This window comes from Eumetopias jubatus, unplaced genomic scaffold (assembly GCF_037043125.1).
Source record: "Eumetopias jubatus isolate StellerSeaLion01/CBP00866 unplaced genomic scaffold, mEumJub1_p1.0 scaffold_107, whole genome shotgun sequence".
NCBI lineage: Eukaryota > Metazoa > Chordata > Mammalia > Carnivora > Otariidae > Eumetopias > Eumetopias jubatus.
Genome location: NW_028274913.1, coordinates 523193 through 595031, shown reverse-complemented (window position 1 = coordinate 595031; position 71839 = coordinate 523193). Strand labels below are relative to the sequence as shown.

At 46.6% G+C, this 71839-nt stretch overlaps 1 protein-coding gene across 1 annotated transcript; it reads left to right on the top strand.

The window, feature by feature from the left end:
- Positions 1-21170: 21170 nt before the first annotated feature.
- Positions 21171-56566, top strand: LOC148161625 (putative phospholipid-transporting ATPase IIB). The gene is made up of 4 exons (XM_088020689.1): positions 21171-21295; positions 40063-40175; positions 43342-43590; positions 56516-56566. Exons 1-4 carry the CDS (start codon positions 21172-21174, stop codon positions 56564-56566), a joined length of 537 nt encoding a protein of 178 aa, XP_087876815.1. The 5' UTR covers position 21171.
- The last annotated feature ends 15273 nt before the right edge of the window (positions 56567-71839 follow it).

Here is a 71839-nt window from a genome sequence, read left to right as displayed (position 1 = left end):
TATCATATGCCAGTATGAAAATGGCCATAACAGATTGCTTTAGGCTCATATTTGCATAATATCTTTGTTTTTTTATCATTTTACTTTCAAAACTGTTTTCTTAAGCTTTAAGTATGTATCTTGCAAAATAATCAAACAGTTAGATTGTTTTTCATCCAGTCTGATAATTTTTGTCTTTTAACTAGAACATTCAACTCATTTATGTTGAATATAATTAGTAATCTATTTAAGTCTATACTCTTATTATTTATTTCTCTTGTCCCACATGTTCTGTGTTTATTTTTCTATCTTATTTTAAAACAGTATTATGATTTTTAAAAATCATTCAACTTATACTCTCTTCACTTTTTTTGGAGGTTATATTTTATTTTTGTTTCTTTTCGTGGTTACTATGTAAATTAAATAATGTGTTATTAACTTATCCAGATAATGCAGTTATACCTGCCTTCTGGACCATGCAGAGATTATAGTGTCATAGAGCACTTGAACTCCATTCACCCTCTCCAGATTTATATGTGCTTATTATCGTGTGTCTTAATTCTGTAAGCTCTTTTTAAACTCTATGAAATACTAATATTAACAGTGTTGTTATTTAATGTACCATCAGTGTTCATTTACATTTATTCACAACTTTGTCCATTTTTTGCTTTTCATTGTTCTCTGACATTTCTGACCTTCATTCTGGGGTTGCTTCCCTTCTGCCTGAAGAGTGAGCCTTCTTTAGAAATTTCTTTATTGCAGGTCAGCTGGTAGTAGATACGCTCCCTGTTTTTTTCTTTCTAAAACTATTTTGATTTCACTTTTATTTAAAAAATTTTTTTAATTTATTTTTTTGTGGGGGGGGATATAATTTGCACGCTATAAAATTCACCCTTTTAAAGTTTCTGATTCGGGTGCCTGGGTGGCTCAGTTGGTTAAACAACTGCCTTCAGCTTGGGTCATGATCCCGGGTTCCTGGGATCAAGTCCCACATCTGGCTCCCCCTGCTCTGCGGGGAGCCTGCTTCTCCCTCTCCCTCTGCTGCTCCTCCTGCTTGTGTGCTCTCCCTCTCTCTCTCTGTCAAATAAATAAAATCTTAAAAAAATATAAAGTTTCTGATTCATTGGATTTTGGTATATTTACAAGGTTGTGCAACCACTAGTGCTACATAATTCCAGAACATTTTCATCACCTTAAAAAGAAACCTCATACCTATTAACAGTAACTCCCCATTCTTCCCTGTCCCAGTCCCTGGCAACCATTAATCTACTTTCTGTCTCTAAGGATTTGCCTATTAGGAACATGTCATATAAATGGAATCATAAATATGTGGCCTTTCATGTCTGGTTTCTTTTACTTAGTATACTATTTTCAAGGTTCATCCATGTTCTATTGTGTATCAGTACTTCATTTTTATGGCTGAATGGTATCACATTGTATGGATATATCACATTTTAGTTCTCCATTCATCAGTACCGTACAGGTAGACATTTGGGTTCTTTCTACTTTTTTGGCTGTTAGGAATAATGTGCTATGAAAAGTCACGTGTAAGTTTTTGTATACATACATATTTTCAGTTCCTTTGTGTATATACTTAGGAGTGGAATTGCTGGGTCATATAGTAATTGTATGTTTAACTTTTTGAGTAATTGCCAAGCTGTTTTCCAAAGATGTTGCACCTTTTTATATTCTCACCAGCAATGTATGAGGGTCCCAATTTCTTCACACCTTCACTAACACTTGTCATTTTCCAGTTTTTTGATTATAGCCATCCTAGTGGGCGTGAAGTGGTATCTCATTGTGGTATTGATTAGCATTTCCTTAATCACGGATGCTGTTGGTAACCTTTTTGTGTGCTTACTGGCTGTTTGCATGTCTTCTTTGGAGAAATGTCTGTTCAAATCTTTTGACCATTTTTTTATTGGATTGTTTGTCTTATTGTTGAATTGTAAGTTTTGAAATTGGGAAGTGTGAGTCCTCCAACTTTGTTCTTCTGTTGTTTTAGCTATTCCTGGTTCCTTGCATTTCCATATGATTTTTAGGATTAGCTTGTCAATTTCTGCATGAAAGGCAGCTAGAATTTTTATAGGGATTGCATTGAATGTGTAGAAAAATTTGAGAGTATTGCCATCTTAACAATATAAGTCTTCCAGTCCATAAGTATGGAATTTATTAGCTATAATAGTTTCTTAGTGGATTCCTGAGGAGTTTCTATATATGAGATTATATAATATGCATGTATAGATAATTTTACCTCTTCCTTTCTAATCTGGATGCCTTTTATTTCTGTTTCTTTTATAATTGCCTTGGTTATAGTACAGTGTTGCATTGTCCTGGGGAGGGTGAACATCTTAATCTTGTTCCTGATCTTAGGGGGAGAGCTTTCAGTATTTCACCATTCAGTATGTTGTCAGCTGTGGGCTTTTGAGATGTCCCTTGTTAGTTTGGGAGGTTTCCTTCTATTTTTATTCTGTTAAGTGTTTTTGTCATAAAAGAGTGGTATTGTTGTCAGATGCTTTTTCTGCATCTAAGATGATCATACTTTTTTTGTCCTTCATTTTCTTAATTTTGTGCATTATACCAATTGATATTTGTATGTTGAACCAACCTTGCATTTCCTGGATAAATTCCAGTTGGTCATGGTAGATAATCCTTTTTATATATTGCTGGATTCAGTTTGTTAGTATTTTGTTGAGGATTTTTACATTTAAAATTTTTAAAGAAGTTTTTATTTAAATTCTGGTTACCTTACATACAGTATAATATCAGTTTCAGGTGTACTGTGTGGCAATTCAATACTTCCATACCTCACCTGGTAGTCACCACCACAAGTGCACTCCTAATCTCCATCACCCACCCACCTCCCCTCTGGTCACTATCAGTTTGTTCTCTATAGTTAAGAGTCTGTTTCTTGGTTTGCCTCTCTCTCTCTTTTTTTGTCCCTTTGCTTGTTTTGTTTCTTAAATTCCACATGAGTGAAGTCATATGGTATTTGTTTTTCTCTGACTTATTTTGCTTAGTATTATACTCTTTAGCTCCATCTGTGTCATTGCAAATGGCAAGATTTCATTCTTTTTTATGGCTGAGTAATATTCCATTGTATATATATCACATCTTCTTGATGCATCATCAGTCAGTGGCCACGTGAGCAGTTTCCATAATTTGTCTATTGTAGATAACGCTGCTGTAAACATTGGTGTGCATCTACCCCTTTGAATTAGTATTTTTTTTTATTCTTTGGGTAAATACCTAGTAGTGCTATTGCTGGATCATAAGGTAGTTCTATTTTTAACTTTTTGAGGAACTTCCATCATACTGTGTTTTCCACAGTGGCTGCACATTTTCATTCTCATCAACAGTGTAACAGGGTTCCCCTTTCGCCACATCTTGCCAACACCTGTTTCTTGTGTTGTTGATTTTATGCATTCTGACAGGTGTGAGGTGATATCTCATTGTAGTTTTGATTTGCATTTCCCTTATGATGAGTGATGTTGATCATTTTTTGATGTGTCTGTTGGCCGTCTGTATGTCTTCTTTATCCAAAGCAGTTTACACATTTAATGCAGTCCCTATAAAAATACCAATAGCATTTTTACAGAGCTAGAACAAACAATCCTAAAATTTGTATAGAACCCACAGAAGAACAGACACTTCTCCAAAGAAGACATACGAATGGCTAACAGACACATGAAAAAATGTTCAACATCATTAGCTGTCAGGGAAATTCAAATCAAAACCACATTGAGATAGAACCTTATACCAGTTAAAATGGCAAAAATTAACAAGGCAGGAAACAACAAATGTTGGAGAGGTTGTGGAGAAAGGGGAACCCTCTTACACTGTTGGTGGGAATGCAAGTTTGTACAGCCACTTTGGAAAACAGTATGGAGGTTCCTCAAAAAGTTAAAAATAGAGCTACCCTATGACCCAGCAATTGTATTACTGGGTATTTACCCCAAAGATACAGAGGTAGTGAAAAGAAGGGACACCTGCACCCCAGTGTTCATAGCAGCAACGTCCACAATAGCCAAACTGTGGAAAGAGCCGAGATGCCCTTCAACAGATGAATGGATAAGGAAGATGTGGTCCATATATACAATGGAATATTACTCAGCCATCAGAAAGGATGAATACCCAACTTGTACATCCACATGGATGGGACTGGAGGAGATTATGCCAAGTGAAATAAGCAGAGAAAGTCAATTATCATATGGTTTTATTCATGGTTTCAGGGATTGGTGTTAATTCTTCTTAAATGTTTGGTAGAATTCACTATTGGAACCATCTGGTCCTGCACTTTTCTTTATGGGAAGTTTCCAATTACTAACTCAACGTCTTTACTTGTTTAGGTCTATTCAGATTTTCTGTTTCTTGTTGAATCAGTTTTGATAGTTTGTGTCTTTTCAGGAATTTGTCCACTTTACCTGGGTTATCTAATTTGATAGCAAATAATTATTCATAATATTTCTCTGTAATCCATTTTTATTTCTGTAAGGTTGGTAGTTTCATTTCTGATTTTTGCTAATTTAAGTCTTCTCTTTCTTTTCCTTAATTCAGATAAAGATTTGTCAGTTTCATTGATCTTTTTGAAGAATCATCTTTTGGTTTCATTATTTTTTCTCCATTGCTTTGTATTTTCTATTTCATTTCTTTTTGTTCTAATCTTTGTTTTTTCCTTTCTTCTGTTTGCTTTGGGTTTAGTTTGCTCTAATTCCTTAAGGTGGAAGGTTAAGTTATTGATTTGAGATAGTTCTTCCTTTTTAACATAGGTGTTCATGGCTATACACTCCTAATCATTGCTTTTACTGCCTCTCATAAGTTTTGAATATGTTGTGTTTTAATTTTCAGTCAACTCAATGTATTTCCCATTTCCCTTGTGATTTCTTCTTTGATTCCTTGCTTATTTAGAAGTATGTTCTTTAATTTCCACAAATTCGTGAATTTCTTAAGTTTCTACTATTGGCTTCTAATTTCTTTTCCTTGCTGTCAGACAACATACTTATATAGATTTCAATTCTTTTAAATTTTGATGTGATTAAACATCTGATCTGTCCTAAATAATGTTCCATGTGTAGTTTAAAATAATGTATCTTCTGGTTTTTTAATGGAGTGCCTTATAGCTATCTGTTAGATCTAATTGTTTTATAGTGCTGTTAAAATCTTCTCTTTCCTTGCTAATCTTCTGTCTTGTTGTTCCATCCTGTATTGAACATGGGATATTGAAATCTCCAACCATTATTGTGAATTGTATAATTCTCCTTCAGTTTCTATTAATTTTTTGTTGCATACATTCTGGGGCTCAGTTTTTAGATACATATGTATATATAATTGTTATACTTCTTGATAAATCAACCCTTTTGTCATTATAAAATGTCCTTTGTCTCTAGTCACAATTTTTGTCTTAAAGACCATTTTGTCTGATGTTAGTATAGTCACCCCATCTCTCTTTTGGTTATTGTTTAGATGGTATACATGTTTTCATCCTTTCACTTTTAACTTGTTTGTGTCTTTGAATTTAAGAGTGTCTCTTGTATACTGCCTATGTATAACTGGATCATGTTTTTGTTTTTGTTTTAAGCAGCATAATAGCCAAAGTATGGGAAACATCTCAAGTGACCATTGACTGATGAATAGATAAAGAAGATGTGATATATATATATATATATATATATACAATGGAATATTACTCAGCCATAAAAAAGAATGACATTGGGGCACCTGGGTGGCTCAGTCGTTTAAGCTTCTGCCTTTGGCTCAGGTCATGGTCTCAGGGTCCTGGGATAGAGCCCCGCATTGGGCTCCCTGCTCAGTGGGGAGCCTGCTTCTCCCTCTGCCACTCCCCCTGCTTGTGCTCTCTCTCTGTAAAATAAATAAATAAAATCTAAAAAAAAAAGAAACAAATTAAAAAAAAAATGACATCTGGCATTTGCAACAATATGGATGGAGCTAGAGAGTATTATGCTAATGAAATAACTCAGTCAGGAAAGACAAATACTCTATGATTTCACTCATATGTGGAATTTAATAAACAGAACAAATGAGCAAACCAAGAAATGGACTCTTAACTATAGAGAATAAACTGATGGTGACCGGAGGGGAGAGGGGTGGGGGTATGGGAGAAATAGGTGATGGGGATTAAGGAGGGTACTTGTGATGAATTCCGGGTATTGTAAGGAAGTGTTGAATCACTACATTGTACACCTGAAACTAATATTATACTATATGTTGACTAACTGGAATTCAAATAAAAACTTAAAAAAACCCATCAATACAATTTCTGCCTTTAAGTTGGAATGTTTAATCCATTTACATTTAATGCAATTCTGATAGGATTTATTCCTGCCATTTTGCTATTTTTTTCTATATGTCATGTCTCTTTGTTTTCTGTCCTTCATTACTACTTTTTGTATTAAATAGATATTTTTTTAGTGTGCAATTTTAATTTGTTATTTATTTTGCTATTTTTTGTTAGTTATTTTCTTTGGGGTTACATGGGGCTTCTTAGTATTAGCAACTTGTAACAGTTTAGTTTGGATTCATACTGATTTAATATCAGTGGTACATCAAAACTTTGCTTCTGTATATCTCCATTCCTCCCCCACTTTGTGCTATATTTGTGTTGTCATACAAAGTATATCTTTATACATTCTGTGCACATCAACACAGATTTATAATTATTGCCCTGTGTAGTTTTCTTTTGTTTAAGATAGGAGAAAACTTACAAATATTATATTTATGCTGTCTTTTCTACTTACTTCTGTATTTACCTTTACTGGTGTTCTTTATTTCTTCACCTGGATTTGAGGTACTGTCTAGGATCCTGTCATGTTAGCCTGGAGTCCATTTAGTATTTCCTGTAGGGCAGATTTTCTAGAAGCTTATTCTGTCAGTTTTTGTTGTCTGAAGATGTCTTAATTTCTCCTTTGCTCTTGAAGGGTAATTTTGCTGGATGTAGAATTCTTGTTTGACTGTCTTTTATAATTTTGAATATGTCATCCCACAACCTTCTAGTTACCACAGTTTCTGATGAGAAATCAGCTATTACTTTTATTGAGGATTTCTTTCAAATGATGAGCTGCTTTTCTTGCTGCTGTCAAGATTCTCTCTTTGTCTCTGTGTTTGAATAGCTTGATTATGATGTGTCTAGGTATGGTCATCTTGGAGTTTATTCTTAGAGTTCATTGAGTTTCTTGGATGTGTAATTTTTTTTCCCCCCAAAATCTGGGAAGTTTTTTTTAGCTGTTATCTCTTCAAATATATCTCCTTCTCTCTCTTTTCTCCTTCTGAAATTTATACCCCTTTCTTTTTTCTCCTTCTGAAACTTTTGTTATACAAATTTAGTATGCTTGATGGTGTCCCACAGGTCTCTGAGGCTCTGTTCTTTTCTCCTTTTTGTAAGGAAGACTTTATTCACTTTATACAATGGGCTGTATTATAGGGGAGAGATATTGGGCTCAATACCTGCTCTGTTCATTTTTCTTCTTACTTTTTACTTTCTGTTCCTTAGACTGGAAAATTTCAGTTGACCTATCTTCAAGTTCTCCAGTTTGTTCTTGACTGCTCAAATATGCTGTTTAATATTTCCAGTGAATTTGTCATTTCAGTTACTATACTTTTTAGTTTGGAATTTTTATTTAGCTCCTTTTTATATCCTGTCTCTTTATTAGTAGTCTCTACTTGATGAGACACCATTGTCATACTTAATCTTTCAGATGTGGTTTCCTTTAATTCTTTGAACATATTTAAAATAGGTTATATATAGTCTTTCTCTTGTAAGTCCAATGTCAGTGCTTCCTTAGGGGCAGTTTCTATTGATTGCTTTTTCCCTGTTTATGGGCCATATTGCCTGTCTCTTTCTCTGTCTCTCTGTCTCTGTCTGTCTCTCTCTGTCTTGTGTGTCTCATAATGACTTGTCAAAAACTAAACATTTTAAATAATACATGTGGCAACTCTGAAAATTTGATTCTCCTTTCTCCCCTGGGATTTTTGGTGCCTCTGCTTGTTGTAGTAGTTTTTGTTGTTTTGTTTAGTGACTTTCCTGAACTAACTCTGCAAAGTCTGTATTCTGTGACATGTATTTCCACTCATTTGTGATCAGCTAAGGATTGGACAGAGATTTCCTTAAATGCCAGGAATCAGTAAGTCTCCTGGACTTTCCCAAGGAGCTCTGTGTGTATATTGGGGTATGCTTCAACATTTAATCAGGCACTTTACAGCTCTGCCTGAGTCTTTTACTTCCCACTTGTACAGAGCCTCAAAGTCAGCCCAGTGTGTGTGCTTATAGTTGTCTCAGGTCTTTCGTGGGCATTCATATAACCTTGAGTATGTGCACAGCTCTACGTATACATGTGACCTTCTAGATTTCCAGGAATATGTTGGGAGTTCTTCAAATTCCCTATAGACATCTCATTTTCCACCTTTTTCTATTATGCTCTGGGTTTATGTATTATTTGCCGCACCTGTTGTCTACTGTCTCAGGTAGTTATAAAATGAAACAGTTGATTCTAATTGTTTTAACATACACCTCTGAGGAAAATGCTTTTCACACTGGTCTTACTCTGATTCAGGTCAAATAAAGACGTCCTTGCAAGTGGAACTTAATAGCCATGTCAAGTAATGACAGTTCTCCAGGAATAAGGCTTTTGAAAGAGTTCTAATCCTGTTCCGGCCCTTTCTGTGACTGCCAGACTGCTGGTTTTCACTATCATTGCAAGCTGTTGGGTTTTAAGACAACTATAGAACTGAGGTGGCATTGGGGGAAAATGAGAATAGGGAAAGTTAAAACACTATAAATGTGCTGTTCCTATGGAGATTCAACCGTTTTCCTTTAACAAATGCTCCCCAGATTGCTGTAAGCCTTTGGTTAAATTCCCAGATTTCTGACAAAGTTGAATCTGACAATTTTTGCTATTTTTTTTTTCATTGCTTTTATGGAAGAGGGGATTTTTGGAGGTCCTTACTTTGCTGTTGTCACTGACATCACCCTCTCACCTTTATTCTTGAAAGACTAATTCCTGTATATTGAATTTCCTGTTGGCGTTATTTTCTTTCAGCCTGTTGGAGTGTCTAGCTTTTGTTTTTTCTGTTCAGATGTCAGTGGTCATTATAACTGCTGTGCCTCTGGAGGTAATTTGTGCATTTCCTATTGCTTCTTTAGGATTTTCTTACAGACCTTAGGTTTCTGTAGTTTCACTGAGTTCCATATATTCCTGCCTATGGTATGTTGGCTTCTTGTATCTGTGGTATGAGGTCTTTCATAAGTCTAGAAAATTCACTGTCATTCTCTTCAGATAATTATTTCCGCTCATCTTCTCTATTCTTTCCTGCTAGGACTCTAATGAAATGTTTATTAGATTTTTCATGATGTATTCTCATGCCCTCTCTTTTGTGTTTCCCAGATTTTGATCTCTCCATGCTTTAGTTTGAGTATTTTCTTCTGACCTAGTTTCCAGTTCATCAGTTCTCCCTTCAGTAGCACCTACTCTGCTAAAAAACCCATTCGGGATTCTTTTACTTTTTACTTCTAGATCTTCCTTAACAAATTTAAAACTGTGTTACTTTTTATAGCTTCTTAGCTCTCATTTATGTTTTTGGCCATAGTAAGTGTCATTTTTTTTGCTTATTTGTTGTTTTTTCCAATTTTTTAATTGTAGTAAAATATGCATAACAAAATTTAACATCTTAACCATTTTTGAATGTACAGTTTAGTGGCAATGGTATTACATATATTCATAATGTTCATCCATCACCACCATCTATCTCTTTTCTTCTTGTAAAACTCAAATTCTATTCCTATTAAAGACTAACTCCCCATTCTCTCCTCCCCCTTGGCACCCACCACTCTACTTTCTGTCCCTATGATTTTGACTGAGTACTTCATATAAGTGAAATCATATAATATTTGTCTTTTTGTGACTGGCTTATTTCATTTAGTATAATGTCATCAAGGTTCATACATGTCATAACATGTGTTAGAATTTCTTCCCTTTTTAATTCTGAATAATATTCCATTTATGTGTATACCACAATTTTCTTATTCATTCATCTGTCAGTGGACACTTGGGTTGCTTCCATGCTTTAGCCATTTTGAAATAATGCTGTTATAAATATGGGTGTACAAATATCTCTTTGAGACCCTGTTTTTAAATCTTTTGAGTTATAACCAGAAGCAGAATTGCTGGATGATATGGTAATCCTATGTTTAAATTTTTGAGGAACCACCATGGTGTTGTCTACGGTAGTGGCACCATTTTACTTACCCATCAACAGTGCACAAGGGAACCAACTTTCTCTACACCCTCGTCAGCACTTGCTAATTTCTGTTTCTTTGATACCAGCCATCCTAATGGGTATGAAGTGATATTCATTATCGTTTGGATTAGCATTTCCTTTATGATTAGTAATGTTGAGCATCTCTGTATGTACTTATTGTCCATTGATATATTTTCTTGAGAGAAACATCTATTAACGTCTTTTGCCCATTTTTTAAAGGGGTTGTTTGTTTTTGTGTTATTGCAGGTGTAGTTTTTTTAATAGTCTATATTAGGTAATTCTAACTTCTCATGTCTTTGTGGATCTGTTTTTTCTTTTTTTCTTTTTTCTGTGACTTCTTTTATTTCTTACTTGTGGTGTCTTACTTCTTTGCGTGTGCTAGACATTGTATTTGCAGAGTTATTTTGAGGGATAATTTGAGACCTAGGATGATTGTATCATTTTTGGGGAGCTTTTAACTTGTTACCTCTAGGGTTCTTCAGTCTTAAAGGAGCCATCTTAATTCTAAGGCCAACCTTAGATCAGTCTGTGGTTCTTGGGAGGGCTGGTTTGCTTTTCAGGACATCTTACCATTAGGGTTTAGATCTTTGTGGTTCTAACACAAGTTGAGGGCTGGTTTCTGAGAGTCCAATTCATGCTTTTACTCTGTGCCTCTAGCCCCCAATTTCTGGATTATTAAGGGTAATTTCAGCATCTCCCAAATGTTGGGACTTTGCACAGAAAATTTATTTCTCTTTAAAGTAGCAGCCCATTGTGGATGTTCCTCATCAGTGATCAGCTTTCCTCTGCATGATGATTTGGCTCTGGCTCCATATAGTTCTGGTTCTGCCATCCGCTAGGTTGGTAGCATCCTCTAGGGCCTGAACTTCCTTTGTCCAGCTGGCAGATGGGGAGTACAGCGTGGAGGAGACACACAGTTCTTACCCATGTTAGCCTGGACATGATATGTATCATAACTGTGTATATTCCACTGGTGAGATCTGGTCACATGGCCCCACCTAAATGCAAGTGTGAAATTGGCCAAGTGTAGTCAATGGCTGGCAGCTGTTTGGTGGACAGTCATTTTTGTCTCAGTCTTCTCCTTGGCCACGAAAATACCCATGCACATCCTACTTTTGTAACCATTATACACTCTCCCAGGGAGACAGTCAAGTCCAGATGTGACTCATGAGGTTTGGTGACTGAACTAACACACATATTACCTGCTGCTAACCCTGTACAGTAGTGGAGCTGAGCTGGAACAAGTGCAATTAAAACAACCTTCCATTTTGACAGGGAGGGAATAGAAGATAAATTAGTCCTTAGTCCAGAGCAAGAGTGACACCCCGTGAGCAAGTATTATGAAAGTGTCTGTCATGGGACACCTGGGTGGCTTTAGTCAGTTAAGCATCTGCTTTTGGCTCAGGTTGTGATCTCAGGGTCCTAGGAGTGAGCCCTGCGTCGGGCTCCCTGCTCAGCGGGAGTCTGCTTCTCCCTCTCCCTCTGCTCCTCCCTGCAGCTTGTGCTCTCTCTCTCTCTCTCTCTCTCTCTCTCGCTATCTCAAATAAATAAAATCTTAAAAGAAAGAAAGGAAGAAAGGAAGAAAGGAAAGAAAGAAAGAAAGAAAGAGAGGAGAGAGAGAGAGAGAGAGAGAGAGAGAGAAAGAAAGAAAGAAAGAAAGTAAGAAAGTAACAAAGAAAGAAAGAAAGAAAGAAAGAAAGAAGAAAGAAAGAAAAGAAAGAAAGAAAAGAAGAATGAAAGAAAAGAAAGAAAGAAAGTGCTTGTCAGTGACTGGTAATCAAAGGCCACCAGGAACTCACCTTGAGCCTATGATGGGGCAGGTTGGGACCACACACCACGGGGAACCATGGGGCTTTGAGGTCAGACAGTGCTAGAAAGAACCTGTTACGGACTTTGGGTTTTGGTTGAGTGATTTGAGGGAAGGGCCAAGAAAGGTCAGTAAGTGGGAGCATTTTATGAGTATCTCAATGACTCTTATCTAGGGAGGTTGGGCTAGAATGCGGATAACTGTGATTGGTAAGAAAGCAGCTGTCACTCACACTAGCCAAGACAGGGCCATGCCTGGTGTTTTTCGGCTTGGACAACGTTCATGCTTCGTCTGTGTTCTAATGTGATGATGGCAAGGTCTTGTCATGATCCATCTTGGTCCCACTATGTTCTGTGTCAGATTCACTCACTTCTGCTCTGGGAGTGTGGCAGGAAGAACTTCTGGCTGTTGTGTCCTTGTATTTGTCCTCCATGGACACATCTGCTGGGGCCTTGGGGAGAATGTCTAACTTGGGGGTTCGGGGCTGCACAGTAATCATAGCTTGCTTTCTGCTTGTGGAAGTTTGGAGACCTGAGGTTTGACAGTCATTGACTTTATTTTAGGCTCAATTTTCTTTGGCAGTACAATTCCCCCCAAATTCTCTTCTGTGCTTCTGAGAGTTCCATGTGTTAATAACTAGATCCAGAGTTCTGTTCAAGTCTTGATCCTCCAGCCTATTTCATATGTTTGTTTTCTTGTACCTGTGTCTCTTTCTACTTAGGGTTGTCTTGAAGGCATGGCTATGGGTGGGAAAGAAGCCCTGTAATCTGATCTGTGTATACAGCTGAGTCCTCTTTTAATTGAGGAGTCTTTGTGGGCCTTTGATTTTCAGGACATTTTCCACGTTTTATCTTACTCTTGGGGTGCAGAAAGGGTGGCTTTTCCCACTAAGTGACCCCATGTTTTTGGACTGTCTCTAGATGCTTTCCTGTCTCTCTCAAGTTGGCCAGTTTTTGCCTATGGTCATCTCTTTCTCCAATGTGACATTATGACATTATGTTACCCGTAAAGTGGGTAACAGTCACTCCAACTGCTGGCACCCTCTTTTTTCTTCTCCCTGAGCTGTGATCTGCTTTCAGGTGATCATAGGAAATGCTCTGCAATCCATGAAACAGGGCTTCTTTGTTACCAGCTGCCTGACAATGGTTTTTATTATGGTATCACCCCTCTTAAGAGAAGCCATTTTGGTCTTAATTCATTTCTGTTGAAATATGTATTTAATGATAGAGAATTTAAAAGAGGAAGATTTCTGATCTAAACTCTTAGTTTGGGAATTATTTGACCCCTTTTCTATTTCTCTGTTTCTTGACCGCTTGGAAATAAAGCTGTACACTTTTGGCAGCTTTCTAGGCCGACATCCTCACAAGGGCATAGTGTGGTGGTCCATCTTTCCCATGTTTAACTGTATTCACGTTGGAAAATCAAGACTTTTCTGATTTCTTACAAGATGGAAAAATAGGACATTTCAATTTTGGGGGGAATAAGGTGGTATATAAATAAGGTAAATAAAATTGATGAAGGAATGATTTTGAATCCAAGTTGCAATGATGTGGAAGACTCACAAGGGCACCGCTCTTTGCCATGTGGTAGCTGGCACCCTGGGGCCCTCCTCTTGCTCTGAGTCTGTTTTTGCTTTGAAAGAAGGGGGATGTGAGGACCTGGCCTATATTTATTTTTCTTGGGGCCACTGTGGAAGTGAAATGAGATGATTGACATGCAGGCACATTTAATAGTAAAACTCTCTGGGTGGATAAGGCATTATTATTTCATTCTGAAGTACTTTGATGGGATTAATAATTTATGTAGCACACTAAGTTCATCCTTTGAGGCCAAGTGCTCCTAATATAACGTACCTAAGCCAACCTTGAAAATTTACAGCATTGCAGAGAGAAGAGGGTCAGTGAGCATGTTGCTGTGTGATTTTTACTGAGTTGGGTTTTTCCAGAGAGTTCTGAGCTCTTCATAATTATCCTTAAGTGATTAAGAAACAGTCCAAAGGTGCCATACTTCATAGAGAGTGCAGTTTATAGTTATCTGTAGTATGACACAGGTAATAATCATCCATAATACAATTAACTCTGAACAGCATGGGAGTTAGGGGCGCTGACTGACCTCCCTAGCAGTTGAAAATCTCTGTATAACTTTTGACTCCCCCAAAACTTAACTCCTAATAGCTCACTGGTGGCTGGAAGCCTGACCAATAACATTGCAGTCGATTTTTTTAAAAAGATTTTATTTATTTATTTGTCAGAGAGAGAGCACACAAGCAGGGAGAGGGGCAGAGGCAGAAGGAGAAGCAGGCTCCCTGCTGAACAAGGAGCCCAATATGGGACTCGATCCCAGGACACTGGGATCATGGCCTGAGCCAAAGGCAGATACTTAACTGACTGAGCCACCCAGGCACTCCCAACATAGCAGTTGATTAACACATATTTTGTGTGTTATATGTATTATATGCTGCATTCTTACAGTAAGGTAATGTAGAGGAAAAAAATTATAAGATTAAGAAAATCATAAGGAAAAAGATCATAAAGAAGAGAAAATACATTTACAGTACTATATTGTATTTATAGAGAAAAATTATGTGTAAGTGGACCTGCGCAATTCAAATCCATGTTCAAGGAAAGGGTCAATAGTATTTAGTGTCCCAGACAGTTGTTTGAGTTTTCATGGAATTTTAAACATAGGATATTAAAAAAATAGGAGATTTTATAACAGAACTATGTTTCTTACCAATGTCTTTCATAACTCCTTTTGATTAAACTGTTGCTGCATTTTCTAGACTTTATTACCTCCTTAATTACACAGATAATACTGAAGCAGATTGTTTTGCTAATTAAAAAATTGTTAATCTTGAGGTAGCCACACTTCTCTAGGTCCACTTAGGAATCTGAAAGTTTCGGTTTAATGGTCTTTTCAAATGCGGGTGTTAATCCATGTGGGTTAGCATGGAGGCTGATATTGAGAGAAGGTGTGTAAAGCTGCTTTTCATCTCAGGGCCTAGGAATGAGCGTCCATGTGAGCATCTGTGACCTTGTTTTGGCCACCTCCCTTCCCTACCTCCTGAAGCTCCCAAACCTGGGCTCCAGCCCCCATATGGCACTCCCCCTTTCCCCTGACACAGGTGGATCCCCAGGGGCCTCTTGCTCTTAGACACGTCCCACATGGCACCCATCATTTATTTCTCCTCCTCTGGACATGTATTTGTGGGCCAGCTTCTCCTAGGCCAACAGTGATGCCCTAGAGTTGGTAGAGTGTCCCTACTGCCTGGTGCTCTGTGCAGGGTCCCAAGAGATTCTCCCATGTTGACAACAGAGCATGGTTGAGGCGAGGCTCTATGCTTTACTGGATTTTGTGAGGCTAGCCTGGCTCTCAGGCCTCCCTTCCTTTAGGCTCAGAAGTAAGTGTGTGGGAGGAGTGGGATGTGGGGTCCGGTCAGTGGGCAGGCACTGTGGTGCCTCAGAATTCCCCCCACCTCCTCTCTGATGCTGGGGCTGAGGTGCTCGGTGGGGCCTGTCTGCCCAGTGTCAGATCGGATTCAGGTGGGCATACCCCCTCAGACAGGCCCCTGCTCTGCACTGTTCCTGCAGCACCCTCTAGACAGAACATCAGTTGGAATGTCCAGCTGTGAGGGAGTCACAGTCCCTGCTGAACAGAGGATTGAATTTTGCCCTGAAAGGGCAGGACTCTCTGATGAGTAGGCCTGGGGCTCTTGGTGATGAAGCCCCAGAATGGTCAGGCTCAGGGCCAGGTGTGGTAGATGCATTGCTTTGCCCCTGAAGGCCTGCCTGGGACTCCAGCTCAGGAATGTGTTATCCATGTAGCTCTGGAGCACTATGGGATGCCCCTGAGAGCTCTGTTCTGTGGGCCTTCGAGATGCTTGGAAGCCCTTTGAGGGGGTTGGTGAGGTCAAAACTGTTTTCATAAGGGTACTGAGCCATTATTTCCTTTCTCATTGTGTTGACATTTGAGCTGATGACACAAAGCAATAGAGGGTACAACTGCTGGCGCCTAAGCGCCATCGCGGCGGGGCTGCAAACTCTGCCAATAGTCCTAGTGTCCTTTACTGCCGCCACTAGCTCTAAAAAGCCAGCGTCATTTAACACTGTCCTGAGATCATGACCTGAGCTGAAACCAAGAGTTGGACACTTAACTGATGCTTAACTACCCCACCTAGGCGCCCCTGAAATGCAGCTGATATTTGTATGTTGACTGTGTGGCCTGCTGCTTTGCTGAATTCATTTGTTAGGTCAATCTTCTTGTGGAATCTTCAGTGTTTTTTACATACAAGATCATATCTGCAAACAAGTAATTTTACTTATTCCTTCCCAATAACGTGGCTTTTACTTCTTTTTCTTTCATAATTGCTGTAGCTAGAACTTCCAGTACTATGTTCTAAGCTGAATAGACATAGTGAAAGTGGGCATCCTGACCAAAAAAAAGGTTTCAGTCTTTCACCATCTGGTATGGTGCTCACTGTGGGCTTCTCATGTATGGCTTGTATTATGTTGATGTAGCTTCCCCCCCCGCTTTTGTTTTTAAGGTTTTATTTAAATTATTTGACAGAGCGAGCATAAGCAGGGGGAGGGGCAGTGGGAGAGGGAGCAGCAGGCTCCCCGCTGAGCAGGGAGCCCAATGTAGGACTCGATCCCAGGACCCTGGGATCATGACCTGAGCTGAAGGCAGGCGCTTAACCTACTGAGCCACCCAGGCATCCCTGCCTTCCACCTGTTCATCTGGTCTTTTTTAGCCTGGTTATAGCTTTCTTATGAATATTTTGACACAACCGCTACATGCTTAATTTGGGGTCTTATACACCTTTGCCATTCCTTTATTCTTAGACTACCAGAGACATTTCATTTTAAGGTGTATCAAATTGCATTTAATTAGTACTCTTATTTATGAACTACAGGAAGTGCTGGCCCTTTAATAGGAATATTTATCTCTTTCACGTATTGACACAAAATATTTGGCCTCACTCCTGCAGAAATATCTTTATGCTGTTGCTGTATGGTGTGTTTTACCTGTCAGTACACACACACACACACACACACACACACACACACACACACACACACACACACACACACACACACACCCTCTCTCGGCTCCAGCTGGCGCATAGTGTAGTTCATGTGGTCCCCCCACGTAAACACTGAAACAACTCTGAATGGTTGGGAAGGCTAAATTACCTGTTGCCATTCACCCTGATAATCTGAGCCTATGATTAATATTTGATTGTGGGGGATGTTGAGGAGCTGGGGCTGACATCACTCTGAACAGAAGGCGAAAAGGCGAGTCTCCCTGAAGACCGTCCTTACTGTGCCCCCGTCTCCCTAAGTGTGGCACGGAGCAAGGGTGTGTTCTCGGAGCCCTCCGGGGGGCCCCAGGTCCTGGCACACTCCCAGGCATCCCGCTGCCTCGTGTGCAGCTTCTGACTCTCCTTGTGGCTCTGGCATTTTTTGCTTCACTTGATCTGGAACCTCGATGCTCCGTTTATTTCTCCTATTTCATTTCCAATCTCTAATCTTCCCACACCCATTCAACAACTTAATAATGTGATGTAGAATTTGCATATGCCAATTTAAACTACTTTCATACCTTACCAGATTTTTTGTTTCTTAGGGCTGAAGGCTGTACGTTCTTTGTGTCTGTGTGTGTAGTTGATGCGGTTCAGGTGGACTCTCGGTGGATTTAGGTGTGTACCCACCTTTGTTCCACTTACGTGCCATCGGTACCTTCCAAGCTCAGGAGGTTTGCTGACGACCCGCCTTCCCCTAGTGGTGCGCAACATGCTGCCCGCCCGGGTCCGTTCCATTTTAGCTCAGGGCTCATCTTTTCTATAAAACCTTCTCCCGACTGTTGAGACAGTGATATTCTGCTCCAGTAACATAATTCAGTAACCTGCTTTTATGCATTAGTGCCGATACCGACAGTGACCTTCCCTGTAGATGGCATTTTAGAGGTACTATGACAGGCTCAGAAAGATCAAGTGTGTCATTTGTCCAAGATCATAGAACTGGTAAATTTGGAAATTAAAAAATCAGTACAAGTCGTACCTAGCCTTAACCCTGTAAAATTCAGTTGGCCATGCCTCTTCCTGATGGAGCATAGAAAGAGGGTTCGGAGAATTGGGGAGGTTGAGTGGGCCAGAGTTGATTATTGAGATAAGGGAAATGAAAGGGAAAAGGAACCTGGAGTCCTTCGGCAGTTCTGGCTCAGGTGACAGGTGGTCCCAAGGAGTGTTTCCTCCTCCTTGAGAAAGAGTAGATTTCTCTGTTTTGTTTTGTCTGGCACCAGAAGACGAGGAAGGGGGAATGTTACCCTCCCTTGTATATATTCATGTAGAGGGGATCTGTGATGAGTCTGAGGTAGGATCGTCTGCAGGCAACAGAATACACTGGTCTCAAGCCCAGGACAGAGGTCCAGATTCCTAGAAGAGACTTGAATGTTCCCCTCCACGTGCCCAGCGTTGGGAGAGTGCAGCCAGTGAGGATCTTGGTGCCATCCCTTGCCATCCACGGTGTGTCAGGAAGAGGTGGATGGGGCGCCTGGATGGCTTCCTCAGTGGGCATCCGACTCTTTGTCTCAGCTCGGGTCTTGATTTTGGGGTCATGGGTTTAGACCCCACATTGGGCTCCGCACCCCAAAAAAGAGGTTAAAGATGTCCCAAAATGAAAAATTTGCGGGGAGATTCAGATAAAACGGTATCTGTGCCATTTCCCACAGATGACAATTTACAGGAAAAAGCTTTGATTACTTTTGATAGAACTTCTCATTAAAATGACTTTTCTTTTGCTCAGATTAAGATCTATACATACGCCTCAGTCAGGCAGGAGTGTGTGAGCCCTTTTGGGCGGCTGCGTTCCCTGGGGAGCGCTGCAGGCGCAGGGCCTGGCTCAGCCGGGAGCCCGAGTGCCGCCCAGCGCCACTGCACCGTCGTATCACAGGACAGTCTGAATGCAGCAGGCAGCGGGTGGGCTGAGTGGGGTCCTGGCCCCACCGTGGCACTGAGGGAAATAGGCCTCCTGTTTCTCCAGGGCTCGGGTTCCCTCCTCCGACATTTCCCGGTGGTGAGGTGAGGCCAGGTGGGACTGTTTGGTCAGGAAGGAGCCCCCAGGAGGCGCCTGCTCCCAGGTCAGCCTTGTGCTCGGCTGCGGCGCCCCTTCTTGACACTCCTGACGCTGCGCAGAGTCCAGGGGCTCCGTTTCGGTGTGTGTGACAGCGAGGGCCACCGTGGCCTTCTTGTTCACGTGACTGTCTAAAATGGCAGACAGCTTTTCCACTTCATTTGAAATGGATCTCTTGATCACAAAATCACAGTTGGTCAGTTAGCAATAAAATGAGCTTAAGAGAACTGGTATCCATTACCTTTTGATCTATCTCTGTAATTCTCAAAATGGTAGGCTTAATGTTTTCTTGTTCATAGGTCATGTTACTGTAAAGTACTTTACTAGACGTGCGGAGGTCTAAATTTTAAAATTCTATAAATTAGCACATTACTAAGTATAGTGATGATAATTATACTTACTCTGTCAACTTAGTGTTTGAGGTTTGAGCTTCTAGAGATTTTTAACATTAAAAAGCAAACTATATGAACATTTGACCAAAATATACAATGTGTGTAAACTCAAGCTTCTGCTTCCTGTGTGGTATTTCAGTCTTAGTTGAAGATACATTTTCTATGATAGTTTTCACCTGTAAAGTGAACTTGTGTTTTATTTTTCCTTGAAGATTATCCGCATTCTCTGTTCACTGGCCTTGAGGGTGTGTGCCGTCAGCCAAAAATAGTCCACTGACGTTTATTTGTGACTCAGTATTTCGTGAAATAACAAATTCTTACAGCTATGTGACAATAGCAGTGGTTTTATTAAGCCCTAACCGTTCATGATTTGAAGAGAGCACCGCAGATGAACCCAGAAGGTGCTCCTTGGGTTTCCACTCCGCCCCAAGCCCAGCAGCACCCTGTGAACTCTTGAAAACTTCCCGCCTGCCTGTGGAAGTCTGTGTACTTGTCAATTAAAACTCTTCTTTCTGACCCTCAGAGTTCTTAGGATTTTTAAGATGTGAGCTTTATGGACAAATAGCTCATTATGATTATTTTAATTTTCTTTAACTTACCTACAAATTGGACTCTCTCCACTGACTCTGAGTCCTCCACGTTGCTTCTCAAGGGTGCGTTTCTTAGTAGGTAGATCTGTATGAATTGCCGTGTTGGTCATAATGAGTGACTGTCAACAGCTTCCCTGCATTGTGTAGGTATATCACATACCACATCTGCTCTTTTCTTGACAAAATCCAATCAGGCACAGATTTTTTTCTAGAATTGGAAGCATATCTGAATGGTCTTGAGTCTGAATGTGAACGAGAGCAAAGCTGGTTGTGTGTGAAGTTGGGAGCAGAGTGAGCACGTCAGTAAGCCCCGCAGGGAGCTGAGTGCCGCTGGGGTCACAGAGGAGCCCTTCATCCGTTGCCCTGACTGTGAAACCCACACTCTGCACCATGGTCTGGCCCCTGCCACGTCTGATCCCACCTCCTGCCACTCTCCCCCGCTGTGCTTCTGCTCAGGCCACACCACCGCCCCAGTCCTCAGGGAGGTCCCTGCTCGGGAGCCTGGTATTGTGAGGGGCCTAGTCTTCCCAGGATGTGTTCGGTCCGGCATTCATCGTCCCAGGAGAGCATCCTGTTTGTTCTTGTAAAATGAGCGGATCAAGGTCATGATGCATTTTGAATATCTGTTCCGAGTGGGATGCTGCCTAAACCCCTTACACACGCACCATCTCTCCTTTGTGTCTGAGCGGGGGTACTTAACGCACATCCACCTTCTCCTCCCACATCTGCCTCCGCACGCCCCACTGGAGGACCAGGATGAGGAGCCTGTTTACTGTCGCCTACAAACATGATAAGGGGCCTCAAAAGGTTTGTTGGCTTAAGTGTCAACAAATTCATTTATTTTAAAGTCTGAAATACAGTATTACCTACTTAGTTCCCGTGAGGTTAAAGATAATACGCCTGTATGGAAAACGTGAGTTTGAACATATCGTGTAGGTTTGGACCCTGCTAACGATTGTAATGAACCGGTTTTGTTTGGCAGTTTGCGTGTGAACTTGGACATGGGCAAAGCCGCATATGGATGGAAGATCATGAAGGACGAGAGCATCCCCGGCACGGTTGTGCGGACCAGCACCATCCCAGAGGAGCTGGGGCGCCTGGTGTACTTGCTCACGGACAAAACAGGTACCGCTCCTGGTTCATGTTTGCCTTTGCGTGCTCGCCGGCGTCCAGGGCAGGGTGACGATGGTGTGCATGTGCCTGTGTGCGCTCACCGGCATCCAGTGCAGGGTGACCCTGGCGCGTCTGTGTGTGCATGCATGTGTGCGTGCGTGCATGTGTAGCGGCGTATTGAAGTCATTCAAATTTAGGATTTTTCAGACTCCGCTGAACACTGGCACACAACTAACCTTCACCTTTGAATAAACACAGTATCATTAGAATTAGCAAAATGTTAAATCCTTAGAGATTTAAATGACATGTTTATATATTTTTGATTCTCTGCTGCCATAGCGTTCTTTGTTTTATTAGTGCGGCTTCTGGAGAGGAAATACTGCTTGCCTGTTTATTACAGGATGATACTTGTGAGCTGTTGGAAGAATGTAACACGATGTGTGTGGGTTTGGTCTTTTGACAGTAATGTTCTCCTGAAGAGCCTTCCAAGTGACTATCCCACCCTCAGGTCCCTGCCCCAAATTTTATTTGCCCTTATTCCATCAAAGAATCCTTGTCAATCCTTAACATAATAAATAAAACATAAACTGAATCCAGTGAAAATCCTAGCAACAGGTGAAATCCCTTCCTGATTTCTTCATTCATAGTTTAAATTCCTGGTAACTCTTGGGGCGCCTGGTGGCTCAGTCCCTTGCCCATTGACTCTTGATCTCAGCTCCGGTCATGGTCTTAGGGTCGTGAGATCAAGCCCCGTGTTGGGCTCTGTGCTCAGTGGGGGAATCTGCTTGAGATTCTCCCTCCCTCCGCCTCTCTCCTCAGTCACATATGCTCTCTCTTTAAAATAAATAAGTCTTAAAAAATATCTCATAGTAATTCTTAGTGAACTAGAACTAAGGATACTTGTATAATATGATAAAATGTGTCTCAAGTAAAATTCAACATTATTTTTAATAAAATACTAGAAAAAGCTTAGTCTGGAAAGAGAGAAATCTAACCGCCCTATTAACATGTTTCATTCTGGCCGTTGCAGTAAGACAAGAACTAGAAATAAGCTCTCTGCCTGAAAGATGGAGCAAATATTTGTAGATGAAATAATGAACCAAGGGAATCAACTGCTAAGAGTACGAACCAATGAAGTGTCAGGTCACAGGTCAGAATAATAAAGTAGCTCCCTGCGTGTCAAGCGGACGGAAGAGGGAAGGCCCCACTCGTGGTAGCGCAAGCACGTGTGAAACACGTGGGCATACCGACGTGAGGGGAGTGAAGGGCGTGTGTGAGGATGATCAGACCTTACAGAGAAACGTGAAGGAAGACGTAAACCAGTGAAGGGACAGACTGCAGTCTCCAGCGCAAGGTCCCCAGCGCGAAGATACGGGATTGCGTAGAGCCTGCCTTCACGATGAAGTGATAGGTTTACTGCAGTTCCAGTCAAAATCCAGTTGCCTGTGGCACGTGGTTTTGTTTTGTTTTTTAATTTAGAGTGGGTTTTTTTGTTTTTATTTAAGTAATCTCTATCCCCAGCGTGGGGCTCGAACCCACAACCCTGAGATCAGGCGTCACACACTCCACTGACTGAGCCAGCCGGGCACCCCAGCGGCATTTGGTTGTGGTCAGGGTTGGTCATTATGGCACGTCGGGGGCTGTCCCGTCAGGTGATGCTCGTAAGTCCGAAGAACTCCAAAGTAACGAGGAGCTCAGACTCAAGAAGGTAGGCAGCGAAAATGCCATCAGATTTCTCCCTTCCCATCCTCACTGAGCCGACAGGAAAAGATCCAGAGAATAAAGTGTGGGAGACACGCAGGCGTGCCTCCGCAGAGGTTGAGTTATTTCTGGGAGACAGGTGGGACTATTTTGATGGAGAAGCTGGAGTGAAGCAAACCCAAACTCAAAAAGATTCCTGAAGTGACCCCACAGAAGAGCGTCCTGGGGAATCTGTGAGTTTACAGCACACAGGTCTGTGGGGGGCAGCACGGGAGGCTGTCAGGCTGCCCACCGGCGGCAGGAAAAGCCCAGCTATGCTCAGCCGTGCACTCAGCAGCCTGGACCTTGTGCATAAATACAATCGGAAACCAGGAACAGCAGCATGCACTCGGAGTCCCGCACAAACAGGCACGCTGTGCCCCAAGTGCACAGATCTGTGCGTGTTCACAGAGAAGCCCAACGGAGCCCTGAGGCAAGGGTGCCGCATGACAGAAGGACTTAGTCACACCTGCAAATTCAGTGTCAGAATTAAACTACATTTCCACATACCAGCAACAGTGGGGGCACTTAATTCCAAAAAGGCCAATTAGAATAGCAGCAAAATGTATAAAGTAATTAGAAATAAATCCAAGCAGAACTTGTGTAAAGCCTGCATGGATATAAGTTTGAAGACCTGAGCAGGAGCTAAGCGAGAGGGTGGGCATCTCAGTGCCACACCCCGTGTGGAAAAGTCCGACCTGTCTGAGGCGCACACTGCCCCAGGACCTTGTCTGCACCATTGGTGGGAGCGTTACCTGATGGCCACCGCTCTGTCCGAACGGACGAGCCCCGACAGCCTGCGCACCGCGGTGCCCCTCTGGCTCCTGCTCCCCAAGGAGACACGTGCGCACGCGCAGCAGGAGACAAGCCCAGGGATGTCCATGGCATCATCTTGGACAACAAAACCAGACTGAACATAACAAAAGCGGTTATCAGTACAATGCATAAATTGTGGAGTGTTTGCAGTTGAATGCTAACTAGCAATGACGGTGTCACGGTTTAATGTTGAACCCAGAAAGGTCTGGGGCCTTCCCCTCTCGGAATTCTGTGCTCCCCTCCTGCCCTGTGTGTGAGGTGCGCGGCGTGCTTATCCGGGGAGCAGGTGCGGGCTGGGCTGTCCTGTCTGCAGCCCACCTGCTCTCGTGGCCACTGAAATCTGCATGTAACACAGCTAAGTGTGGTGCCTGTGATTTCACGTCGGTTCGCAAACGAGAAGCATGTGTCAGCACACAGTATGCTTGAGAGTGACTGGTTCTCTCTCCTCTTCCCGTGTCTCTGGATGTGTGATATCAGCAAGGGAAGAAGGATTTTGTGACATCATTTCTTCTTAAAATGCTAACTTTTTAGTATGCATTTTAAATGGTGATGGGGTCATCATTCTCCTTTGTTTCATCATAGCTCCTCCATTTGTCTTTGAATTCTGAGTTCCATCCAGGATAAGGAAGAGTGGTTTTGCCCAGAGTCATAAAGTAAAACCCCATTTTCCTCATGTCTCACTCTGCTGCTTTCACAAAGCAAAAATAAATAATCTGGGCTTCTGAGATTTAAAAAGAATTACAGAACATTATATAAAATATGTGAGTGAGAGAATCTTACACATTTCATTTTCCAAAAGGCCTTTTTGTTCCAGAAGTCACTGAAGGGACCCTCTGTCACCACTTCCTAGTGTTGGAGCCACATGGAGTTTTAAACATTTTTAGTGTTTTTAAAAATTTTTGGTCTTGAGCTTTTTCAGACCCTTTCTCCGTAATCGGAAGGTGAACGCCACCCACGGCACATCAGGCGAGCCACACGCTGTGCCAGCCCTGTGCCTGTCCTCGCCCTGGGGCCATGGGGCCGCGGGCACTTGCCCTTCACGGGTCCTCCTCCCTGAGGGCACTCAGGAGGGAGTGTTGCCTTGGCTGCTTCTAAAGGCCACACGGACCAAATCGCAGGAGAAGGACATCGAGGACGAGTTGTGTAATTGTCACCACACTGCCAGCACATAGTAGGACTAGTCTAGAAACCAGCTTCTCACACAGATGGAGGCCGCCGGCACACGGGGGTTGGGCCCTCACCTCTGGGCAGCGTGCGGCCTCCGGGGACCCCCAAGCCTCCGAGCAGAGCCATGCGTTGTCTGCCGGGAGGGCTGCATGGCTCGAACTTGCGCTCACCTGCCCTGCCGGGGGGTCCGGCGCAGCTGCGTATCTGTTGTTACTGGGAAGCGTCGTCCGGCAGGGACTGAAGTAACTGTGCTCTGTGTTGTAGCATTCTCGTCGTGTGACTGATTCAGGTCCTCTGCAGTTGGCCGGGGCCCAGTGGTCACTATGGTGGGCTCCACCATCGCAGAGGGTCTGACGGGGGTGGTGGTTTGGCAGAGGGTAGAGAACTTGGGGTGTAAGACCGTATGCAGACATCATCTGCTTAATCGAATGAGCTGCTGTGTGAGGAGCCTTTCGCTGCTGACCTGCCCATAAGGCGGTCCTCGGTGTGATCGTGATCGGGCTTGTGCCTCATCAATACGCTTTCTGACAAGAAGCGTCCATCACGCGGCCTCTCGTTTGCCCCAGCAGAACAGAGAACGAAGTGTCCCGCAATTGCATTACAGTTTCCTTCTTGTGGACAAGAAAGCGGTGTGGTGTAATTAGGTTTGATTGGGGTGCACGTTTCCGGTAAGATCTGAAATGAATGATGTTGCCATAGTGACGCGTGTGGCCAGCAGTGCGTGAAACATGAAGCAGTTCATTCGACAAGAGCGGACATCTGTTAGCTGCCAGGGTGCAGAGCATGTTGACACTGCCCAGAAATGGTGGACGTGCCGTGATAAATGAGCAGACGGCGCTGGCATGCTAGGGCAGGTCGTCTGCACCGAGTCCGCTGGGGAGCCCCCATCTCTACGCCGGCTGCTCCTGAGAGCGGTGCTGCGGAGGGCTCGGAAATCCTAAAACTTCGCTCCGGCTGCAGCCTGTTAGAGCGAGCCGCGAATTCCTTTGTTGGGAATCTTTATGCTCCTGTATGACAGAGCATTCCCAAACCACGCCCTGAGACAGGTCATTTAGGATGCGCACCGTGTCGATAGCACCCGTTACCTGGCTTGGCCGTGCGGTTTGCACCCGGCTCGTGTCAGCTCCCAAGGCCGCATCCTCTGCAGCGGGAAGCGCCGTGTCCACAGTGGCAGGGGCAGCGGACCATGGCGTGCGTGCCTCGCCGGGGAGACCTGGAGCTGGGGGTTATGTCCCGTAAGCCAGGGGCCCTGTAAGCTGGGGCCAGGCACAGGCTCTCTGGCCTGCAGATGACAGCTGGGGCCTCTGGCGCCAACACACCTGCAGGGTCTGGCACTGTGCATGACCGGAGCGCGCACTTGTGTGTGTGCTGGGCTGTTCACCCCAGGTGAGGCACTTGATGCAGGCAGTGGTTGAACAGAGGCCTATTGTACTGGGAACCGCGGTCTTCTGAGAAAGCCTCATTTACAGCAAATACAGATTAACAAAGAATATGGCCACAGTCTGCAGGGTATTAGAAGTTGTGTTTCCATCCCTCATTGCTTCGTGGTAAAGTCTGAGTAGCTTTGTGTTGATCTCACGTGATCATTGCTCACGGCCTGGATCCTGCGCTGGAAGTCCATGGGGTTGGGTGGGTGGCCTGTCCCCAGTGTGCCGCGGGCAGACTTTCCTTTGTTTCTGTGTGGTTGCCACGCCCTGGCTGTCCCACGCACGAGCTGCGGTGTGGCCGCGCCACCTGCCAAACACTGGGTCAGAACACTTTGCAGCTGCGTCTCCAGCAACGTGTCCTCTGCCTGCCTGTGAATCGTCTCCGTCGCTGCCCTGAGACGTGTGCCTGCAGGACTTTGTCCTTAGAAATTGAGTTCCCCTCTACCTGCTTTGCTGCTCGTCCTCCAGAGCCCTCTGCCTTATTAAGGAGCTACAGCATTTTCCTTCTTCAGGAATCACAAAACACGCCTTTTGTCCAAAGACATTTTCCGTCCCTGGCGCTCTCCTAACGGCCAGGTCGCGGGGAAGCCTTCTGGTGGCGTCTGCCCATCCCTATCATGAAGCTTCAGACTTGGGACATACTAACAGTTGAATTAAGATGACAAAAATTGTATGACCTATCAATTGATTGAAATCATGAAAATTGTTTAAGATTTGAAAAGCGGTTTTGCATTACTGACTCTTTTAGTAACTGGCTTAACCTTAGACGCCCCTGCTGTACAAGAGGGTGTAGAAAGTCTCAAACTCGCCCTGACTTTCCTGCTCAGCATTTTACAGGGTCTGCTGTGAAATAGAAACATCATTGAAAGTTAAAAAGATCCTTCCAGGATTCACCTTAGTATGTTAGAAGATACGCGCCCCTACATAAAGGAGCGTCTGCATCCATAACCCAGTCTCTCACCCAGCGAGATGCAGATGCATTCATCCAAATGGCAAAATAACTGAGCCAAAAATTTCATCGTTTATTTGATGAAATGATAGTCATTTGTTTGAATATGTCTGTTATAACCTCCATAAAACGTGATTTATCAGCAACTAGGACGAGGGTACCAGATGCAGCGTTTGACTCGGACGGCAGGCCACTGGGGCAGGTCGCGCCAGCGTTGGGCACAACCACCGTGTGCTGTCAGTGCGGTCCGAGCTCCCTCACAAGGCCACCTGGTGCACAGCAGCAACCCCCTTGCTTCCCTGCCCTCGCTCAGCCCTCGGTGACCCCTGGTCGACCGTATGCCTCAGCCGGTCTGCCTGTGCTGGACTTCTCCCAGGAGTGGAAGCTCACACCGTGTGGCCTTCTGTGTCTGGCTTCATTTGCTCAGCAGACACTTTCCAGGTTCACCCGCACTGTCGCGTGTCTCAGTACCTGACTGCTTTCTATTGCAGGCGATACTCCGTCGTGTGGATAGACCACATTTCATTTCCATCTCAGTTGAGGGACATTAGTGTAGGTTTTCCTGTTTCTGTTTGGAAGAATGCTGCTATGAGCAAGGTTCTAGCCAGGGCGGGTAGGCAAGAAGAGAAAGGCATCCATGCTATAAAGGGGAGTGAAGCTAGTTGTGTGTGACATGGTCTTCAAACAGAAAATCATAAGGAGGGGTGCCTGGGTGACTCAGTCGTTAAATGTCTGCCTTTGGCTCAGGTCATGGTCCCGGGGTCCTGGGATCAAGCCCCTGCTCCCCAGGAAGCCTGCTTCTCCCTCTCCCACTCCCCCTGCTTGTGTTACCTCTCTCACTGTGTCTCTCTCTGTCAAATAAATAAAATCTTTAAAAAAAGAAAATCATAAGGAATCCCCTAAAATCTGTTAGAAGCAATAAATGAATTTAGTAAGGTTTGAGATACAAGATGAATATACAAAAATGAATTGTATTTCTATACGCTAGCAACGAACTATCCAAAAATAGAATTAAGAACACAGTTCTGTTTATGATGGCATCAAAAAAATGAAATCAGTATTTTATAGTGTTAAGATGGCAATAGGATTCCCCAAATTGATTTACAGATTCTACACGATTCCTCTCAACATCCCAGCTGCCTTCTTTGGAGAAATTGACAAGCTGATCCTAGAATTCCTGTGGAAATGCAGGGAGGGTGGGCGCCCAGAGTGGTGTAAACAATCTTGGGACAAGAGCAAATGGAAGGACTCCACAGTTCCTCATCCCAGAGCCTGCCACCAGGCTGCAGGGATCAAGACAGGATGGTGCTGGTGTGAGGACAGACCTTGAGATCGAGGGGGTGGCATCCACAGTCCGGACATCAGTCCCTAGCTGGACACTCAGACGACTTCCAATAAGGCTGCCAGGACGGTGTGCCGGGAAGAACTAAAGCCTGACGCTGCCGGTCGACTGGATTCCAGCACGGGTGCCGCCATCCTCACTGGGGAGGACCAGCCCCTTCAACTGACAGGCAGGGAGAGCAGGACGTCCACATACAGAAGAATGAAGGGGGACCCCTACCTCACACCACACACAAAAACTAGCTCCAGATGGATCACAGACCTACATTTAAGACCTAAAATGATCATTTTTTTAAACTGCTGAGTTTTCAGAAACTACTCTAAACTTGTCTTTTGTTTCATTCTCTTTGGCTCCATGAAGCACCAGAATAAAGAACTTCTAGGTATCTATCTTAATAGAAAGCTTTATAGGGCACCTGGGTGGCTCAGTTGGTTAAGCGACTGCCTTCAGCTCAGGTCATGATCCTGGAGTCCCGGGATCGAGTCCCACATCGGGCTCCCTGCTCAGCGGGGAGTCTGCTTCTCCCTCTGACCTTCCTTCCTCTCGTGCTCTCTCTCTACCATTCGCTCTCAATAAATAAATAAATAAATAAATAATCTTTATAAAAAAATAAAATAAAAATCTTTATAAACATAACCCAAAAAATAAAAAATAAATGTAAACAAAGCCCAAAAGAAGAAAGAAATAGTTTAAATCTGGATATGTTATCTTTTAATTATTTTAAACTAAATTTTTAAATGCAACAGTGTATTTACTATTTTAGTATGTGCTTGTATGTGTCTATGGGAACTCTGTGGCCTCCCATAATTTCAAGGGGTCTTTGTGCATTACTCTAGAGAGTTCTCCAAACGGCAGCAGGAAGCAAACGTAACTGCGTAGTTGGAGTTTTCATCTCAGAACTTAAAATGCTATCACCAGGCTGACTGAGGACAGTGAGCTAAAGCAGTGTATTAAGGTAGCAGTCACTCGGGGCACCTGGGTGGCTCAGTTGGTTAAGCGACTGCCTTCGGCTCAGGTCATGATCCTGGAGTCCTGGGATCGAGTCCCGCATCGGGCTCCCTGCTCAGCGAGGAGCCTGCTTCTCCCTCTAACCCTCCCCCCTCTCATGTACTCTCTCTCTCTCATTCTTGCTCTCAAATAAATAAATCTTTAAAAATAAATAAATAAAAAATAAAATAAAATAGCAGTCACTCTACAGCTCCAGATTTGCTGTCTAGAAACAGTCTGTGATCGGAGCAGTAATCATGATGTGCCTTTGGTTTTGGAAAATACTTGCTGTCCACATGGAGTATTGCATTTGGGAATGCCAGAATGCTCGTCTTCAGTAGTCTCGGGAGCAAGATGCTCTGAGTAAACCATCTACCATGTGACTCAGAGAGATGCCACCCTCAAGCTGTGGTGGGTTAATGGGCATAGGACCTGATCGTTGGCACAGGAAGAGGCGGGCGGATGTGCCTCTGACAGAGGGGCTCTGCCTCTGCACAGAGTGTCTGCAGAGCCCAGAGGCCCATCAGCACCCAAGTCCAGACCGTAGGGAACACACTGGAGCAAGTTCATTTACAAGGAAGAACGAGAGAGCAGAGAAGACTGTGGCCTTGGGCTCAGGAGGCTTCACCTGGACCCACACTCAAGCAAACAGTGTAGAAACACAACGGGAACCAGGCCTGGCCTTGGTATTTGATGCTGAGGAGCTCCTGCTGTTTGTTGCTGTGATAACATGGGGGTTACATTTATTGTAGCAGCCCCTTCTGTTGTTAATAGCTGACACGCTCAGGCAGGAAGTGGCAGGTCCCAGGAGCGTGGCCCTGAGGTGGTCCTTGCTGATGTGAGGCCTCCATTCGCCACTTTACATGATGCCATTCTGTCCGCTTTGGGGTACGTTGGACATTTCCCTTAAGAAACGCAGACGGGTTGGGACAGAAAACACATTGCCGGAAGTCAGTTCCTGGCACTTCTTGTTCTCACATTTGTAGTTGAAATTTCTTGCATGTTCTGCTTTATCCCCGCAGTCGGTACACCTGTGTACACGCATGTGCACATGCACACGTACGCACACACAGCACTGTGAGAGCGATGCTCCAGCACGCGCCCCGAGGGTGTCCCGGGTGCGTTTGCACACAGTCGGGCGTCTGGCCATAAGACATTCTAAGTCAGCGTTGTTCTCCTGAGGTCAGCTCCCATAGTAGAGCAGCATACGTGTGCCGGCGCCTGGTTATCCTCGGGACCGCCCAGCGGGACCAGCTCCTCGTCAGCCCCTCCAGGGAAGCCGCATGAGCATGGAAGTCTGTAGACCCTCCTCTCCACAAACTCGCCCAGGTTCCCCTTGCTTCTCTCCGGCCCACCGAGGCAGAGGTGCAGAGGGGCTCACACCTGAGGGCAGGATGAGGTACGTGTCTGAAGAACCGTCAGCCGCACCTCCCACACACAACCCCGTCGTGTCTCAGGTGCGCTTCCCGCTGCAGCGCGGCTTCCTGCTCGCACTCCGAGGCTGCCTCGTGGCGTTGACCACCAGCCGTTAATAACTCCGTGCGTGGCTCCAAAAACCAGTTCAGAGGGACACGTGGTTTTTCTCTAAACATATTGTCATCTGCTTTTAAAAATATTCGCGTATTCCTAAATCCGTGTTAAGTACCACAAGTAACAATAGTCTGCAAAGTCAGGAAATTAAAAAAAGAAAAAAAAACAGTTTTTCCAACAGATCCAGTTTTCAGGACAGGAGGGTATTACGTAACAAAGCGTCTTCTGCTTTTTTGTTCAGTGCTTTCCAGCCTTGGGCTCTAGCTAGAAAACTTTTTCATCTGGTTGAGAAACAGTAATGTAATTGTTTCCGTTTCTGTCCTTTGGTGTCAGCATCCTGTATCTTTCTGCCAAACCTCCCCTTCCTCTTTATTTATTCATTTATAATTAAAATCAGTTAGCATATAACATTAGTTTCAGAAGTACAGGTCAGTGATCTGTCAGTCTCATATTACACCCAGTGCACGTTACATCACGTGCCCTCCTTACTGCCCATCACCCAGTTACCCCATCCCCCACTTACCCATCTCCCCTCCAGCAACCCTCAACTTGTTTCCTAGAGGTAAGAGGTTTGTCTTATGGTTTGTCTCCCTCTCTGGTTTCATCTTGTTTGATTTTTTCCCTCTCTTCCCCTATGATTCTCTGCCTTGTTTCTTAAGTTCCTTGTTTCAGTGAGATCATATGATAACTGTCTTTCTCTGATTGACTTATTTTGCTCAGTATAATGCCCTCTAGTTCCAACCACATTGATGTAAATGTTCAGTATTCATCCTTTCTGATGGCTGAGTCATATTCCATTGTATATATGGACCACGTCTTCTTTATCCATTCGTCTGTCGATGGACATTTGGGCTCTGTCTACATTTTGGCTATTGTGGACATTGCTGCTATAAACATTGAGGGTCAGGTGCCCCTTCTTTTCACTACATGTGTATCTTTGGGGTAAATACCCCAAAGTATTTGGGGTATTTAGTAATTGGGTAAATACCCAATTGCTGGGTTGTAAGGTAGCTCTATTTTCAACATCTTGAACCTCCATACTGTTTTCCAGAGTGACTGCCCCAGCTTTGCATTCTCACCAACAGTGTAGGAGGGTTCCCCTTTCTCCACATCCTTGCCAACATTTGGGACGTTAAAATATGTGATATTACACTTAGCTTAATGAAGGACGAGATGTAGCTAAATCAGGTGCTTAGGCATATTTTGCCTTGATAAAACTAAACTGTCATTCAATCATTATACTTAGTACTATATTTAATTCCATGAACCTTAGAATTACTTCCTAATCTTGCCGTTGGGAAGCAGAGGTTGATGACCTGACAGAGTCAGCACGTGCATGAAGAGCAGAGGCATCCCCAGTGTCAGGTGCCCGAGCTTACAGACGCCAGAGGCCATGCGTGCTGCCGTGCTCCACGTATCAATGTCTCCTCCGGCGTGAGGAGGAGGTCTCCTGCAGTACTGCTTCAGGAGAATCTTTGGTGCTGGAGAGGCCAGTGTGACCCCGGGTCCTGGAGAAGACGCAGGAGAACGCAGTCCGACCTGTGCCCTCTGCGCACGTCCTGTTCATTCCTGTGTCTTCGGTGAAGTGTCGTAGCAGGTTTCTTCCAGTGGCTGGTTGTCTGCTGCGTGCGGTACTGATGCAGCCAAGGGGTCTGGGTTTCTTTGTCATACTTTTTACTTCGATGCACTTTTGTATTCCTTACGTCGTGCGGACTGTGAACTCGTGGTAAGCGTGTGTTCGCCCCCGCCTTTGTTCACATGCTGTCTGGGTTTGTGAGTTGGGCGTGCCCACACCCTCTCCCAGACAGGCTGGCTGTGACTTGGGACGGCTCGCTCACGCTGGGTCATGGGGACGTGCTTGTTGGACAGCAGTATCATGTCACCGCCTTGGCAATGGAGGCAATCGTGTGTTTCAATTCCTTTTTCCATGATGAGTGGAGAGTGTGGGAGGAGGACACGCTGATACCAAGCGTGAAATAAACACAGTTCTCATACACACGGTACAGTTGAGGTGATCATGGAAGTGCGTTTGAAAGGGAGCGAGGTCAAGCAGCCATCACTGAGCTTTGTCTCTTCGGTGTCTTGGCCCTGATCCAGTTGACAGCATACTCAATGGTGAAGGGAAAGAATCAACGTGAGGGGGACCGATTGCTGGAAGCGTGGTGTCTTAACACCGAGGCACAGGAGTGTGGGGTTTACGTTCCTCTTAATTCTCTGAAGCTGATCCTTCCTTTTCCCACACTCCAGATATTGCGTGGAACCACCATTGCCTTGTGTAGAGACCAGCTCTCTCCCCGGGCACTCTGGTCCAGGTGATAAGGGGCTGTGACTTGGGTATCAGGATTTAAAATCTCCCAGGTGGTGAGTGGGCAGCAGTGCTCAGGGTCTGCTGGGATGCACACAGTCAGACACAGAGCCACTGCCCAGCCTGAACGCAGCATCCCCACCCTGTTGATCTGAGGCCGTGGAGCAGGAGACCTAATCCCATGGGCACCTTGGAGGTCCTACCCACTCTGCTGCCTTGATGTAAAATACATGCAATCTTCAAAGAAAAACTATTCATTTAAAACCAAAATGTTTTATTATAACAGTGTGTAGTCTCAAGACTTCTTAAGAACGTGAGCATTTGCAAGGTATATATGGATAGGGGCACCTGGGTGGCTCAGTTGGTTAAGCGACTGCCTTCGGCTCGGGTCATGATCGTGGAGTCCCGGGATCGAGTCCCGCATCGGGCTCCCTGCTCGGCGAGGGGACTGCTTCTCCCTCTGACCCTCCCCGCTCTCCTGTACTCTCTCTCTCTCTCATTCTCACTCTCTCAAAATAAATAAGTAAATCTTTTTTAAAAAAAAGGTATATATGGATAGTAGAATTTACATAAGGAGACCAGTATAAATGTAAATTTATCACTAGGTAAGTAAATGTGTAACTGTCAAATCTTAACATAATTTAGGGCGAGTGCCTCTGAACAGTTCTGTGATTCTGAGCTGATGCCAGTCGACGGCCTTGCTGAGCACCCAATGTGGGCGGAAGGCATCCTGGTCAGTATAACGTGTGGGTCACTGGCATGGCCCTATATGTAAATTCAAACTGTACTCTCCGAAATCTCATCTTTAAGAATCTACCCCACATAAATAATGGTTTTGTAGCTGCATTTTTTGGTGATAACAAAAAATTTTAAACCATCTGAGTATCCGTGTTTGGGAGGAAGATCCAGCAGAACCTTGTGTACCATACTGGGTTTATGGTATACCCCCTAAAAATAACGTGGAATACCCCTGTGTGTAGTCATGTGAAAAAATAGTTTATAAATGCATACTTGTCTCTACCAGTGGAAAAGTTGGAAGAGGTTATATACCTAAACTAGGTGATCCCAGGGTGTGAGAAGGTACAACAAGTATTTACAACTTTTAATATAAATGAAGGCCTCCAATTCCAGAACGATGGAGTGGATGTTCTTCTCCCTGTCTGTCCTGCTGAGCACACCGTGCACCTGACGTGCTACGTGCAGCGCACACAAGAAGACTGTGAGCGGGGAGGGAGGAAGGCAGGCTCGCCCCATCAGGAGGACCAGCAGTCAGTTCCCTGGTGTTCCGCTTCATGCCCAGACTGGGGCCTGGAGAAGCCAGCGATGCAGAAATGCCAGTGGCACAGACAGGCCGAGAAGAGCTGCTCTCTGTGACCGAAGGAGCAGCCTGGCAAGACAGGAACACTCACGCTTCCATTCCAGCCGTTGGAGAAAGCACAGCACACGTGGCCCCGTGATGATGTGACGGACGGAGGAGTCACTACGGCGGTGGCCATCCCATGGCCACATGTAAGTGTGTCCAGTCAGCGCATGGTGCAGCAGCAGCTTGCACAGTGTTCCCTGTCCATTTGTGCTCAGCAAAGGCCCCACCCTCTGTCTCCGAAGACCAAGTGGGGACCCTAGACTTCCAACCTCTACTGGCTGTCCAGATGACCCAGCTCCCAGGCCAGCATGGAGTCCAAGAAGGCTAAGGGTCGGACTTTCATGTCTGCTGGGCGGGCAGCCTGGACGGCCATTGTCACAAACAGAATCAGCGCGGTGAAGAACTGATGGGTCGTGCCAGACTAGGGGTGGGCGAGGGCATGGATGTGGCCACGGATGCAGGCGAGGACCATGTTGGTGCAGATGGGACGCCTCTGCATCTTGATGGCCATGCTGGCCGTGCAGATCCACACATGACGGTGACGTGAAGCTGATATGCTGCGCGGTGCCGGGCACTGGTCTGATCCTGCGCCACTCAACACAGGGACGGCCAGTGGGGTGCCAGGCGGGGGATGCGGGCAGCCCCCTGTGCCGCTGTGGAATCCAGAATTGCTGCAGGAGAAGTCAGAAGAGAGGCCAGCAGCCCTTACTCAGGAGGCTGGCGGACACGAGAAAGGCCTGTGGTAGGCATGCCACCCAGGGGGAGGAATCACACATTTCCTTGTGAGGTAGCAGTTTTTTCTTTAAACTAGAGTTGTTTCTTATGAAATGCATATGTTTCTTATTTTTTCCTATCATTTCATTGAGATTCCTGGTAGTTGCTATTTTCTAAACTGGAGAGCTCTAATTCTGTAATCGTCTAGCATTTCAGGGGCCTGGCAGGTCCCAGCAGCCGTGAAGTGCGCTGCCCAGCTGACATTTCATGTAGACGGTGGACACTGCTGGTTGTGTTTGAGGGAGGGAGGAGAATGAAGGGTCCTTATTCTAGGAAGGCGGCACCAGTCAGGAGGTCAGAAGCCATTCCCGAGTCTCGCAAGTCGGGATGAGCGGTGAGGGCCCCAGAGTACATGTAGCCGCGGCAGAGCCCCCGCACCACACCTGTGCGGCTGGTGTGAGGAGGTCTGAGGGTTGGCAGAAAGGACGGAGGATGATGAGGGCGGCGTGTGGGGCAGCTCCGTCACCCGCCTCCGCCTGCGTGCCTGTGGACCCCCTCGCCAGCCTCAGCCGGTGTTTCACGGTGAGGGGGTGGGCGGCAGGGGGGCGGCAGTGCCCGCAGTCAGGCGCTCAGGGGGCGCTCCGGCAGGGGCGGGTGCTGCTGGTCAGGGGGCGTGCGGGCCAGGTGGCGGAAGGGGAGGCCAAGGCTGTGCGTCCACAGGGTAGAACAACCATCCTAGAGGAAGAGTGGGTGGAGCTGGGCACCATGAGATCTGGGAATGGTGACACCTTAGACCCTAGAATGTCTGCAAAGCCAGAGAATCCTAACAGTGTGGCCCCAGCACGACACACACACAGACCAGGGGAACAGAAAAAAACCGCACCCGTAAATGGGCAACTAAGGTAGGCCGAGGAGGGCAAGAGCGGACAGTGTCCTCGCACGTGGTGCCACAAGAGCTGGACAGCAGCGTGCAGAAGAAGGAAACCGGCCCTTTGTCCCGCACCACACAAGATGAACACAGGACTGAAGACCAGAAACCAGAGGTTCCAGAGGAGAACACGGGCAGTAATCTCTTTGACATCGGCCTTATCAACATTTATTTGGAACTGTCTCTCCAGGGAAGGGCAACAAAAGCTAAAATAAACAGACAGGATTCCATCAAATGGGATTTCATCAGACTACAAAGCCTCTTCAGAGCCAAGGAAACCCATCAACAAAATGAAAAAGGAACCTATTGAATGGGAGCAGATATTTTCAAGTCATCCATCCTGTAAGGGGTTAATATCCAAAAACATATGAAGAACTTAGACAACTTAGTATCAAACAATTAAAACGCCCCAGTTTAAAAATAGGCAGAGGATCTGAAAGGACATTTTTTCAAAGAATACCTGTAGACACATGAAAAGATGCACAACATCACTAATCGTGGGAGAAATACAAATCAAAACTACGATGATACATCTCCTTCACACAGGTCACAGTGGCTAAAATCAACAGGTGTCGGCAAGGATGCAGAGAAAGGGGAACCGCCGTGCACGGCTGGTGGGAACGCAAGCGGGCGCAGCCCCTCTGGAAAACGGTGTGGAGGTTCCTCAAGACATTAAAAGGAATCACCATGTGATCCAGCAGTTGCACTTCTGGGTGTTTATCCAAACAAAATGAACACTAATTCACAAAGATACACACCACCCCTATGTTTGCAGCATTATTTACAACATCTGAGATCTGGAAACATCCCAAGCATCCATCCGTAGATGAATGGATACGGGAGAGGTGGTAGAGACCTATGTTACTCAGCCATAAAAATGAAATCTTGCCATTTTTGACAAAAAGGATGGACCTAGAGGGTATGGTGCTCAGTGAAATGAGTCCGAGAAAGCCAAAGTTGCAGAATCTAAATAACCAAACACAAGAGAAACAGACTCAAAGACATGGAGACAAATGGGTAGTTGCCAGAGGGGAGGGGGCGGAGGAGGGGGGAGAGCCGCAAACCTCCGGTTATCAAATGAGTCCCGGGGATGTACAGTACCGCATGGGGAGTGTGGCTGGTGATACTGTACTAGGGCTGTGCGGTGACCGATGGCGACCGCACTCAGACGGGGAGCATTTTGTATAAAAATAGCGAACCGCTGCCGTGTACACCTGAAACAGATAGTGTATGTCAGCCTTCAGTTTTCACAAAAAAGAAACACGGAAGTGATCCACCCAGTTCCAGCAACAGCACTGTGAGACGGTGGGTCTTCGCACTGGGTGAACTGGGCGCATCCCCGTTCCATCCCCGCGGATCCCGCGGTGTGAGCCAGTGAGCAGGGCAGAGCACCCTTCACTTAGGGTCTTTTGCCACTTGCGTTCAGTGGTTTACAAACCTAAAGAAATAGTAGTTTATTCTTGGTAGGAACTGTGCAGGCGTAGTATTCTTATTTTTGCCATACGTGTAAAATTCTTAGTAATAAAAAGGTTGAAAAGTATTATTTATTGTCATCGTATTTATAAACTGCCTCATACCACAGCCCACCGTAGATTCGAAGCCTCACATTCAGTGTATGTCAGAGGAAAAAGTGTCTACAGGAAATTCTTTAATTATGTCAATCTGATGAGTAAAATATTTTTTTTTAAATAATAAATTTTCAGGGAACTGCTCATTTGGGCACACGTAACAGAGGTGAGCTTGGTGCTTATTCTAATAGGAATTAATGTACAATTTCATTAGCTTTTGATGATAGGTAACTATTGTCTTCATCTCAAATCTGTGATGTAAATAATTTCTAGAACTTCCTTATTTCATTTGGAAGCTGAATTGTTTTTAATTACATTCTTTAAACTATTTTAATTAATTCTGCTTTACTTAATGAGGATGACATAACCAGGAAACCCTTTTAAACTGTACTTCTCACATAATTTTGATTTCAGGAAACTTAGGTGCCATTTAATTGAGGTACTAAACGGGCTAAATAGAATTTTGAAAAAGCAAAATTTCTAAAACTGATCAGCATCCCTGAGAAGAGCTGCTCTTTGAAATTTATGAGACCCTAATGTATGTATTCTATCCATTCTTGTAAGAAGGTTATTCAAAACAGTCTCTGAAACAGTGTTATGAAATACGGATTTTCCTTCATGTTAACGTAGCCTTCCTGTCCTGTAGTGGGAGTTCTGAGCTATTTTGTTTTGAACACCAATGTGTATGGAGTCATGGATAGATGTGAAAACACTTTTTATTATATCTTCCACATCACATGTGCCAAAGAAAACAGAAGTTAGTTAATATTTTATGGGTGCCTTATAACCGTGTGGAAAGCCCAGCTTCTAACTGAGTGGGGATAGGATTGTTCATATCCACATTGATAATTACATCAGTCAGTGGGTGATCCTTCTGTGAGCTGTGAGGTAAGTGCAGAAAAGCCCGGGGGCCTACATGACCGCACTTTTCGTTACCGTACCTGACGCCCCTGCTCACAGGTGTTCACACTTCCCCAGGTTGCTTTACTTCTAGAAAACCCAGTAAGCAAAAATCCTATGTGCGTATTGTGTGTGCATTTTTATATTAAGTGATACACATACACAATGTTTAGGGTTTTCAGAGTCATGAAGATGTGTACCATTGTGAATTTATGTGTCACTTTTAATGAAAATTCACCGTTTTTGAAATAATGTTAACGTCTCGCTGCCTTTCATGATGTTACTTCACTGTATTTGGCAGACCCAAGACATCTCATAAAATTGACCTGTGCGTGCTCCTCTCTTAACTGACTTCCTTACACACCAGGGGTGAAGCACTTCCTCATGCTCAAGCACACATGAGTGCCTGGCCTACATGGACTGGCTGTCCCCAGGAGTGAGCCCTGGCCATCTGGAGGGACGTGAGCACCTCCAGGCAGCTCACCGGGCAGAAGCCCAGCTAAAGGGAACGTGCCTCCCTGCTCACTGACCTTTCTGTTGCTCCACATGATGCAAGTGGTGCTAAGGGTTAAATGCATCTGTTTCTGTTCAATGAAAAATACTTAATTTTTCAAAATTGGGTGTTTTTTTTAAAAAACTGGTAGGCACGCTAATTTGGGACTAGTTGATGTCTTTCTCAGGCAGTGTTCTAGAGTATAATTACAAAGGTAGTGACTCTGTTTTCCAGTTTCACGCCTGTCTCTTTCAGAACAGGCAGAAGTTATATTTGTACCAAACAATGCATCTGAACTGAAAGACAGAGGCCACACTTTCTTCAGGTAGTTAGAGCCCTTCACGTTATCGCGCTCTTCCGGAGGGATCTGGGAGGGACACTTGTCCTCAGTGGGGAAGGACATTCCTAGCTGCTGGAATTACAGAGCAGAGCATTCTCAATGCCGAGGGGCGCCCAACTATGAGAGCTCGGCCCGTGGAGGTCCACGTACGGGATGGGGAGTCCTGGTCCCGTTGATGAGCTTTCCTCTGTGACCTGGTCTTTGTTGCAGGAACCCTCACCCAGAACGAGATGGTGTTTAAGAGGCTGCACCTGGGGACTGTGTCTTATGGAGCAGACACGATGGAGGAGATCCAGAGCCACCTCAGGAATCCATACTCACAGGTAAGCTCATTGGCATCCGCACGGGAGCTGCCTGCAAAAGTGCCTGGCTCTGTCGAACCAGCCGGAACCCACTGTATCCGCTGATCTGGAAATCGGCAAACATCTTTGAATGTCCTAAAACACTCAGTTTTAATTTATAAATCAAGAAGCAGTTTTTGAACCAATTTTATTTTATTTTTTTTATTCTTTGTAAAGATTTTATTTATTTATTTGTTTGTTTGTTTGTTTGTTTGTTTGATAGAGATAGAGGGAGAGCACAAGCAGGGGGAGGGAGAAGCAGGCTCCCCGCTGAGGAAGGAGCCCGATGTAGGGCTCGCTCCCAGGACCCTGGGATCATGACCTGAGCCGAAGGCAGCCACTTAACCGACTGAGCCACTGAACAATTTTGAATGAGCATTTCTATATTGTAAAATAATAGAAAGGATATAATGACCTTAAACCATTTATTCATATTAAATAATTTTCTTAGTGAAATATTCCAAAAGATTACTCAGGATAGGTAGTATTTTTAAGACTATTAAGTAGAATACTGCATCACAGGTGTTTCTTACCAGTTCCTCTGGGTTTCTTCATAATTAGTAAGACTTTCTCATATTTTTTTGCCTTTTCCATAAACAGAAGTAGACACACGGTATCGTGAGCCCTATGTCCCTGTCATTCGGCCTCAGCAGCTGTCCATGCACCGCAGACCTGGTTCCCTCCGTAGCCCTGCTCCTCCTTCACCATATCACTGTGAAGTGAAACTCAAATGTCATGTTATTTCATCTGCAAATACCTCGTCTGTGTCTGGATCAGATAAGGACTCCTTGGGTGGAGGCAGGGGGCGTATATCCTAAGTCTTGGCCTTTCCCTGGAGCTTCAGGAGCTCTCTGAAGTTGCAGGAACAGGAAATACACAGCCTAGTAGCCACAGTGTTTGCCAGAGACTTGGTAGGCCGTGCGCTCTGCAAGTGCGTCTGTGGCCCGGGAAGGTCCTGACACGCCAGATCCTGACATGGGGCCCACAGGGCCACGTGTTCCCACAGATGACAGGGTGTGGGGCAGGCAGACACAGGCCACTCTGCAAAGGTCAGTTTAGGCCGCAGAGGTCCCCTAGCCTGTTCTCAGGTAGCGTTCGTGTTGCACTCATTTGAATTCACTGATTCTGAGTAACCAAACCTTGCAAGCCCAGGGTGTCTAAGATGCTGCACACACAAGGCTGTGGTTTGAACCCAGAGCCAGCCATCACTTCCCTAGGCTGCTTTTCTGCCTCTCTGCTGGCCTCTTGTGAGGTTCGGGCACCCCCGTTGTAACAGGCCAGCATATATCAGGTGCAAACGTGCCATCACCCGCCCCCCAGGGAAGCGGGGCCTCGCATGTACACAGACCACTGCCGCCTCGAGGCTCCCACGGGCCGTCTGGCAGCGGCGCCCCCAGAGGCTGTAGGCCCTGTGTATTGATGGTCATACTTCTGACTTGACTTCCACAGACGGGGCTGAGCCACACACGCCCTGAGCAGTTTCTGCTCTGACCGAATTCAGGTGTACTGTCTGCCTTACATTCAGTTTGTGAAAACCTTCTCTTTCTTCTGTAATGTTTACCAGAACGGCGTATACTTTACTTTTCAAGACGCTGTCAAAAGAAAAGTATCTAATGCATATGTGTTTATTGGATGTAATGATCACTTACACAAGCACACATATACTTAAAACCAAGCCCTTTCTTCAGTTGGATGTCACTCAGTGCAATACAGAGCATTTTGTAACCTAGAACATTTATTAACAGAAGGAAAATCTAAAAAGGAGAAGGAATAGGTCTTCCCTTCTCCTGGTAATCTAGGTCTAGGTCGAAACAGTACCAGGTAAAATCTGTTTTTAAAAAATAAATTTACATTATGCATGAATATGATTTTAATAGCTCCAAATAAGCTGTTTTCTAGAAAATTTAGAAACAGAAAGGATGAGTCAGTGTATAAAAATAGCAGATATTTAATACTTATTTCCACGGAGGAGGTCTTTTAAAAATCTTTTTTCGAAGCTGTCTGTTGGTTGGCTGGTTAGATAGTACTCTTTTGTAAAATTGATTTTATTCCTGAGATTCTGTCTTTTTATTAAGATGATAATAGTCTACCAGGTCCACTGCAATGTAACATGAATCTTTCATAATCTGATTATATTTCCCCTCCGGAAGCATTTGGTGATGGAGGGCATAATCTTTAATGGCATTTGTGTGAAATGAAATTCTACAGCCATCGATAAACAGAGTCCTAAGGGGAGTCAGCCGTGTTGCGTGCCGCTCTCCCTTTGCCGTGCAAGCAGCAGGCGGGTGGGAGGCGAGCGCAGGGGAGAGGCAGTGCCAGCTGCTGAGCTGCACGAGCAAACCCTTCATTAGACAGCACTGTGACTTCACGGGCAGAGTAGTCACGGCTCGGTGGCTCTGCATGCCCCGTCCAAAAGCGAGAGCCTGGCTTTCTCGGGAGGGCCGTCACAAGTGGCCATGAAGGTAACCGAGGAGCCTCTGTGGTCCTGCTCCACCTCCCCCCGGGAGCGGGGGGGAATGGCCACTCTACTGGCCGAGGCGAGCGCCCTCGAATGCAGCCTGGTGCGGGGGGGAGCCAAATGGAGGGAGCGGGGAGTCACGTCTGGAGCGCAAGAGTCTGAAATAGGAGGTGAGGATCAGTTTTCGTCAGATGCCGGGGTTACTGTCATGCACAAAACTAGCTCTTAATACAGAGGCTGTGACAGGCTGGATTCCTTTATTGTATTAAAGGAAGATTCGTAAGTATTTTTTCCTGCTTTTAGCTTTAGTCCACTTCAGGTACAGCACTTTTTAACGAAACATGAAAGCAGTTAGGAGCATATGGCTCTGGTTTGCTCTTTAACTCACCCCATCTTTACAAGGAGAACAAACATGACTTATTACGGACTTAGCAAGCCAATGCTATGGATCAAGTGAATGTAGAAAAGGAAAACCCTCCGACTCTAAGTACTGCAACAGTTTGGTAGCCGTGCCGACCAGGAGACGCGAGTGCTTACGGCGCTAGCACGGACACGTCACGTGAGCGAGCCCGTTCCCTAAGAGCTGCTTGTCTCATCCCTCGCTGATGCACTCATAAAAATCACACGTGCTGGTAACTCCAGTATCAACTACGTTGTCTCTTTAATTTTGTGACGTTCGTATTTTATCAGATGCAGTCTCAAGCTAGCGGGAATGCTACCAGTTCAACACCACCAAGAAAGGCCCAGTCCTCAGCTCCCAAAGTGAGAAAAAGTGTTAGCAGTCGAGTCCACGAAGCTGTGAAGGCCATTGCGCTGTGCCACAACGTGACCCCCGTGTATGAGCCTCGAGCCGGCGTGATCGCGGAGGCCGAGTACGCAGAGGCGGACCAGGACTTCAGCGACGGGAACCGCACCTCCCAGGCCGCCAGCCCTGACGAGGTCAGTCGGGGCCTCTTAGAGGATGTCAGATACAAACCTGCATCAGAGGCACAAGAATTCGTTCTTCCAGGGGCATGAATGCAAGGAGAGCTTTATTATCGTGTCTAATGGTGCCTTAGCTCCAGGCCTGAAGGCCACATGGCTCTCTCAGATTCGTGCATTTGGTCCTGGTGTGTCCACTTACCCCAGAAAGCCTAAGAGTTGAGTTACTGGAAAACACATGAGAAAAATCAGAGTTTTACTGATTTGTAAACTGATTTGTGACCGAGTCAGATCTTAATAAAGCTGCTGGCGCCTAGACTGTTCCTCCCTCATCATCCCATCTTCTTACTTCCACATGAATTGTCAGGCTTACGTGTTAAATTTCCAGGTTTGTTCGTTTGTTTTGCCAGAATTTAGCTATAGCATATCTATTTCAAAAGAGAATTGGGCTATAAATCATTTCAAAAATCTACAGAAGACAGAAACAGTAAAATCTTCAATGTGGCAAATTAGTCATTTCTGACCTTACATCATTTTTTTACTTTTTTTTTTTAAAGATTTTATTTATTTGTTTTTGTCAGAGAGAGACAGAGCACAAGCAGGGGGAGCAGCAGAGAGGAGAAGCAGACTCCCTGCTGAGCGGAGAGCTCGATCCCAGGACCCTGGGATCATGATCTGAGCCAAAGTCAGACACTTAACCGACTGAGCCACCCAGACGCCCCCATTTTTTTTATTTTTAGATTGATAAAAGTCATTGTTAAATTAATTTGCCCAATTCCTGTTCAGCCAGTATATTTTAAATAACGTTTTCTTATGCCCTCCCTTTTAGTCAAGGTTCTTGAGATGATTCTGTAATCAAACCAACCATGGAAGCAATATAAGCAAACAACCTTTTTTTTTTTTAAATACTGTATGAAATTGGATCATGTAATAACTCCCAAAAAGTACCATCAATCACAGTTTAAAAAAGAAAAATCTGATCTAATGTTTTTTTTTTTTTTAAAGATTTTATTTATTTATTTGAGAGAATGAGAGAGAGAGAGCATATGAGAGGAGGGAGGGTCAGAGGGAGAAGCAGACTCCCTGCTGAGCAGGGAGCCCGATGCGGGACTCGATCCCGGGACTCCAGGATCATGACCTGAGCCGAAGGCAGTCACTTAACCAACTGAGCCACCCAGGCGCCCCTGATCTAATGTTTTAAAGAGAGGAGCCCAGTGATTCTCGTAAACGAGTATTTCAGAAGAGCGAGGTCCTTCTGTAATGACATCACAGCAAGGAACTTGCGCGCCGCTTTCCCCTGAGATATCTGTGTCGGGGAGGCTGAAGGGCTGGGGCCTTAGGCTGCCGCTGGGAACCACAGCATGAAACCAAGAGCGCCAAGGTGCTGGGGTGTAACGTGTACTGCAGAGTCTGGAGCGCTGACAAGAGCGTCCCTGTTGTGCTGAATAAAATTAATTAAGAGGTCAGAAGATAAATCTGTGAGTTTCCCGTGTTAGGAAAGGCGTTCTGTGAGTCATAGCTAGAGCCGGCTTGGGACCTGGGCCAGAGAGGACTGTGTAGTTGTGTGTTGTGGGTGCCGGCTTGCAGGGGCTCGTGTCCTGCTTCCCTGCAGCTGGGAGCAGCCAGTCCTGCCTGTTTATTCCTCGAAAGCTGCTTGCGACCATCCTGATGGGTTTCGTTCCCAGAGGCGCCCTCAGTCCATGTCTGCCGTCTCCTGGGAGCCACAGGGGACACACCGGCACCCTTCATCCTGTCTGCGTGGCACGGGGACTGACAATTTTGTTTTCTTCAGTCTTTTTTGTGTATCTGCCTTTTTCTGTACCTGTGCATGGTTCCAGAAGTGCTGATTGCTGGGCCTGGTGTGGAGCCAGTGCTTCTCCATTCTAGGGACGCACTAAGTGGCCCCCATAGCTGAGAACCACTGAGTCTCGTGAGTCTTCCTGGGCGCTCCCTATGGTGTGCGGGAAGCACCTCGGCGGAGCAGGTGGGGAGTGCCGGTGTGCGTGGTCCCTCCACAGTGCCCCCCACAGGCCGCACGGTGGAGACAGACACTTGGGACCCCTTTACCTTGTTCTGACTTCATAATGACGAAGAACAGTAGCAAGAAACCCGAAGTGCACCAGCAAACGCTTGGTGTTTTACTAAGCCTTATGCACCGCTGTATGATTTGAAAACCAAATTTATTTTTGAAGAGGTAGTTACATAGGCACTGCCTTATTTATTTAGTCAGGAAATTATCCCACGGTAACCAAAACAAGCTACTTTAGAAATTATGACATGTCATTACTCAGGGGAAAAACAGCCAAAAAGATGAAAGTTCAGTTTTTCTTTAAACGTGGAAAGCTGAGACCGGTTTCACTAGCTCCAGCCTCCCCTCAGTGCTCGCTCACATGGAGACACCTCCCTGTCTTCCCCCCCCCCAGCCCCCGCAGCTGCCTGCCACACCCCTGCGGCCCTGGGCCCCCTCCACTGCGGAGGGTCAGCTCAGGGGTGATTTAGCTGGAGCAGACCTGCTGATGCACCCCCAGTGTCCCAGGCACACTGCGGGTCACACAGCTTGCGTGGGGCTCAGAGTGCCTCCCAGACATGAAGCGTTCAGGGAGCTGTGCTCAAATCATTCCCATGCACCCCAACTTCTCCCCATGCCTCTGCCTGCACCCCACCCAGGATGCTCTTGTTGGTTCACAACCAGCTGACAGTGGGCTCGTCAGGGCTGGGGTAAAGGGAACTTCCACTCTTAAACACTGTTGTATTACTATTAGACATTTTTACAGTAACTTTATTATTCCTATAATTAGTTTTTAAATTAAACTGAAAAGAATGAAAGAGGCTGAAGACAAAGAAGGATCTCAAAGCCTGTTTGATCCTGAACCATCACCTTCATAGCAGCTTGTGTGGGTCGACCTGGCACGTTTTGGGTGTGGTGTGGTGCCACAGGTGTTTGAGGGGAGGGGTAGTGCTCTTTCTCGACCTCCTCAGACTCTTGTCTTCTTTTGTGCCCTGTGAGGGTCTCACCCGGACCGCCCCCCACACGGTGTGCAGGTCTCAGCCACCGCCCCCCCCTCCCCGCAGGTGAGCTGGTCTCACCCGGACCACCCCCCACACGGGTGTGCAGGTCTCAGCCACCGCCCCCCCTCCCCGCAGGTGAGCTGGTCTCACCCGGACCGCCCCCCACACGGTGTGCAGGTCTCAGCCACCGCCCCCCCCTCCCCGCAGGTGAGCTGGTCTCACCCGGACCACCCCCCACACGGGTGTCCGGGTCTCAGCCACCGCCCCCCCTCCCCGCAGGTGAGCTGGTCTCACCCGGACCACCCCCCACACGGGTGTCCGGGTCTCAGCCACCGCCCTCCACCACCCCACCCCCCCACCCCCCGGCGCGTGTGTGCAGGTCTCAGCGGGACCCTTGAGGCCCAGGCTGCAGGGAGGTGCTGGGATTGCCCTGCCTAGGGTAGAAAGGAGGGAGCTGTCCGTGGTATTTATCTAGAAACCAGTTTCCTGGGAGTATCAGGCCTTGATGTTCAAGCAGGAGCCAGAGCCCTGGAGTCCATAGCCAGGCCGAGTCTCAAGTCTCGCAGTAAAAGGTCTTTCCCCGTTCTGCTGCCTGATGACCTTGTGATGGCGAACCCCCATCACTGTGGAGTGCCAGCGTCACCCAGCTCTTCTCAGGATCACCGGCACGGCCTGTGAACACGGGGACTGGCCGCGGTGTGGCAGGTGGTTGAGGAACTGCGCAGCGCAGCCGGCTCATCACGGGGAGGCGGGCTTGGGGCACGTGGGGAGGCCCAGTTCCGCCATCTCTCCCGCTCTCCTCCTCTGTGTGCTTGGTCTGGAGTCTGCTGGTCAGGGGATGGGACTTCATTAGCACCACTGGTACACCCTGTAGATTGTGTTGACCACTAAATATGGAGACATCTGTTGTGGCCAAACTGCATGCGGCTTTGGGAATCGTGTATATAGCACATATGTTTATTTGGTAATAGGAAATCTAGGAGAAACTGCTAAGAGGAAGAGCTAAGATTCAGATGATGTATAAATTGCCATCTTAGCATTCCATTATATGCTTTGAAACAGATGTGGGCCCCTGGTCACGGCCCTTTAAAGGAAAGGGGCCATGTTCCTTTTCATACAAAGAAAGGATTGAACACATTTTTTTCTGTATTATATAACAGTCTAGAAATTCTCAAAAATTGCATGTGATTATATATTGAAAAAGGACTATTTCCCAGTCTTAAGCATAGGAAACTGAGACCACAGATGTTTCTCAAGAAAAATCTTATTAGAAGTTGTAAAAATACTATATTCCATGTTTACCTTGTTACCTGCCAAAAGTAAATATAAATTTTATTGAAAATACATGGAATTTTTCATCTTTAGGTTTTTATATAATTCATAACACTTTTTAAATCTTAGGTATGCACAATAGAGAGGGGTCTTATCAATTCCAAGATTACCGGAATCAAATAGAAACTGCCAATCTTATAATTGAATTTGTTCCTTGTTTAAAAATTCTTTCTACTTTGGAGATTGGACAATGATTAAAAGTAGCAGCCCTTTTAAATAACCTTAAAAAAAATCCCTAACACATAGTCTAAATCTGAAAATGAAGAAAATAGAGTTCATCATAATTTTTAAAGAGCTCTATTGATGCAACGTTTGCAAATCCCTAAGGCCCAAGGAAAATAATCTAAATGGTTCATTATTTAGCTTATTGAACTTTGCTGCAGTTAGGTTGACGGATGATGGCAATGCTTCCCAATCACCAAAGCACCGTTTTAAAAGCATTTTTTATTGAATAAAGTGCTTAGAATATTGCACCCTGGAGCTTTATTCAGGGAAATGGCTCAGTTGATGTTTTCTGTTTGACCTCAGCTTTGACCTATCACAACATGGATGGTTAATAAGCAACATTATCATTTCAGAGATGTCACTGGTTTTGTCCATTCTGCATCAACACTCTGCTCTTACAATCCCTACGTGTTTATGGCTCTTGTGTTCTCTTCGTCTTTAGAAAGAATGTAATTTAAGTAGAATGTTCTTGTTTCTGAGTCCCTGGTATCACAGTTGCAATTCTTCACAACATAAGTGGCCTTCATTTTCATTTTCCTGAAAACAGAAAGGATCTCTTACCTTACCTACAGATGTGCACAAAGGAATGTTTTATACAAATAATGAAATTCTGGGGGAGTTAATGTTAAATCCTTAAAGGCTCTGTGAGGTACAGTCATGAAATACTTGCTGGGACGTGTCATCGGGGAACATCGGTGATACTTTAAGGTGTAGCAAGCGGTGGTAATAGTCGAGTGTCAGTAACTCATCTTGTATTCACCACGTGGAGCCCACTGATGCCCTGTCCCTGTTTCTTATGATAAGTGATCAATATTTCATTTTCTCTGAGAGAGTAGAAAGTTTCACTTGCCTGTCGCTTTATCTCTAGAGCCTGAGCATAGCAAACTGCAGCTTAGTAAACATTAGATGTTCCCTGGAAATTCCTAGACAGAATTAAGACCCATCCTCCTTCAGTTGTGGTGTGTCCCGTGCGAGACCCCGAATGTTGTGAGCCGTCAGAGCGGATATGCGCTCCGTGGGCAGAGCCTTGGTGCTCACAGTCCCTAGCTCCAGGGATCAGGGCACACGGTGACACAAACCCTAAAGGCCTCTGGCCTCTTTGGGCCCAAAAAGACTGATTGGCCATGATTTTTAATGACCGCTTCCTTCTAAAAACTAGCTGTTTACTGGTAATATTCTTCTCCGCACTGTGGCAAGAACATTCTGTGTTTACATGTTATTTTCAGGTATAGATATCAGCTCCTCACTTGGACATTTATTTGCAAGAATCAGCTAAAATTTATGCCAAACCGCAAGTGGATTATTTAAGTATGGAAGTCTATACCGTCCTTAATGGCCTTGCTTTGGGGTTTCCCAAAGCAAGCTGTCGTGCGTGGGGTGTGTCCCGTTGTATACTCGCTGTATTGTGCACACTCAGTGGCGTGGGGCTAACTGTGGTGTTGCATTAGTGCATGTGGGGGCGGGCCCCCGGCTGACGGATGCCCCCTCCCAGGAGCAGCGGACAGTGTGTGCACAGCCGACCGTGACTGCTGATCGGAAAGTTTTCCAGGTGATCAGACTGCATTTCATGTTCATAATCTGCCAAGTTATAACAATGATGGTAATACCACACTCAAGAATGAAGACAAGTCTGTGATCAGGTTATGATCTATCAAATGCCTGGTGAGACAGGCATCCCTGGCTTATACCTGGCAGGTATGTGTATGTCATTGCTAATATGATCAAAGAAAGTTCTCCCAAGCTTTTCAGTAATGGCACAGAAGCTTCTGAATAATGGAATTGTAGAGAAAGACTAACGTTAAGATCTTGCCTCATATTTTCTCTCCTACGGAAGGACCCTTGGGAACACCTTCCTATACTGGTTACTTAGCGTGGAAAAGTGTGATGTGTACATAAGTTGCCTGTGACAAAGATTGTGTGTTACTAAGTGGCCTGTGGATGAGATTTAGCCCAGGCTCCCTCTTACATATATTTTTCATATTCACATTTTAACTAATTTTACCTCTGTGTTATTGTCAGTAGTTACATTGTTAGAAATTTCTAAAAGCTCAGTAGTCATGGAAATAGTCATTTTGAAATGTATTAAGCCTTTAAGTTTAGAGTTATCTTTACATTTCAGAGAATGATCTCTCAGCATTACATGCTGTTAGAACGTCAGGCAGCAGCTTCCGGAGGAACATGGCAGCACACAAGGAGGATTTGATAAACCACTTTCCCCACGGTTTATTCCAGTACTGACAAAACTGCCAAAACAGATCAAATCAAGCAGTAGCACTGGAAACTTCCTTACTAAAGAACCCATACCTGAGCACCAGGACAATTTTGTGTTCTGTGGGCCACGGATACAGGGCGAGGGGTGCTAGATGGCCCACCATCACAGAGAGCATCCCCCGGGAGCAAGAAAAGACGTGCACCCCACCTCTGCCCTCTGCCTGAGTTAGAGGGCCTCACTGATGGAGAAGGCAGGTGGCTGTGTGTTCCCTGCTCCTGAGATAATTCTGAGCCAAAGACCTGACCGTTTCTACCCAGCCCTCAGCAGCTTTGTATGTATGTCCTGTTAGTACAGAGAAGACAACCAAAGAGAAGCCCTGGTCAGGAGAGGCCAGAGATCCAAAGCGACGTCCGTGCAAACACTGAACAACTCCCGCTCGCGCTCCAGCTCCCAGGGCACGGCCAGCAGCATGGTGGGGGGCACGGCAGACGGACCTGCGTTCCCCTTGGAGGACGTACCCGGGAGCACCTTGCAGACCAGACGAGAATGCTCCCCAATAAGAAGAACAGTAAGTGAAGTCGCATCAACTAAAACATTCAGAAGGATAAAACAAAACCAGAGGAAAGTAGGAGAAAGAAAAGGTAAGGAGAACAAAAAGTCATGATTGAGAAGCCAATAAATTCAGAAATTGTTGGCAAAAATCAAAACAAAACTAATACAAACCAGTGAGTGCAAACTAAGTGCAAAATTAACCCAACACAAAACTTTTCTGGAACAAGGAAGGCTATTCCAAAGGTTTCTAAATCATTTCATGAAGCCAACTTAATTCTAAATTCTAAAATCTGATCAAGATAACATAAATATACACACAGTAAGAAAGAGATTTACAGATGAATCTTATGACCATAGAGACAGAAATCCTGTAGTACCCACAAACCTACAGTATGTTGAAAGACCATGACCCAGGAGCATTTTTCCTAGGAATATGAGAATGATACAGGACATACATTAGCATGGCTCTGTCGGAGTCAGAAATCACTTGATAATCTCACTTCCATTAGTGAGTGCCTTAAAAAAGGCATTTAAGTTAAAATTCAGTACCCATTCCTGGATCAAAACAAACAAACTAGGCCCCTCTCCACATCTAGTAATAGTCAATGCAAAATAGAGAGGTCCTTTCCTAGCATGATTCATGATACCAGTCTTAAATCAATACTCACCATCACACCAGATAAACTCTACAACCGTCCCAAGTGAAGAATAAAACAAGGATGTCTGCTAACTGCAGTACCATTTCATACTGTCCCGGATGTTCTATCCAGACAGTGTGTCAGAAAAAAATCATTATCGTTATTACAAGGAAATAAAATTACCGCTTAGACATGACATGACTGTATATCTAGGCAACCGAAGAATCATCATTCAGGAGACCCCAATAAAAATACACAAACTCATAGTTTCTTATATATCAACAACCACCTGCTGCATTGAAGATGATGGCCCATTCACAAAGCTACAACAATAAAAATATTTAATCATGAACTTAAGTAGAAATACGTCCTATGGGGAAAAAAAACCAGCTAATTTTAAAGCTGTGCTTCAAAGCACTGTTATTAATGCTTTACCTACATCAGTCTTCTAACAGATTCTGAAAGAGGTGTCCTCATTGATTGTTCAGGTAATTGTCAGCCCTGGCTCCCATTCAGAAACACCTGAGGAGTTTTAAACCCTCCAATGTCTAGATTTCTTCCAAACCTACTGAAACTAAATCTGCAGAATGAAACATTCTTCACCAATTCCTTATATTATTCCTGATTGATGTGTTTTAAAAACAGTTAATTTCAGTAAATGTGAGGGTTGCGGTGTACGTTGCTTAATTAGTTAAGTAGGTACACATGTTCATATTAGACTGTTCTGCAAATCTACGTTTTACCAGCATGGAAGAACCTCCTGTGAAAAGCACTGTGCCAGGAGTCTGTAGTCTTGAGTCCTAGAAACCCCTCACCCCTGTTAGGCCTCCGTTACCCATCAAAGGAGAGCAGGGCTGTCTATTTATGCCTGTACCAGTGATACCCCACCTCTCCCTCCCCCCAGCTCCCTCACAGTTACTGGAATACCCAAAGCAGTCTCGGGCCTTATATCTAATTGAATGTGATTGCAATTGCATACCTTCCCACATCCAGGCCCAAGTGGCTTCAGGTGAATTCAACCAAACATTTAAGGGGAAATAATACCAATTCTATAGAAACTCTTCCCAAATACAGTAGGGAAGAAACACTTGTCTGTGCTAAACTGACACCAGTATCAGACAAAGGCATCACGAGAGAGCTACAAACCAAATCACTATGAGCATAGGTGCAGAAATCCCACAGAGTGGAGGCAGGTAAAGCCCAACAGGAGGTGAAAAAGATAACACATCCTGATTAAGTGACGCTTACCCCAGGAATGGAAGGTTGGTTTGATAGTTGTAAATCGATCGATGTAATTTCCTGCAGACTATAGGGGGAAATCCCTATGATCATTGCAGGAGCTTCATGGGGAAAAACACTTGGCAAAAATCCAGCGTCTGTTTCTGATAAAATCTCTCAGTAAACTAGGAGTAGAAGAGTTTGTGCAGCCTAATAAGGACATCTTTGAAAAATCCTGCTGTTAACATGATACTTCATAGGAAACAATGAGTAAGTTCCTTCTAATGTTTGGAGCAGGCAGAGGAGGTGTCCTCTCTTTCCACGCAGAACTAGCCAGGGCACTAACACAAGAAAAGAGAAATAAAAGGCATACAAGCTGGAGAAGAAGAAATAAAACTGTCTTTTTTGGTGGAGGATATGAGTATCTTCATAGAAAATCCCAAAGGCTCTACTAAAAAAAAAAAATAGTAATGTTTAAGAAGTGAATTTACCAAGATAGCACATCATAACGCCCATATACAAAAATTACTTGTATTTTTATATACTAGCAGTGAGCAATTACAAATTGAGATTTTTTTAATGTACCATTTAAAATGCACCAAAAGCACATGAAATACTTAAGGATGGATCTAACCAAACATGCATAGATCTGTGTACTGTCAGCACCGAGACAGTGGAGAGTTGAAGAGGGCCTGTGTGTGAGGGCGCATCGTGCTCACGGACCGGAAGACCTGTTGCCGAGGTGCCGACTGATTTCCTGCCAAGGAGGTGCAGTGCAGAGGGGGTGATGCTTGAAGAAGTCGTGCCCAGAACAACGGGACTGTCATACACAAAGCCTCAACTAGTATCTCTCCCCATGTACAAAAATTAAGGGGCACCTGGCTGGCGCAGTCAGTTGAGCGTCTGCCTTCGGCTCAGGTCATCATCCTGGGGTCCTGGGATCGAGCCCCGAGTCAGGCTCCCTGCTCAGAGGGGAGCCTGCTTCTCCCTCTCCTCCTGCTCGTGCTCACTCTCTCTGTCACTCTCTCTCAAATAAAATCTTTAAAAGAATTAACTCAAATTGGTCACAGACATATGAAAAACCTAAAAGTATAAAATTTCTCGAAAAAAAGTCTATAGGCTTGAGTCAGACAGTGATTTCACGGGACACAAACAGCACAGTTTGTAAAAGAAGTTGATGAATTGGACTTGATGGTAAACATCACATTGTTCAGAGACACCATTAAGACAAGGACAAGCCACAGATCTGCAGAATATGTTTGTGAAATACATACCTGATCAATGAGTGGAAACCAAGATACATGAAGACTTCTCAGAACCCGCTAATGAGAGAACTCCCCCCACACAATTCAAGCGTTGGCAAGAGATCGAACGGCACCGCCAAAAAGAGATATTGACCATATAAAACCATAGGAATAGTGAGGCTTCGTGCATCTGTCAAGTGACTGGCGTTTTGTGGGCAAGAATTGGCTGAAAGGTAGACTGGCAACTTGAGGGGAAGAGAGACATTGCTTAGACCCCAGGCCAGTGACACTGGGCACCCGGGGGCATGCCGCTCACGAGCAGGTGCTCAGGACTGTCCCGTTTACGCTTAGGCGTGTGTCATAGGCGCCCGTCAGCCCTCCATTCCAGATAAGAGGTTGTTAGTTCTCTCTTATTGAAGGAATGTTTGTGCTGGCCCCGACCAGTGAGCTGGGGGAGAGTGAGCCCGGTAGAGCTCGGGGGCCTCAGGCATGGAGGTCCTCAAACCACCGCGGGTTTGGGTGTGGAAGGTGACACGCAAGCAGACCCGTCGACGTGTGTGTGTTGTAGTGAGTGCCACAGCGGAGGGAACAGGTGGATGAAGGGGAGAGTGGGAGGGGGCCAGGACAGGAGCCCCCCAGGCTGGACTAGGGATGCTGGACTCATATCTGACCCAGCCGCTCAGCTCAGGAGCAAGACAGCCCCCACGTGTTACTGTTCCTGCAAACCAACCACCCAGCATGGATCCTGGGGGGTGGCCGGTGGGGAGGAGTAGAAAAGAGCCACTTGAGAGCACTCCTGGTGCGTGGGTCTGGAGTCGGGGGCTCACCCAGCCTGCGGAGCGTGTGCACCCTGGGAGGCCGCCACGGATGCCCCACCCCAGGCAGTACAGTCAGCCACGGAGACCACCCTTCGCTCAGCAGCCTGCGGGGGGCGTGTCCACCCCTGCGGGGCTGTCCCATCGTCTGGTGCTGAGTGGGGACCTGAGAACATGTGAACACTCAGGCCCCTACGTCCTCACTGCCGTGGGAAGACCTGCCTGCCTTCAGTTCTGCCACATCTAACGCACAGTCTCCACTTGTGGCCCTGGTCACCCCGATTCAGACACGCAGATCCTTTCTAGGACCAGAGATGTTGCCTTTCTGGATGGCTTTCCTTAATTTTAAAAAGCAGTGAAAAATCCTGGCATCTCCATGCGGCTTTTCAGTTCTCTGCCCAACCTGGGAGTTCCCTCTCCTGACCCGGTCGGGTGGTCCTGGGGAGGCTCAGCTGGCGGGGGGGTGGGGGGGGCGCGTCGCTGGTGCTCGGTACACACGTATTCTGCATGTGGTCAGACACGCGCTGCAGTTTGGGGTCCGCAAGACCTTCCGCCGGCCTGGGTTCCCCAGCAGGACTGCGCAGCCGTCAGACTCACTTCCTGGCGGTGACCACAAGAGGACGAGTGGGAGCAGTGTAAGGGGTGCCCAGGCCGGAGTCCCTCCCCGGGGGTCCTGTGGACAGCGCTCACTCATCAAAGCAACGATGCGTGACACCATGCACGGAGCGCTGCCCACCCAGGAAGCCCACCTGAGCCTTGGCGTCCAGGGTTTTCACTGGGGGTCATTCGTGTAGGTGCGGGTGACCCCCACATGGCTGACCTTCGTTTCCAGCCCCTGCAGGTCAAGGGGACACCACGAGACTGGCGCCCCTCCATAAAGCACAAGGATGGTGCCGACCACGTGTAGCTGGCCCCCCGTTCCCAGGGCTCGTTCCCGCGGCGTGGAGGTCACCCCCAGAAACACAGGCCCAGCAGGCCATAGAGTCAGGCAGTCACCCCTACGCAGGGGAGCGTTCTGACCTTGCATTCGCTCCCCGGCAGAGGTCAGGGGTCACAGCGTGCTCTCCTGACTCTGTGACCCCATCTGAGGCAGCTTTGGGCCTTCACTGTTTTCCGGCAAAACATTTCTAGACAGCAGTTTCTCACAGTATTTGACAAACATAAACATTCAAGTTGTTACTAGTTGTCTAATTTATCTAATGGAAAAAGGAGAACAGAGATCTTACTGAAACAGTTAATTAAAATAGATAAAAGTAAAAGTTTGCTCATTTCCTTTATTTCCCAGAAATAGGGGAGAGGCATCAATTACACATTGAGAGTGGGGCTTCACATTTATAAAGGTAAGGTGCTGGGTGTTCCTAGAACAGCGGGCTCCCGAAATGCAGCAGAGGAAATCCAGCATGTCAGACATGGTCTGACCATCCCGAATATTGTACAGATTCAGGGCTTTGGGCTTATTCTTGTTTCGAGTTTTGCCTTAGCTCTTTAAACTCAGTCTTCCAGCCTTTTGAGCACATTGTCTCTGGTCAGTGGTTTTGGGTACTAGGCAGGTACCTCCTATCTAAGGACACCTGGTAGTGTCCAGGCTGCTCCAGGCACACAGAAGGTCAAGGTGGACACAGCAGAAAAGGCCCAATGTCAGAATTTTCCCTTCAGTGAGACCGTGGGAACACCCCCTGACTGGGGGTGTCTGTGCAGATGCCCTCGTGGGCGGACCTGGCCCAGCGCGTGTGGACGGCACTCTCCTAGATGCCAGAGCTGATTGCATGGCGTTGCTCACAGCAAAATGAGAATTCTGCACCATTAGATCTTACGGGTTGGCAATCTAATATGTAACATTTTGCTGTCTTGAATTTATAGTTCAGCTAATAGTATGATTTTATTAACTTAAATGAAACTTGTATCTTTAAAGGGAAAATTGGGGAGCAGAAATTGGCACACTGCACATAGCTGTTCCTACCTCACCAAGCAGACTTGTGCCCAGCAACAGGCGGGGGGCCAGGCGTGGGCAGTCGGGCCAGACACCGTTTCCGGTGTCCCGTGATAGTATTTGCCAGCAGGGCCCAGAATGATGTAGGGTCCAGAGAGGAAATCTCTGGGTGCCTGAGGACCCCGCCGGGTGGAGAGACGGGGTTTCCAGGACCTGCCTGTGAGCACCAGCCTGGGTCCCCAGTCCTGCGCCCCAAGCCGGGTCCCCTGCTCGGCCAGCCCAACGTCCGGACGGAACCCGGGCCCGGATAGATCCGCGCGCCCCGCCCGGAGCAGCAGGAGGCCCTGGCAGCCTGGCCATCCCGCCCAAGGTGGAGCACCTCATTCACCGCCTTGGCCCCGGGGTCCCTTCGCCCCCTGCTGGAAGCTGGCTGAGCGCTCCTTGGTGCCACCAGGGCTGTGCCCTAGGATGGCTGGGCCGCCACACTGCGTCCCCGCCAGGGCGGCTGGAAGGGACATTCTGAGGGCCGGCGGGATGCCCGCGATAGCCCCCTCCTCTCCAGCTAGTACATGGCCAGCCACGTGGCAGAGGTTTCTTTCTAGTCAGGGCACCTGCGGTAGGTGCTAGGGTGCTCCTCCTTCCACGGGTGAGGAAGCTGAGACTCAGGGAGGGAAGCACCCCTGAGGGTGGACTCACCTGCCCTCCTGCCTCGCTCAGTCCTGGAATTCCTATTCCTTACTCCCCCCCCCCCACTCAGTTCACCCAGGTTCTTTCCGCTCAGAATGTCACCTCCCCTCCGCTCCATCAGGGAGCAGTGTCCCCCAGAAGCCCAGTATCCTCGGCTCGATGCTCCTCTTGCTCACTCTTAGGGTCCTCCACAGCCCCTCACCCCTTCCCGTCTCCAGGCAGATGATGACATTTCCCCTGGCTTTGGCCCCGCTGACCTCAGGGTGGCACATCTCTAAAGCGCTCAGATTCTGTAGAGACACCTGCACACAGCCTCAGCTGATCTGCGCTGTGTCCTCAGCCCCACCCCACCTTCCCAGGCTCCGAGGTGAGAAGGGGAAATACAAATGCAGCCCTCCAGCGGGGGCTCACGAGGGAAGCTGGGACACCAACATGACTCAGACGCAGTGGGACAGGCTCGCTGGTCATCTGGAGGGTGTGGTGGCAAGCAGAAGCTGAGGACACTGTGCTCCAAGACGGATGGCCGCCTTGCACACACCAGCCCAGGCTCGAGAAGACTGCTGAAGAGCTCGCTCAGCGTGGACACCTCAGAGGGAATTAAAGGACATTCCGCACCCGTGTCTCCGACGAGGATTTAAGAAGAGTCCACTACAATGAGGGCTCCTAGACGAGACGCTAAAATATCTGGACGACACCCAAGAGTGATCCCAGACCTGGAAACAAAGACCCCAAAGTCTCATTGCACGAGGAATAAACAAAGGAGTTTTCATCAGAATTGTGCTGAGCTGAACAGCGGTGCCCAGTGGCTGCTGGAGGTGGCCACAGGAGCGCCCCTCCCATCCACCCGAAGGCTCACGAGCCAGGGCTGGTTCTTCTGAGGCTGGGATGGAGACTGCCGCTTCCTCTGCCCCAGCACCTGGGGGTTTGCTGGTGGCCATGGGTGCTCCTCGAGGGCTGGTGCGTCCCCCAAAACTGCCCCCATCTCTGCAGGCCATCCTCCCTGTGTGCCCGTCTGGCACTTCCTGAGCAGGTGAGAGATCCCAGAACGCAACACACAAGATCAGGGAAGAGTGTCTGGAGAGAGTGCAAAACAACGGCAGGTCTGACTCACGCCGGGTGGAGCAGGAGGGGTCAGGGAGGGCTTCTCGGAGGAAGGGACATTCGGAAGAGAGCTGAGGCACAGAGGTAGTTAGGGAAGTTGGGTGCGCTTCCGCGGAAGAGGAGACCACTTGTGAAAAACCCCAGAGTGGTGGAAGCGGAGGGAAGGGTGAGGGGGGGGAGAGCACAGGCCGTGGAGGGAGGTTCAGTCCGAGGACAGGGAGCCCCGGGCAGGCTCGGGGGCTGAGCTTGGAGCCCAGGACCCCCAAACGGAGATGCCACGTGAGGGGCTGGAGTTCAGAGGACAGAGAGATGTGGGAGCCGGACACGTGGAGTCACCAGTATGTAGCTGGCGATGCAATTTGCTGGTGCGGTTAGGGCCACCCAAGGAGAACACAGTAGAATGGCATCAGTCAGCTACTGCCACGTAAGGACCACCCACAGGATCTCTGTGCTATGAACCGACACGAATGTACTTAGCTTTCCCGTCTGGGCAGCATGGGGTCAGGTGGTGCAGGCCGGCCCTGCTGGGCGGTGGGGGTCTCCGCAGCTTGCGCCCGCCTTGGGGGGTGACTGTCCGTGACTGGTTCGTGCCGGCTCTGCTGCCATTGTCCCCCTCCCACCGAGGGCGGCCACGTCCCGCTCGTCTCACGGCCACGCCGAGGCCACAGCAGGCGAGGCCACAGCAGGCTGGGAGGAAGGGCTCAGCACAGGACTGCATTTCTGCCTCAGCGGCTAAGTGAAGCATGTCAAGGGGCCAAACCCCAAGTGCAGAAGGGCCTGCACAGGGTCTGTCGAGGGTCACAGCCCTGGGCACGCGCAGGAGCCCAGGCTGAACCCAGCTCTGTGTCCTCACACAAGGGCTGCACCCAGGCCTTGCATGGGGTGTGGGTGGGGTGGGGTGTGAGGGTGTCACTGTATAGATGGGGCATGGGGGGGGTCAGCATTGAACAGCTGGGGGAGGGGCCCTCGCGGCTGGGGCTCTTGTCTGAGGAGGAAGTTGGGTGAGGGGACCCCGGCCATGGTGACCTCACTTCCCTGACAACAGAGCCCATCAGAATTTGGAACCCAGGTAACCAGGAACCCACATTCCAGAGACAGCCCCCGGCCCAGCTCATTACATTGCAGATAGTGAAACCAAGATGTTCGCGTGCTGTGTTCCCAGATCCGGAGGTTGCCGACGGAAGAAAGCGCGCCCAGCAAATGCTGTCTCAAGATGTCCTTTCAGGGCTCCCCACCGCCTCTGGCCGTTTGGTCGGAAAGACCACAAGGTGACACCAGGAGTCCCAGAGCCGGCCACCCAGCCCCACAGGGTCTAATCCACCTGTGCAGCCCCAGGTCCCCACCCGTATGTGTGTGTGTGTGTGTGTGTGTGTGTGTGTGTGTGTGTGTGTGTGTGTGTGAAGAGGGGTCACGTAGGGTGGGGCAAACCCATTCAAGAGCAGGCTGATGAGGGGTCAGATACCCAGTGGGCAGGTCTTGTTCAAGGTCAAGGGTGGCTGGGTGGGACGGGGTGTGTGCGGATGCGAGCTTCTGCCCTGGGTTTATCCCAATTGCCCTGGAGCGGGGGTCACTGTACCGCGTGCAGGGCTGGGCACGCACAGGTGTGTCTGATCTGGGAGCAGGAGGGGGACAGGGCAGGGGGACAGGGAGGCTGACTGGGCAGGGCTGTGATGCCTCTGGGCCGGCTACCCGTCCCTGTCTTTGCAGACCACGGATGAAATCGGGAGGAGGCTGGCGGACAGCCGTGACGTTTCCGCGACCTGGGGCGTGACCCCACAGGGGTCCCCAGGAGCAGGTGCTGGGGATTGCGGGGGAAGGCCTCCGACACCACCCAGACCACTGTCCCTGGTGGTCATTGACTGGATTGTGCTCCAGGAATGGAGCCCACGGAGACCGAGCTCGAGGCTGAGAAGCCTGGGGCGGGGTGCCTGTGGGTGTGTGGGGACGGGTCGGGGCCGGCCCCACAGGGAGGAGCCCCGAGAGGCTGGTGTGGGGCCAGGAGCAAAGACTGTGTGCAGAGCACCCAGCGGGTGGACTGCAGTCGGGAAGACGTCCCGGGGAGGGCTCCTTCCTGGCTGCGGCTTCTCTGGGAGGCTCTGGGCTGGGCTCTGTCTTGCAAATACCCACGGAGAGCAGGCACAGGGGTGAGCTTTTCTCCTCTCACAGATGTTCCACGACCTAAGGAGCTAGAGCCGGCTCCAACTCCATCAGCAGCTCTACAGGGAGGGGTGGTGCCTGCAGAGACTTCAGCAGCAGCCCAGGAACCGGCAGTTGACCCGGCACCTGCCCACGGAGAGCCTGACGCCGACCAGGAAGGGCTTGCTCGAGAACCTGTGCCCGGAGAGCCTGCCCCTGTTCCTGCCACTGTTCCTGCCGGAGCCAGGGCCCCTGTGCCTGCCCCAGGTCCCTGTGGCCCTGCTCCTTGCCCAGACCCCGCTCCTGCCCTGGATCCTGACCCGTCCCTACCCCTGCCAGTGCCCCTGTCCCTGCCCCTGACCCAGATACTGCCTTGGTTCCTCTATGTGCCATTGCTGCAGACCCTGTCCCTCCCCTTGCACCTGCCCCTACCCCTTCCCCTGCTTGTGCTCCTGTTCTGGCCCCTGACCCAAGTCCTGCCCCTTCCCCTGCCCATGCCTGTGTCCCTGTTTTCGCCTCTGACCCAAATCTTGCCCCCACTCATGTCCCTGCCCCTGCCCGTGCCCCTGCAGCTGCCACTTCCCCGGCACCTGCCTGTGCACATGTTCTTGCCCCTGCTCCGGATCCTGACCCAGCCCCTGGCCTGGATCCTGCCCCTTCCCCTGCCCCTGCCTGTATTCCTGTTCTTGCCCCTGTCCCGGCTTCTGCCCCTGCAACTGTCCATTGCCCTGCCCCTCCCTGTGCTCCGGTGCTTGCCTCTGACCCAGCTCCTTCCCCTTTCCGTACCCGTTTCCCTGCCCCTGCATGTGCACCCATTCCTGCCCATGACCCACCTCCTGCCCCTGCACCTGTCCGTTCCTCTACCTGTGTCCCTGTCCGTGCCCCTGCCAGAGCCGATGCCCCTTCCCCTGCCTGGGTCCCTGCTCCTGCCCCTGCCCCTGCCAGAGCCGATGCCCCTTCCCCTGCCTGGGTCCCTGCTCCTGCCCCTGCCCCTGCCAGAGCCGATGCCCCTTCCCCTGCTTTCCAGGGCCGCGGGCCCTTCCCTTGGCCCTGCCTGTGCTCCTGTACTTGCCCATGACCCAGCTCCTACCGTGCATCCGGACCCCGTCCCTGCTCTTGTATCTGGCTCTGCTCTTGCATCTGGCCCTGCCCCTCCTCCTGTTCCTGCAGGGCTCCCAGAACCACAGCCAGAGCCCACATCCTCGTGGGGAGAGCCGCTTGTACAATTACCCTTGTTTCCATCACCCGACCCTGATGCCCCGCCAGATTGTTTCATCCCCTCCCCCTGTGTTCTTTCTCTCTGGTACATATTAACTGTTATATTATCTTTCCTTATCCTCTACGCTGTTTATTATTTATTTTAAATAAAATTAATTGTTTTCTGTTGGACAAGTCTGCAGCATTAATTATATTCCCAATGCTGTGCCACCGCACCCCAGAACATTGCTGCACAATATCTGCTTCCGCAAAGGACACCCTGAACCAGAAGGCCTCCCTGCCCATTTCTCCCCGAGCCCAGCCCCTGGCGACCCCTAAGCTGCTTTCTCTCTCTGTTCCTTTCCTGGGTGTTTCCTGTACGTGGAATCACGCAATAGGGGCTTTTGCGTCTGCCCCCCTATTTTCAAAGGGAACTCGTTTCCTTCCGTATTTATTGGACACAGAATTTCCCTTATTCGATATTGAAATGCCTGGGGCTTACAGATCAGACGTAATCAGAGAGGCCACTTTAGGAATTATGGGCACAATCTTGGGGCCGAGACCCCTGTTCCTGCTGGGCCACCTCAGCCTGACCCCAGACAGGACAGGGCTGGTTCCTCCTGTGGCCCACACAGAAACCAGGGAAATGCAGAAAGCTGGAAGACACACCCCAAAGGGCAATGCATTGCTCACAACCCCAGGCCAGAGAAAGGTTTCAGCGGACTCTGGTCCAAACCACGCTCCAAGTCACTGGGTTCCACAGGGAGAGACCACACGCATGCAAGTCCAAGTGGGGACAGGCACGGGGGGAGTCAGAGAAGCGGAGCTACCAGGGAAGGACTCTGGCAAAACAAAAAACTCTATGGAGGCAGCGCTGGTCACCCTCAGACCGGCAGGTGTCTGGTCTGGGGACCAGCAGCCCTGGGGAGAACGTGAGGAAGCGGAGGTCCCCTGGAGGAAAGGGTGACGGCACCCCTGTCTGGGAGGACGGTGCGCAGCACCCATCCCAGCCTGCAGGTGCACCCATCACCTACTGTGGGCAGCTCAATCCCAGCTTGTGGAGGGAAGACCCGTGTCCATAATCCCCTATTTGCAACAGAATCCATAAAGGGGAGTTTGTGGGTCAACACGTATACAGTGTTTAAGGTACAAGTCTCGAATTCCAACATCCATGGTCTGCTTGTCCACCTTGAGCCTTGTTTGGGAAGCAGGGGTGGGGACGCCCGGGGCTGTGACCTGTGGGAGGGGTGGGGAGGGGGAGCTCTGAATGGAGTGACCAAAGCACACGGGGTGACCTGCCCAGGAGGGACCCTCTCGGTCCCCAGCCCCTCTCCTGACCTCGCGCACGATGGCGAGGGTGTGATGATGAAGGTGCTGGCCCTTGGCTGGCGAGTTCCGTAGCTGGTGTCGGAGCTGCTCAGGCTGCACACCGGGCTCTGATCCCAGAGCTGGCGCGAGAGCTGAAGCTGCAGCTGCCCCAGTCTCGGGAGCTGCGGCTCGCATCGCTGTTGGACCTGCCTCGAGCTCTGGGGCAGCTGCTAGAGCTGAATCCCCCTCCAGAGATGATCTAGATCCGGTTCCGCACTTGGATAAGGCTCTTGAACCCACGAACGGCTTTCCTCCCCTGCCCATTTCATGGATGACAAAACTCGGGGCGGTGACGGGACCGGCTACCTGGGGGTCATGGCTACGGGGGGATTCAGCCCAAGGATCCTGCATGACCTTCACCTCGTGCCTCATACAGGTCGGTCCTGAGCTGCCCGAAAGGGGGAAGGGCCTGAACCGCTGCTCCCGGCACCTGATCCCACCTGATCAGAGACTCTCGCCAGGGACGTGAAGTCCTCGTTTGACCTCTGCTCCGGCCAGCCCCACGTGAGCAGGGACCGTGCTTCCTCACCGCTGGGTCCCCAACCCCAGAACAGTGCCTGGTAGTGGTATCAGTTCACATTGTAGTGAATCACAGGGATCCCCCAGCAGCCCCTTGATGTGGGGGATGTTGCTTACAGAAGAGAGATCTGGGCCACAGACTTGTGTTCACTCTTTCATCCACTCGTGCAGCATCCCCACCTGTGTCTGTTTGCTGGAATTCAGAGGGGACCCCCAGACACCCTCCCTGCCCTCGGAGCTCCCAGCCCAACCCGTAGGTCAGCATCTCACCTACAGTCCGCAAGGGGGCGATACAGAGCTAGAGCATCTCTAGCACCAGACCTTGCAGGAGGCATGGGGCTGGGCCCGCCCTGGTGGCAGCTAAGATCTAGAACCATCTGACGCACTAGAACCTGCCCCAGTGCTGACTCGAGCCAGCCGTGGAAGCAGCTCGAGAGCCTGAGCCAGTGCCCCCACAGACTAGAGCCCGTCCAGCTCCGACCCGATAATACTGGTATTATCAAAATCATTCTGTAGACAGAACCCGAGAGAAATATTATGCTTGTATATACCCCACCCACTACCATACCGTACAACACTAGTAAAAAACAAGAACCACTAATCAATCACCAATTACATAGGATATGATCTGCACTATCTTCACAACTGATAAAGGCTAAAATATGTTTAATTCTAGCTTTGTTAACATAGGTATCCTTCTTGAAATGATCCTAAATATCTTCCTAGCTCTGGGGAAAATCTGAAAGAAGCCCAGAGCTGATATATTTAATGTCATTCAAACCCAAACTACTTATTCCCAACAAAACAATAAATTGTGAGAAGTTGATGGACAAAGCAAAAGGGTAGAAACCCTATATATGTATATCCTTTCAGCTCCCTGATGAGGTACATTCATAAAAAGCAGTCTCAAAGCATGTAACTCCTATCAGGTATCAAATCTGCCTAATTTCTATAAAATTTATTTACAGCAATCCAATAATTCCCAGTATTTCAACAAATATTGATAATCCCTTATTATCAACAGGTTGAACACTCACAGCAAAATAAAATAGTAAAATAAGAATAAATACCAACACACAAATAAATAAGTACAAAAGCTGACCGACCTAGGAGAAAAGAGTGGGGTGACCCACTTCAGCAGGCCACCACTGAGGGCCTCCCCCAGGAGATGACCCTTGAGTCCTAAATGGGAAAGACTGGGCAGATGGACAGCACCGGTACAGGCAGCGGACTGGGCTAAATTAATCCAAGACAGGCTCTGAGCCTACAGTAGGCAGGGGCCCTATCTTTGTGGGTCATGATATCAAGCTTCTTTCCCATCAATATTCTCACCATTTCTACCATTTGGATCACAATCCAGTTTTTACTTTTCTTAAGGTCTAGCCCATACAAAAAGATTTCCTCTTACGATGCAAACTATCCATCAGTGACTTACCACCATGGGTCTGTCTTCATGTGAGTGAGTGACAATGAATGGCACACCGATATTTGTGTTAAATGCTTGTGTGCCTCATCCCCTTGATTCTACAACAATCCAATGTAAAACAGACTGTTATCACCCCCATCTTATAATATGCCAAGAAACAAGGGTTTGGCAAAGAAAAGTTATCTTCCTTTTAAAGCCTATACTCTTACACACTCTGAGCTGATGGGGACCTAAATATGAGTCAAACACAGTCCCTGACCTCAAACAGCTTACGTTCTAGTGTCCAGGAAAAACAGAATGAACTCAAAAAAATAATTATAGGGTGAAAATAACTGTCATAACTGAAGCAAAAATAAAATGTTACAAAAGTTCAGAGGAAGAAAGACCCCCAAATTCTAGGTGGGAAGAAAAAAGTTTTGGCGAGTGTTTTTCATAATAGTAGCCTCTTAGCTGATAGCTTAGCTTACTAAAAAGGGGAAAGGCATTTGGATCAGAAAACACTGTAAGCAAAACACAGAGATGAAGAGGTATGAAGTACACTCAGCAATAAAGCGGTTCGAGTATTCTGGAGCTTATGGCAGAACAAAACAGTGGTCCAGAGCCCAGGGTCTGTAACCAGTCTCTGGGTTCAAATCCCACCCCATCATGACTGATCTGTAATCTCGTACAAGTGACTTAATCTCCCTGAACTACAGTTAATTCAGCCATAAAATAAGACCACCACCTAACTTATGGGTTTCTTAACACAATTAAATGAAATGTGTGTAAAATATAGTACTTATCACAAACATAGAGCCTACACTGAATTGAGTATCATTAATATTGGATGTTAGGAACAAGAAAAGAGGTGAAGATAATTAAAGTTTCGAGAATAATGTTAATAAAGAGACAAGTTTAGGACAAAAATCAGCTTTGGGAAGGGCACTAAGTAAGTAGTTTGGTTTTCTATAAGCTGAGCTTTCAGCTCCGTTGAGTATTCGGGTATAGCATTTACAATGTGGTGTAGTTTGTTTTCGGTGCCTTTTGCTCCCTAGAGCTACACATTTAGAAGTGTCATGAAAGTGGCAGAGGTGGTAAGGAGAACAGAGCAGAGCAACTTTAGACCAAGGACAGAACTTGGAACATCTGCCTATCTTAGGGGGCTAGGAAATAAAAACGGAAAAGGAGACCAAAAAACAAAAAGAAAAGCTCTGCCAGAGAATCAGGAAAAAATTAAGAATGCAGTGTCATGAAACCTCTTCAAGAGGGAAGTGAATTTCAAGATTTGATAGCATGTTTTGAGTGTGTATACATTTATGTAGCAAGTTAAATAATCCAATTTTATTTTTTTAAAAGACAGGAAAAAATTATTTGTCACTTATTTTTTTAAATCTTTCAAAATTAAGCAAGCATTACTAAAGGAATGTCTACTACAATATTTCCTCAAATTTTTTCTGATTAAGCACCTCAATAGGAAAGACAAACATATAACCAAAATAATTTAATAGGTACTAACAAAGGGGAATATGAAAAGTGCAGAGAAAGGAGCTTGATTATTTCAACTTAAAGAAGAGGTGAGGCAAGGTTCAAGAGTAGGCAGTGGGTGCAGCAACATCAGAGCCCGGCCTTGAGGAGGCGGTCAGGCGGCTGGAGCAGGCAGGGGGCACTGACAGGAGAAAGCCCCGGACACGCCTGCTAAGTGAAAGCACGCGGCCCGTTGGGAGCACAGCCCATTAGCAGCGACCGTGCAGTCCGAGCCGCGGGGGCAGGAGCACAGGCTGGAGGTCAGCGGACTAGGGAAGAGGCTGTGAGTCATTCAGACCTGAGTCTGTAGGCAGTGAGGACCCATGAAAAGAATGTAAATGGCAAGTTCCTTAAATGCAGCTAAGAATTACTACCAACTGAAAATCAAAAATGAATATATGGCAACTCTGAGATTCAAGTGAAAAGTATAATCAAAATGTAACATGCAGACAACTTCTCAGAGACATAACTGCTCTGTAAATCAAGGAATATATGTGGTAAATTTTGAAACATAACAGAGTTACTACTGATACAACAGACACCTAAAATACCTGTAAGTATTTGTAAATTTTGTCTTAAAATTTGCCAGAAGAATTTCTACCTGAGTGTCTATAGTTAGTATTTTAAAAGCAAAAACAAATTTGTTTCCAAAGATGAAAAAGATTAAAATAAAAGCAACAATAACAAGGAGGTCACAAGCCCACAGAAATACACTAATGTTTCTGATTGCTAATTCACAACCTAAAAGATGTTCAAATGTAAACACATTTAACAAACAAGATGACACACTTACTGTTGGCTTCACCAGCAACTGACCCATCACTGTGAACATGCGGGAAAGGCCAACAGGGGTACACATTGCAGGAGAGGTCACAGAGAGGAGGCTGATAAATGGCTAGTGCAAAATACAGAACAGACTCCAAGACGATCGTTGTAAGAAAAGTCTTGCCTCAAATTTAGATTCTCTCAGTGTTTTATCAGAGGAGTCTTCATCAATAAAGAAGCTAGAGAGGATGACAGGTGAAAGATGAAAGATACCCAAAGACTGAAGAAGGCTTAGCACGTGCAAGACTCTAGCAGTTGAATAATAGTATTTTCACTTAAAAAATTAAAAAAAAAAACTAAAGAACAGATTAAAATTTCAAGTACTGATGGAGTTGAGAACCAAACAACTATTATCTTAACTCCTTTTAACTACATTTATCTGCTTATAATATCCCTGAGATATGCTGTAATGCCTCAGGTAAAACTGAGTACATTTTAACTAAATTAAACCACAAATTCACCACACAGGGTCTATGTTACCACTCAAAAGTAGAATCTAATGCTTCAGTGAGTGTGGGCCTGTGTGTGTGTCTCTCCACAAGAGAGGCTTTCCTTAAAGAACAACACATGAGTATTATTTCATGGCTTCAGTTTATCAAAATTTATCTTAACATAAAAAAAGTTAAGGGCCAATTTTAAAAACATCTCCAAGCTGTTAAGTAATTTCATCAGGAAACCTTAGTATAATTTTCTAGAACAAAGAACTCCATTTTCCCATCAACATTAAGCCAGAAAAATACTTACAGAGAAGTAACAAACATCCCGTCCGAGATATACAGGAATATAAATAGGGTAGGTAGAACTCCCAGAGATCTGTAAAGAAACACAAATATATTTTAGTAAATCCAAAATATTGTACATTAAGATATAGGTTGACTATAATGTTTGATAAACATCATAATTGTCTATTTGAGTCTACTAAACCATATAATTTCTAAATTGTACAATAAAAAGATCTAAAACAGAAAAGGAAATACCCCTTTTGCAAAACCTGTTTGGAGGGAGAAAAAAAGTCTCCATGGAATTTTAAGAACAGAAACCAACTAAGAAACAAAGAAAAATCTTAAAAGCTGCTTGCTCGTTCTGAATACAGCAAACACAGGAACACTCATTTATTTTCTTAAACCTGTCTAAAGACTTGGTAACTCTGTAAATTAACAACAAGGGCTGACCACACAAAGAATCACTACAATGTTCACGACAGCGAACGTGTAGTCATAGGCCGGTTCAAGGTCCCGGAGAGAAGCCGACTGACCGTACAAAGACTCCATGCTCGCAGCGTCCTTGTCAACGAGCGCGGAGGCCACCCACACCATCCCCAGGATGAGGAGCGCAAGCAGGACAAGCATGACCAGAGCTTCTAAAATTCGGGCTCGGATTCCCTGAAAAAGATAATGGAGATCTAACTGTATTTCATTTCATCTCATGATTAATTAGGCTTCTATCATTAAGAAAGCACAAAAATTCTTTGGAAAGGGAAGAAATTTCTATTTATAAGGAAGACAAAACACTAGCTTTACAGTGTCATGTTTAGACTACCTTTGTTTTACCAAATTATGTAGAATACCATCAAGCTTTAAAAAACCAAAAAAATTCGTCACGAAAACATTTTTCAGAGCAGTGTTTTAAGGGGCACCTGGGAGGCTCAGCCCGTCAAGTGCCTGCCTGCCGCTCAGGTCATGGATCCAGCCCCACGCGGGGCTCCCTGCTCAGTGGGGACCTGCTTCTCCCTCTCCCTCCCGCTTGTACTCTCTCTTGCTATCTCTGTCACCGCCTCTCTCTCTCTCAGATAAATAAAATCTTAAAAGAAAAAACAAAAACGGGTTTTAAAACACAGATTGATGAATTTTTGTCTGTGGCTCTAAGCAAGGGCCTCGAGGACGACCACGGTCCGGGGCCAAGCAGCCATGGGAGCGACAGACCCCGCGAGCACACACAGCCCCCAGTCCCCGGGCGCCAGCCACCTGCACCGCTCCCGCTCCCGCAGCCACGGGTGCAGCCGCCAGTGTCCCCACCCCCTTCCCCCACGCCCTGCAGCGGCCAGCGCCCCCTCCCCCGCTCCCGCCAGCGCCCCCCTCCCCTCTCCCCCCGCCCTGCAGCGGCCAGTGCCCCCTCCCCGACTTCTGCCAGCGACCACCTCCGGCTCCCGAAGCCCGTGTCCCCCCTGCTCCCGCCAGCAGCCCAGGGACTCCCTGAGCAAAGCCCGCAGCAGAAACCAAGGCCAGGCGCAGTGCACGGTTATCGATTATGTACTACACTTCTTTCTTCACATTAGATAAAACCGCCATTACTTCATGAGCCTGGAATATAATAAACCATCTTTCTGCACAATTTTGTTTTAAATATAAAACAAATTCTGACCATTCTGACCTCAGGGCCAAACCAGAGGCCAGGCTTCTAAACTTGAAACCTATTGGACAAGCCAAACAAACAAACGAATAAAAACAACTTTCTTATATTCCTGAAAAGTCACCAAATGATTGAATCCATACCTAAATTCAAAGATTCACATTGTTGTTTTATACTATAATGTACATGGAATACAACAAACAAAATTAGAAGTAAATCCATGTCTCTCGATAAAAAGAGTTGGAGGGGCCTGCTCTTATAGCCCAGTCTTACACAGGACTGCCCTCGGCCGGTTAAAAGATGTCCCCAGGTGTGGAGTCAGCACACCTTAAGTGTTTCCAGTAGGGACGTCGGTGGACCAGAGTAAATGACGCTTGTATTTTATTTAACGCATCAGATCTAACAGTAGTTATGACTCAAGTAAGATGAAATATGAACAGTCCCCAAACATACTACTAAAAAACACACTCCAGCTTTCCTAAAGAACTCTCCAAACCCGCACTTCACAACTTTCAAACCACTTAGGATACCAAAACATGACCACCACCCCCCTTTTTTCTTTTTTAAGCAGGCTCCATGCCCAGTGTGGGGCTTGAACTCACAACCCTGAGATGAAGAGTCACAGGCTCTACCAAGTGAGCCAGCCAGGTGGCCCAGACAGCCACCTTTTAATGGTAATTTCTTTTTCCTTCCTTCTCTCTTTCTGAGCAATAGTCTTTTTTTGTAAGCAAGAATCTTCTTATTACACATCAAATATTACGTGGAAAGCTTGTAACAGATAAAAAGAACAGGTGCTTTGATGAGAATGTGTAACACCCTTTCAGCTTGTCTCCTCCTATCTCTGACTGGAGCCCAAATCCTGCCTGCCTCCAACCAGAACTTAGGAATACTAAGGGCTCCCAAAACACCTAACACATGTGTCTTAAGTGTTATGACATATGAGCTAAACACTGCAACCATGTTTGATACAAAACAGTAGTGATCCTTGGAACCATCTGAGACCCACTGTCCCCAAAAAGTGTTTTAATAATATAATTATTAAACAATTGTAATAACGTAATAAGTATATAACCATTACGATGATATTAAGTGTTGGGGAATCAATCTACCATAAGATTTACACACTTCCTCTGTTATTTTGGTAAGAAATATCTGTTGGCAATTAAATGTATTTTTCTTCAAATATGTTATTCTGCTTCGGGAGCTAATGCTCCATGGGCCTCTCTCATTTCTGTGCATCTCAGAGGCAGGGATAGACCTTGTTCTGGACTTTTTTTTTTTAAGATTTATTTATTTTGGAGAGAGAGCATGCATGCATGCAGGGGGGAGGGGGAGAGGGTGAGGGAAAGAGAATCCCAAGCTGACAAACCACTGAAAGTGGAGCCCAACAAGTGGCTCAATCCCATGACCCTGAGATCATGACCTGAGCCGAAATCAAATTGGATGCTTAACCAACTGAGCCACCCAGGAGCCCCTGGACTATCTTATTAAGGATGTCTGGATAGCAAACAGCCTTGGAAAATAGAGACGCTGTCTCTCTGAAGCAGGTCTGTTTCATACAGAGCAAAGCACAGACAAGTTTGCTTGAAGCCCATTTGTGGGTTCCCCTGAGATTCCTCAGCTATGACTTGAGCCCACTGTAGGAACAGCCTCCACCTGAGCCACACTGCCCCCATGAAGCTGGGGGGTGGGGGTGTTGTCCTGGAGAACAGGAAACTCATGGCTTGCCTGTTCTGAGTAATGAAGTCCTTTGTCTCTGATCCAGGAGTCTCATGTCTACAACTACCATGCAGGAATCTAGCAGACTGTCAGCTTGCAAGTACAGTAAAATCTCAGACCCTCCACAATTCTTGCAGCTTTGGGTGACAAGGGTAGGCAGCTAACATGGCTTTCTAGAGAAGAACAAATAAGGGCCCACAAGGTTGGGTTAGGGGCAATGAGAAAACTCCCAAGATCTAGCAGGGAATGCTCTTACCCAAGC

Bases quoted from the DNA above. Each gene is read 5' to 3' on its own strand.
- LOC148161625 (XM_088020689.1), top strand. From the start codon at position 21,172: ATGGGCAAAGCCGCATATGGATGGAAGATCATGAAGGACGAGAGCATC. The intron at 21,296-40,062 runs GTACCGCTCCTG...TCTTTGTTGCAG, and splicing joins CTTGCTCACGGACAAAACAG to GAACCCTCACCCAGAACGAG. The intron at 40,176-43,341 runs GTAAGCTCATTG...GTATTTTATCAG, and splicing joins TCAGGAATCCATACTCACAG to ATGCAGTCTCAAGCTAGCGG.